Source organism: Prosopis cineraria, unplaced genomic scaffold (genome assembly GCF_029017545.1).
Source record: "Prosopis cineraria cultivar Desert tree isolate PC_DT_omini unplaced genomic scaffold, ASM2901754v1 PC271, whole genome shotgun sequence".
NCBI classification, from domain to species: domain Eukaryota; kingdom Viridiplantae; phylum Streptophyta; class Magnoliopsida; order Fabales; family Fabaceae; genus Prosopis; species Prosopis cineraria.
Window position 1 is genome coordinate 1 of NW_026555598.1, and position 57964 is coordinate 57964.

General features: G+C 31.5%; 5 protein-coding genes across 6 annotated transcripts; all 5 read left to right on the forward strand.

Moving 5' to 3' along the window:
* Positions 1-545: 545 nt before the first annotated feature.
* LOC129296158 (probable disease resistance protein At5g66890) lies at positions 546-1813 on the forward strand (the record flags this gene model as incomplete). Its single annotated transcript, XM_054934745.1, has 2 exons — positions 546-763; positions 831-1813. Coding segments are annotated over 2 exons (1093 nt in total), but the record flags the coding sequence as incomplete, so codon positions are not given.
* Positions 1570-10446, forward strand: LOC129296159 (probable disease resistance protein At5g66910). Of its 2 annotated transcripts, none has more exons than XM_054934746.1 (5): positions 1570-1708; positions 5988-6683; positions 7819-8539; positions 9076-9335; positions 9406-10446. In XM_054934746.1, exons 2-5 carry the CDS (start codon positions 6071-6073, stop codon positions 10275-10277), a joined length of 2466 nt encoding a protein of 821 aa, XP_054790721.1. In that variant the 5' UTR covers positions 1570-1708; positions 5988-6070; the 3' UTR covers positions 10278-10446. The 2 variants fall into 2 exon arrangements, with proteins under 2 accessions (XP_054790721.1, XP_054790722.1); XM_054934747.1 differs by having other exon boundaries at positions 7855-8539.
* Positions 10447-15717: 5271 nt separating this feature from the next.
* Positions 15718-17532, forward strand: LOC129296155 (probable disease resistance protein At4g33300). The gene is made up of 3 exons (XM_054934741.1): positions 15718-16179; positions 16274-16494; positions 16580-17532. The coding sequence occupies exon 3, from the start codon at positions 16693-16695 to the stop codon at positions 17239-17241; it is 549 nt and encodes a 182-aa protein (XP_054790716.1). The 5' UTR covers positions 15718-16179; positions 16274-16494; positions 16580-16692; the 3' UTR covers positions 17242-17532.
* Positions 17533-36196: 18664 nt separating this feature from the next.
* LOC129296157 (probable disease resistance protein At5g66900) lies at positions 36197-39274 on the forward strand. Its single transcript, XM_054934744.1, has 5 exons — positions 36197-36875; positions 37082-37434; positions 37537-37895; positions 37963-38210; positions 38296-39274. Exons 1-5 carry the CDS (start codon positions 36284-36286, stop codon positions 39141-39143), a joined length of 2400 nt encoding a protein of 799 aa, XP_054790719.1. The 5' UTR covers positions 36197-36283; the 3' UTR covers positions 39144-39274.
* A 14148-nt stretch (positions 39275-53422) lies between these two features.
* Positions 53423-55313, forward strand: LOC129296156 (probable disease resistance protein At5g66890). The gene is made up of 4 exons (XM_054934742.1): positions 53423-53884; positions 53984-54075; positions 54225-54487; positions 54556-55313. The coding sequence occupies exons 1-4, from the start codon at positions 53423-53425 to the stop codon at positions 55311-55313; spliced, it is 1575 nt and encodes a 524-aa protein (XP_054790717.1).
* The last annotated feature ends 2651 nt before the right edge of the window (positions 55314-57964 follow it).

Genomic DNA, 57964 nt, shown 5'->3' on the forward strand with positions numbered 1-57964 from the left:
TTTAAGGATTTTCTAAACACATTAATTATAATTAAAGACCTTAAAACTATGAAATTTCATTAAAAAAACAACGATCCCTATTGTTAGAATTAATTTTTTTTGATTGAATTTTTTTAATACTAATCTTCTGTATTTTTAATACTCATTTTTTATATTTTTAATGCTCATCTTCAATGTTTTTAGCCTTGAGGTTTTTTTTTTTTTTTTCAATAGTCACTTTAAATTTTTTCAATAGTACTCATCTTGACATCTTCTATGGTTGCAGATAATAAGTATTGAGAACATCTAAGTTAATAATTGAAAACAAAAAGAAATGTGCTAAAAATAGTTAAAATGAGTACTGAAAATTTAGTAATAAAAGTATGAAATTAAAGATGAGTATTAAAAAAAATTAAAGTATATATTTCATCCTTTTCATTTAAGTTCCTTAATTTTATAAAGTATATAGGATCAGTGAGAGTGATATCAACGTGGCGATTTATTTCCCACACACTGATGACTTTGAACAAATTAATTTATACATGTACTTTCGTAATCTTAACCAGGCGAATTGGAAGCGACGAAGACAATTACTACGAGAATCACTTCATAACTCAGCACAATATTCCTAGAGAGCTGGCTAACAAATATTCCAGCGAGCAGGGGGATGCATTCGAGAGGGAAAGACTAATTATTGAAATAAATGGGAACGATCCTCCTGAATGGTGGCAGCAAAATCAGCCGCAGCAAAGGGTAGATGCTCGTGTATTATCCATTTTTACAGGTTTGTTTCTCCTCTCTTAGTTTCTCTTTCTGTTTCTTTTCCACACTTGATTGGTGCCATCTTGCAGATCAAGAGGTCACTCCAGATTGGTACGTAATTCAAGCGGCCCAAGCCGAGGTTCTGATTTTAAACCTTAAGACTACCGAATATACGTTTCCAGGATTCATTAGGGAAACGAAAAAACTGAAAGTTCTCATCGTGATCAATCATGTGCACCGCTGGTTCACTAAATTCAAAAACTTCGAGTTGATTATTTTTCTGCAAACGCTCAGGAGAATCAGATTGCAGCAGGTTTCAGTTCCTTGCCTTTGGGAATCCAAGAACCTGCACAAGCTAACGCTTTACATGTGTGAAGTGTACACGGCTTTTGAAAACAGTTCCATCAAGTTCCCAAACCTGGTGGAGCTGAACATTGAGTATTGCAAAGATTTGCTGAAGTTGCCTGATGGGATTTGCCATATTGAAACCTTAAAGAAGCTCAGCATCAGTAATTGCTCCAAGTTTACGGAACTTCCGCAGGAAATTGGAAGGCTTAAGAAGTTGAAATTACTAAGGATTAGTTACTGCGCGGAGGAGTTTGAGAAAATACCAGAGTCGATCACAGAGCTCGAGAGCCTAAGCTTTCTTGACATATCATTCTGCCTGAACATTAAGAAGTTACCGGACAATATTGGCGAGTTAAGGAGTCTAACAAATTTTAATATGTCAGATTGCTCAATTAGTGATCTGCCTGCAGCCTCTGTCATGAGATTGAAGCATTTAAAGAAAGTGACATGCGATGAATATACATATCATATTTGGGAAGTTATCAAGGGTCTCATAGACTTCGAACTCAAGGTAGAGACGGCCAAAGGAATTACCTTAAATTGGCTGCGGAGTGACTTTGAAGGCGATGACGAGGATGGCATAACCATGAAAATGGACAGAGATGATTATTCATGACAGGTAAATGTACTTTTCATTTCGGAATAGAAGTGATAATAACAAAACTACAGTTTCCATTTGCTAACAGTTTATTTGGATTAATGAGAATTTAGATTGAATCTTTTATTTAAATATATAAAAATTTATAGATTTGGATTTGAAATCCATTTCTTCCCATATTTTTTTATAATTTTAAATTTTCTTTATACTTTATCATTTGAAATTTCTATCATTTTGAATATTTTGTTCTCTTATAATTAACTATTTATATAATTATTACTTTATGGATAAGTTTTTAAATATTTTAAAATATGATCCATTCATAAAATTAATTAGATATATTTTTCTTTTTATCCTCAGAATAAATTTATTATAAAAACAAATATATTTGATTTAATTAATCTTTAGCTGATTAAATCTTTCATTTTTATCATAAAAAATCATATTGTGTGTGCTCTCTCTTTGATTTATCATCTCTGAATATTTTCTTCATCATATTTTTGGATCTGATTTTTTTTTATCATCATATTCATCTCTTATACAGTGTTTTTCTTCATTAAAATTTTTTATCTAATTTTTCTGGATCACTATCTTCATCACAAAGCTTTTCCTCTCTCTCCCTCTTTATTTTTCCCAGATATTACAAAGAGGACATTAACATTAAAAAGAAAACTCCATTACTAATCTACGATACTATATTATTGATATACGGTTGTATATCAATAATAAACAAATTGGTAAGTTAAAATCACTGACATGACTTATGTATTAGTGATATATAATTTTATATCATTGATATACTATCATAAATTAACATAACCAGATAATTAGACATAAACTTATTTATAATTGATATACAGATACATAATCATTTTTTCAAAACAGATCAAACAAAATCTTAGGAAACCCTTGCTTGAACTCTGACTTTGTAACAGAGTCTAACTGAACTTCCTCACCCTAGATTTACAGCTTTAGTGTAGCTTTGTGTAGAAGTTGTAGTTCAGACTTCCTCACCTTGCATTCGTGATTTTTCAACCTAAATCTGTAGCTTCCAATCTGCCTTACCTTGTGTTCTTGTAGTCTCCTAGTTGAATCTCTAACTCTGTTTATCCATTGGTGTGAGTTGTTCCATTATCAACTATCAATTTCTTCGTTGTTATGACCAAGAGTGCAGTGTCGTCTCCACATCTTCGGGTGGGTGAAAGCGAAACCAGTGTGAAAAAGAGGAATCAGGGTATTGTGATGCTAAATGGTAGTTTTGTCTTTTGTATCAAAGATAAATTAGAAAATGACCATTATCTTAATTTAGGAAAAGGTGGGTTATTAGTTTTCTTTAATCATATAATGTTGGCTAAATTTTCTAAAGCCCTAAAATTAATCCTCACTAGAAAAGGCACCCATATATAATGACTGGCTATGTTTCGAATAGGATTGCCTTCAATAGGATGTTACCTGTGTAGAATAAAAAATAGATAATAATTTGTTTTATCTTACACAAATTATTTTAAAGTATGATATCATGTGCATATAAAAATATAAACAATTTATATATGTGATCCCCACATAAATTAATTTTTTTGGCCAACATATAAATTAAAATTTAAACAATATATTATGGTTTATAAGTTATTAGTTGTAAATATAAATAACCATTTATTTTATTTAAGAATTTTTCATCCTCGTCTGTATAAAAAAAATGTAAATAACATAATTTTTTTATACGGTTATATGTTTATATTCAAATATTATTTGGCACAATTTGAGGTAATTCTTCTTTGCATTCACACAATTTTTTATTATAGAAATTTTCTTTTTGTCAACAACTTATTTCATTTTATAACTTGTCATTTTGTGTATATTAAAAATATAAACAACATATTTTATAAGCAAAATTTATAAACCTTACCCTTTGTTATTGAAATTTTAAAATTTAAAACTAAATTAGCACGTACATAAATAAAAAAAATGTTAAAATACTATCATTTAATTATAGATTATAACTCACTCTACTTTAAATTTGTTATCAAATGCATATTAAAAAATAGATGATAAAACTTTAGCCCTTCAATTTTACATTAATATTTAGTCTTTTAAATTTACTGTTTGAATAAAAGGTAACATACCACTAAAATTTGCTAACATAAGTGAAGAATATTGAGTTTGACATCTACCTAAATTAATGATAAAATCAATCTGACTTGAAGGCCAATTTGTTTTCATTTAGCCATATGCAATATGTCAAGTCATCAACTAATTTTATATGTTAGATTATTTTAAATTAAAGGTTGATTTGTGTTTCAAAATCTAAAAGATTGAAGTGGCAATTTCTTCCCATAACTAAATTATCATTGTCATGCTTGTATGTATCGACACCACGATAGGCAGAAAAGGATGGTAACATTGACGAATTAAAAAAGAGAGATGGGATTTAAAATATTTCTTCTATTTTTTTTTAATAACCCAAGAAGAAGATTCTGTCAGTAGAAGAGATCTCTCCAGTGATATTAAAAGAGAGAGATAGATTTCACCAAAAAGTTACTGTATATATAAAGATTGAGATTGAAACCTTCAATTATTTATTTGAACAACAAAAGTTTCACTCGCATTAATTTTAGCTGATAATATTTTTTTATTTTTATTTATAAATTATTTTTAGTATTTTTATTAAAAAATAAATAAAATTTTAAAATTGATAATCATTAACTCTGTCTTTACTAATTTTTTTTTACTTTTCTTATATTAAATATGTTTTTTTTAAAAAAAATTCTATTTTCTTACATTAATATTATATATTGAATAAAGGTAAAATAAAAATTCATAAAAAAAATAATATGATGCCTTAATAAAAGAATCACAAAAACCCTTATCCAACTACTTTAATAAATAGGACAAGAGGGATAATTCATGAGTCGGTTTATTGAATTAATTACTTAATTTAATTTATATAGCTAAAACCTAGAAGTTCCCTTAATTTATAGCCACAACTTTTTGTTTTTCTTCTTGGCATATTCTCACCATCAATGACTTGTAATGCTCTATAAAAAAAGTTAATAGTCAAAAGAATCCATAAACATAAGAAAATATAAAGCAACCAATATTCTTATATTCAAAGTTATCTATAGTCCCCACCCAACACCACCATGGCCAGCCATTTCTTTGAAATTTACGGCTATGAAAAATAATTCCATTCGCATTTTTTTTAATCATGTAATCGAACCGGACAACCGGTGGTCCTCTCCCAGGATCAATTTTTTGTGCCTGTTAAGGAAGATGAGATGTGGATGATCTAAATTTAAAACTTTTAATTTATTTTTATTTCATATTTATTAAAATAAGAACTTATAAAAATTTTACAAAAAATTTAATAAATCTCTTTTATCAACAATTTGGTCAGAACAGTTAACATTTAATTTGAATTATCCAAATTTAATATTATATAAAGCCCATCCAAAATACATCTAACTAATTAATTTATAAAAGTATAAATTTTTTATTATTAAATTGGACTGTCTAGATTAAATCAGTAATATTTATAGTAATAATAAATATATTACCAAAAAATTATAATTTTTATTTTAATATATAAAATAATAATAATAATAATAATAATAATAATAATAATAATAATAAATATATTAAAATTTTATTTTACGAAGGGGTGGTCCCCTAGCTCCTCTGTGTCTTCTTCTACACTATTATCAGAATCGGACTGACTAGCCGATCCGACTAGTTGAATCAGGAATCGGTCATAGGTCCAATTACACCTAAAAATTGCTTTCCTTGTGAACCGCTCATGAACCGGTTGAGTCGGATGTGAAAAATTAGTTGAACCAGCCATTTTACTTTTTTATTTTTTATTTTTAACTCATATTTTTAAAATATAATTTATACACATTTATACCCAATAAGCATGGTGAAATGAAAAAATGCAAGAAATATGTATAAATTATGTGTGTGTGTATATATTTTAATGTTATAAATTATAAATTATGAAATAATTATATTATTTTGGATGAAAATGATGTCATAATATAAATTATAAATTATCTTGTTTGAAATTTACATATTCATTTTTCTTACTATATATGATTTCTTTTTACTTTAAATATATAATATTTAAAATATATCAATTTATTTATGATCAGTTTGATCTCGATTTAGACCGCAGTCCAACCATTGAACCGTGAACCGATACCTTGAACCGGTTCAATGACCGGTCCGGTTTTCATAACATTGTTCTTGTATCACCAATAATTAATATAAGTTTCTTTAATTTTCATTACATGGACTCCAAGAGTAGTCTTCCACCCTCAAAAACAAATTGCTGAGGAAGTTTAGGAAAGGTGGAAAGCCAGGCTGTGAGGTGCCTGATCGATCGAGAGGATGGGGGATCCCGTGTCGCTGGTTTTGGAGTTAGGAAGGGAGGCTGCGGATATAATTAACAGGGGTCTGAATCATGGAAGCACAGCCGAGAGTTTCAACAACACAGTGGATCTAGTAGGCCCAAAGCTTGAAAGAATTGAACAACTCCTCAGCACGACGACGTCGGAATCGTCAGCCCAGGACATAAAGGCTTTGCAGGTGATCAGGAGGAAAATCCAAAAGGCTCGGAACAAATACTCCATAATCGGATTCTGGAACTGCTGGATGGCGCCAAGTTACCAGCAAAAGCTTCAGAGTGCACACCATGAAATCCAAGGTTTAATAAATACTTGGAGTATGTTGGTGACGGCGGAGGCTGTGATCGAAGGCCGAGCCCACCGACCCGGGAATAGTACTGTACCCGGCAATGATAATATTCGTCAACCAAGGTTTAAGATTGATCACGAAACGATGTCGTCGGAGTTTACAGTGGGATGGAACAGTCCGTTGATGACAAATTTGAAGTCTAGCCTCATGAGAGATGGCGGAGACCGGATCCTTAACTTGACTGGTTTCACCGGCTCGGGGAAGACCACCTTGGCCCAGCAGCTCTGTCGTGATATTGATGTGCGAGGTAACACTGAAATCTAATCTTCCATAATCTTGCACATATATATTAGCAGGATAGATTCACCTGGCCTCGAAGTCCATCTACACTTATTCTTGTAATGTGACTCGAACCAGGAGGCTTGGTAAGGCACATAAATATAATATATTTACATGATCAGGAGAGGATAGATTCATCTTATAATTTCATCCACACCTATTCTTGTCATACGAATCAAACCAGGTGGCTAGTTTTTTCAAGCCTCTTCCGTTTACTCTAATTTGGTACACCGTTAGAAATATTAGGTTAAAAATTTTAAAATACCTAATTATTTATTTATAGTCATATTGAAAATTTTAAGATTATTAATTTTCTATTATAATTAAATATCAACTCTCCCCCAATTTACAAAACTTTAAATAATTAAGGTGATTAATATTTAAATAAATAATTTAAAAATATTGTATTAACATTAATGAAGTTTAAAGGTAATAAGCATAAATTATAAGATGTCGTGCCGGTTCGAAGGCCCCAGCAAAGAAAGAGAAAATCATAAATAAGTCCAAAATAAGATAATTAATTATAGACAAGCCCTCTAAATTTGCTTTATTCATGACAAGATTTAACTACATAACATTATATATTTAATATGATTTTATTTAATTAAATTAAAATAAAAAAAATTTGTTATAAAATTAATTATATATAAAAAATACGATATTTAATATAAAAAAAGTTAATAACGCAAGGTTTTTTTTTTTTTTGTAAAATACAGGGCCAAGGCCCGAAATTTATTTCATACGTATCAACCTGGGCTTAGAAACGCCCACCTGATTCCTGTACAACAATTCTTGCAACTCTATCGGGTTCCAACAGAAAGAACAACCCTGCTCTTTCCTCAAGCTCAGACCTACTAAATGGTCAGCACAACAATTACCCTCCTTGCATGCATGTGACACCCTCACATCCCAACTGGGATCTCTCAAACGTGTGAAACATCATGTAACACTCCATTATCAGTCTCATTACAATCAACTAACTTACCAAGCATACTAGCTGCAGAGGTGGCGTCTCAACAATTATCTCAACAATGAGTTTGTCCAAATATGAATATATGACGGTAATGACTGATTATCAACTTGGGGCTGATATGGATGAACAGGCTGCTTCAGCGACAATATCCTGTTTGTGCCCGTAGGTTCAAAGATTGAAAGCGATGGAGATCTGGCTAAGCAGGTGGAACACGAGTTGCGTGAAAATGGGAGGAAGACAGTGTTGCTGGTGCTGGATGATGTTGAGGCTGGCTCAGAACAACCTGTTACGCGGTGGAGCAATCAAATGTCATCAAATACTAAATCCAAGATTTTGGTCACTTCGAGAGCTGCCCTCCAAGGTTTGGGCATCCCAGTGCAGATGACGCCATTGCGTGACGAAGATGCCATCGATCTTTTACGGCATTTTGTTCGACCAAGTGGCACATCCACCTACACTTTCCCTGACCGTCCCATTCTCCTACAGGTCGTACAAGTCTGTGGAGGTTATCCGATGGCCATTAAAATAATTGGCGGGGATCTCCAAGGGAAGCCCATTGAGTTCTGGCAAAAGAAGCTGAAACAATGGTCACACCAAGGTCGCTCTGTCCTTCAAACTGATACAGAGCTGCTTACTCGTCTCCATGATTCCTTGAGTGTCTCCAAAGAATATCAAAGCAACAGAGAATTCTTCATGGACCTTGGCTTATTCCCCAGAAATAAAATGATCCCCGTTACTGCCTTGTTTGACATGTGGATGGAACTTTACGAACAAGTCAAGGATGACATAGATGCCATGATCCACATCCACTATTTGACAAACATGAATCTGGCTGATCAGGTGGTTCGAAGGTAAGTATACAACTACATTAAAACAAAAAAACAAAAAATTGGCTGATGTACAATTATTTAATGCCAAGAATTTGATTGATATATAGAAGTGGTTGAAAGGTAAATACACTGAGGAGTGAATCCATGGTGGCGATTTATTTCTCATATACAGATATAGTTAGGAATACGCAGTCAAATGGAGAGAACAAATAAGCAAGAAGTAGTAGAAGAATATCTATTTTAATTCAAACCATTAAATTTATAATTTCTTTCACTTTATTATATATTAGTTCTTAAGTCGACCATGTAGAACTTCTCAAGTCAACTCATATTCACTCACACCTGTATATTTTAACAATCTCTCCCTCAAATAACAGCTCATCATAAGCTCCCCATGCATTGAGGACGCCACCAAATATATAAACTTCGAATTTTGTTTTAAGTTAAGATATGGTGCACTGACACTAGTGCTCTGTATTAGCGATCCTCATAACACACACTGGTTGGAACAAATTAATTTATTAAAATGTGCTTTCGTAATCTTGTGACTGAACCAGGCGAATTGGAAGCGATGAAGACAATTACTACGAGAATCACTTCATAACCCAGCATAATATTCCAAGAGAGCTGGCTAAAAATTCAAGCGAGCAGGGGGAAGCATTCCAGAGGAAAAGACTATTTATTGAAATAAATCTGAATGATCCTCCCGAATGGTGGCAACAAAAACCGCCGCAGCGAGGGATCTCTGCCTGCTTGCCATTGCTGAAAGGACCAACGCAGCAAAGGGTAGATGCTCGTATATTATCCATTTTAACAGGTTTGTTTTTCTCTCTTAGTTTCTCTTTCTGCTTCTTTCTCTTCCGCTCTTGATTGATGCTCTATTGCAGATCAAGAAGTCACTCCCTATTGGTGCGTAATTCAAGCGGCCCGAGCTGAGGTTCTGATTTTAAACCTTAAGACTTCAGAATATACGTTGCCGGGATTCATTAGGGAAATGAGAAGCCTGAAAGTTCTCATCATGATCAATTGTGTGTACCGCTGGTTCACTAAATTCAAAAACTTTGAGCTGATTAGATTTCTACAGACGCTCAGGAGAATCAGATTGCAGCAGGTTTCAGTTCCTTGCCTTTGGGAATCCAAGAACCTGCACAAGTTAACGCTTTACATGTGTGAAGTATCCGCGGCTTTTGAGAACAGTTCCATGAAGTTCTCAAATTTGGTAGAGCTGAACATTGAGTATTGCAAAGATTTGGTGAAGCTGCCTGATGGATTTTGCGACATTGAAACCCTCGAGAAGCTCAGCATCAGTAATTGCTCCAAGTTTACTCAAATTCCGCAAGAAATTGGAAGGCTTAAGAACTTGAGATTACTACGGATTAGTTACTGCGTGGAGATGGAGGAAATACCAGAGTCAATCACGGAGCTCAAGAGCCTAAGCTTTCTTGACATATCATTCTGCCTGAACATCAAGAAGTTACCGGACAACATTGGTGAGTTGAGGAGTCTAACGAATTTCAATATGTCGGATTGCTCAATAAGTGATCTGCCTGCAGACTCGGTGATGAGATTGACGCATTTAAAGAGAGTGACATGCGATGAATATACATATCATCTTTGGGAAGTTATCAAGGGTTTCATAGACTTCGAGCTGAAGGTAGAGACGGACAAGAGCGTTACCTTAAATTGGCTCCGGGGTGACTTCGAAGGAGATGACGAGGATGGCATCACCATGAAAATGGATAGGGATGATTATTCATAGCTGGTGAATGCATTTTTCAGTTCTGAAAATAAAACCACAGTTTTCATTTGCTAATATATTTTGGGTGATAAAAATAAAAAAGTTTATTTGCTTTCTATGCACTAGCTACCAAAAATTGACATGCATGTAAAATGCTCTATATATTTAACATGTTTTTTTTCTTCCGTTATTTCATTTTTGTTTTCCCGGTTCGTCGTCCTAATGAATCTCCTTCTGTGAATTTGTACAAGAATGTTGGTTTACTACTACTAGACAACCAATACTCAGAATCCAGCCTCTGTTTCCATGGGATCAACGGGATGTAACTTTTCCGGATCTTTCCATATTCCTTATTTGACCTTTTCCTTTGGCACCAAAAAATATAATCATAACAAAATAAAGGGAAAGAAGAAGAAGCAGAAATCACAATCGGAAAAAAAAAAAAAACAGAGAAAGAGAAGAAATTCATTTATTTGGAAAATTATTAAATGGATAAATGCACTGGTTTAAAGATCCAGTTTGCGTTGCGGTAGTGCAGTAAGATGGAAAGTGAATAATTTAGCAAATATTCAATCAAAGATATCAATTGGTCAAGGAGTCAGGTGTGTTTGGATTTCAATTGAAAAATTTGATTATGAAAAAAATTGATTATTAGAACGTTATTATGTTTGGATAAATTTTCAAAAATTAATTATGAAAAAATTGATAATGTTTGAATAATTTTTTTTAAATTAATTTTAAGTAAATAATTCTACTATTTAAAGTGACAAGCTACTAATGTTCATAATTAATTTTTTAAAATGGAACAAGTTCTAGCTCATCTCTAATGGAGTTTAAAAATATTGAGGTGTTTGGATAAAATTTTTTAAAACCATAATTTTAAATTTAGAATTGATTTTAGAAAGATATCCAAATAGGCCGGCCAAGTACTAGAAAGGAAGGAGCTAAACTTTTCAAGAGCAATGGACTTTTCCATGTCTGGTTCACTAAAAATTCTTTCTAAAAAGTGAAGCCTTACACTTTCTTCACAATTATGAAAGAAAATTATTGCTTTCTGTCCCATTTTTTATTTTAAAAATTTTTTTTATAATATAATTTTTAGACTTGTTTTTTAAAATAAAATGAAATGAAAATATGTTTGGTCATGTTAATTCAAAAATAATTATAGAATTAAAAAATAAGATGATAATGATAGTTACAGGCAATTAATTGGGGTGGTTTGTGGTACAAACCAGTCAAGCTAACTAAATATTTCAATAATCAAATACAATGTGATTTGAAAAAAAAAACGAAATGAAAATAAATTTAAAATGTTTTTATTTTTTATTTTTTATTTTTAAAAATAAAAAATGATAATATTTTTGAAAACAAATTATTTTAGTTATTCAAACAAAATCTTTATTTTTTTATTTTTAAAAACATAAAACAGTCTTTAAAAACCAAACATGCTCTTAATGGACAAAATCCAAGCATGTTCCACTTTCCTAATATATAGTTATTATATATTTTCAAATTTGTCCTTAGAATATAAAATAAAATTTAATTAAAAGGATGTTTTTTTATCATGAAAAAGTAATATATTTATTTAAAAAGTAGTTAGACTTCTCAGGAATTATAAAATTCAAACAGATAATCAACTATAAACTTTCTGAACATTTGTCAAGTTGAAATAATTAATTAAATATAATGAAAAATGAATTGGTGACAATGAAAATTCTGAAAAATATCACCTCGATCACAAAAGTCAGATTAGATGGGGATATTATATATGGAACCCACAAAATGACTTGTGAACGCCAATTGAGAAAGACATTGCCTATGAGCAGTTAGACGTGCTACATGTAGAATTTAGAAATTAAATTTGACATTGTCATTGTGCTTACCCTCCACCAAGGCTGTTAAACTCACGATAAACTTACAATAAAAATATAAATTTAAAATTTAAATTAATAAAATTTTATTTTTATTAATAAATAGTCTTTAAAAATATATGATTAAATAATTAAAATATAAAATATGATCATAATTTAATTTAAATATATTTCAAATATAAATAATTGAAATTAAGTTTATCCATATATCAACATAAAAATTTTTAAAATAAGGCAACTTATTTTTTATATTTTTTATTTTTTATTAATATTATTTTTTAGCTTTATTTTTTCATTGAACCGAATCCTACCTTTTCTTTAAATTAAGTTCAACACAATATATACATATCTTGCTCAACGAGCTTCTGAGTAGATATGCACAGTTTTATAAGTTAAAAATATGAAAACAATAAATTCAGAGAATCAATTCGCGAGTTTAACCAAGTTTTATCTAGTTCGAGTTTATGAATAAATTAATACAATGTTATAAGCTAGAAATATAAAAATAATAAACTTATAGAGTCAACTTAAGAGTTTGATAACAATATCCTCCACAACTTAAAACCAAGGCTACTATTGAGGGTAATTAAAAGTGTAATTTGGTTTTGGTTTAATCAAAACACATGAACTAAACCAATGATCGGCTTGTACAAAAAAAAAAACAATTGATTGATTTTTTATTAGATTAGTTTGGTTTGATTTTGAGGTAGTTTGATTGGGTTTAATTTATACATGAATTAAGTTTTAATATTTTTTTAACAAATAAAATCATATATTAAGACTAAAGCATGATATTTTTATTTTTTTTCCTTCATTTTTCAATTTCAAATCATATTCTTGACTTTATTATATATGAATGGAAATGAACGTCATATCTAGAATAAAATATTCAAATTTTATTATCAATAAACATCATTAGTAACACAAGTTAAATTGCATAAGTAATACGAGTTGTGTTCAAATTTAATACTCGATTGTACCTCAAATAAGATTACTTTCAATAGAAGGATATCTATGAAAAATAAAAAAGAGCTTGTTTTGAATCAAAAAAGGGGAAAATTCTATATCTAAAATTATTTAAAAGATCATTCTTGAAGAAACACGAGTATATTTATTTGACTCTCTAATAGCAAAATTGAAAAAGGAAGGGCGAGAGATACTTTTAAAGAATTTTGGGTTTTCGTTCAACTTTAGCTAAAGTTAAAATTAAAAAAGATAAACAATAATAATCTAATATTAATGATATCTAGAAAATACATTTAAAATTATAAAAAAATTGGTTCAGGTTTCGTTAGGATTTCAAAGGAAAAAAAAAAATCAAAATTTAAACCAAATTCCATTTAGTTTTTAAATTTATGAAAACAAACCAGGTTCTAATAATAATAAATTTTATTTTATTTTTATTGGATTAGTTTGATATTGTCAGTTTTGTTCAATTTTGCTGCCCCTTAACTGCTACAATGGGATTAATTAAATATGGAGCAGAAAAAAGTAAGTTTAGTTTGCTTTCCAATGGGACGTGCTTCTCTCTTCTTTTGGACTCCGCGGAGAAGGCTTCGAGCATTGTGGTAAAACGTCCGGTCCAGAGTCTCTTCAACGAGCAACCCACAAAGAAGGAAGCACTGTAACATAAGATAGAAGCATGCATACGGTTGGTTTTGGTGCTCATCAACTTGATAAGATATGAACGGTTAAGATTTTAATTTGGATAGCTTAAATTTAAAGATTGTTTTATATTTTTTAAAATAAAAATTTTAATAAATGTACTCCATCACCAATTTAAATAATTGAGATTTAATTTTGGAGGTCCAATCTAATATTAAAACATTTTATAATTCTTTTTAGAAATTGATTATCCAAATGTATATTGGATAATTTAGATTTGATATTAAAATTTTCAAAATTTTTAATTTAATATATATAACATTAAAAATGAAAATAATATCCAAACTAACATCTTTTTTACAAAAATATTTTTCTTGAAAAAAAAAAAAAAAAGAGTTGCAAGACCACCTTAGCCAAACAGCTCTGTCATGATCCGCGAGTCCAAGGTAACCCTCTCTTCTATCAATAAACACCGTAGAATTATAATTACTGATGAAAGAGTTTTTGTTCCAAAGCATGCATTTTCATCCTATTTATCTTGATAACTATATACCCAGTCAGTATCATTCAAATGGAATAATGAATTGAAGTATGATGCCGAGGACTCATCTGGATGAACAGATTGGTTCAGGGATAATATCTTCGTCGCAGGTTCATGGATTGAAAGCAATGAGGTTGTGGCAGAGCAATTGTTTCAAGAGTTACGTGAAAAAAGGGATACTGAGGCTGTGTTTCTGGTGCTGGATAATTTTCAGCCTGGCTTCGTAGGAATTGTGGAGCAGTGTATGAATTGGATATCATCAAATCCTAAATCTAGAATTTTGGTGATTTCAAGAGTTGATATCCCAGATTTGGGCACCCGAGAGACCAAGACACCACTGGATGAAGATGATGCAATTGAGCTTTTACGTGTGTGTTTGGATTAAAAAATTTACAATTAAAATTAGTAAATTAAGGTTAGAAAAAGAGTCAGTTGATATAACATAATTTATGTTTAAATACCATTTTTTTTAAAAGTTAGATAAATTGAAATTCATTTGAATGGTTTAATTCAAAAGTCATTTGAGATGTTTAATGGTAAAAATAAACATATATTTTTTATCTTAAATAAACATGTTTATATTTTTTTGACTAACTAATAAGTAAAAAATATTAAACTTAAAATCACAACTAATAAATAAAATATCTTAAATATTCAATCATAAAAATTTTAAATAAATTAATATTCAATTGATATGATTTATATATTATGCGTGTCATAATTGTTAGGAGTTTTTTGACACTACTATCCAAGAGAGCGTGGAGCATTGTACGTGTCTTCTTCTTCATGCTCCATAAAGGCTTCACAAACGAGAAACTCATGATGGACCTCAACCTCATGCTCAAATGTCCCAGAAAACTCGCTAGAACAGCCATCGCCAATCTCCTCGCCCACCACCATGGCGGCTCCGCCACCTCCCATGACGTTTCTTGCACTTCTCCACTGCACGAGCGTGTGAGTTCAAAATTTAAAATGTGAGTTTTGAAGATGAGCTGATGGACGGCGTCGCCTGACTAGCGAAAGCAAGAAGCAGATCTATGAGGTGTATAGCAAGCGTTTTGAAGGAAAAAGCAGATCTATGAGTTTTGAAGCAGCTTCGGAGGTCACGGATAAAAAGCAGCTTGCACAAAGGAAAGATGTAGCTATGGTAGATAAAAAGAAAGAGAGAGAAAGTATCAAAATTTAAAATGTATTTAATATTTCCAACAGGCATTAACGCTAACGCTCAGGAGACAAAAGCCAGATGAGTGAGCTTTAACATTAATGCATGTTTATATGCTAACTAAGGTTGAAAAATTATGTTAATCCAAACAAGATTTTTTTAACATTTGTTATCCTAACCTTAGTTTGACCCATTCTAACTAAGGTTAGCATCTAATCCAAACATGCTCGCACCTCACTTTGCAAAACCAGTTGGCACCACCTTCTTTAATTTACCCGAAGATCCGTATTCTCCGACAGGTTCTTTCTCTCTAACCTTGGCTCATGATCAATCATCTCATTTCACAATTTTAGCAAAAAGGATCAACTTGCTTCGATCATCAGGTTGTGAGAAGTTGTGGAGGTTTCCCATTAGCGATCAAAGTAATTGGCGGTGAACTCAGGGGCAGGCACCCTGATATCTGGAGAAAGAAGTCAAAAGAATCCTCACAGAGCGCAGACTATTCTCCTTCAGGGGCGCTTACTTATCTCCATAACTCATTACATTAAGTGTTTTGAAGGATTTTGAAGCCGTTAGAGAATTCTTCATGGACCTTGGCTCATTCCCTAAAAATCAAGTTATCCCTGTTACTGCCTTAAGCGACATGTGGGCAGAGCTTTACCAGGATGATGATGATGGAATAGATGTGATGAGCCACATCCGCCAATTGGCATACATGAATTTGGTTGATAAGGTGGTTCAAAGGTAAATATACTTCTGCCAGCTCAGCAAATGAACTTTGTCTCTTATGTATGTATCCCGTTTCTTGAGTTCGTACATGATATTGTCACTTAACCAGGCGAATTGGAAGTGATGAAGACAATAGCCACAATAACCACATCCTAACCCAGCATAAACTTCTCAGAGTTGGCCAACAAATATTCAAGGGAGGGCGCAGTATTAGAGAGGAAAAGGCTAATTCTTGGGAGTGACTCAGAGCTAGTTCTGTTCCTTTTCTATCACTCCTCGCAGGATCAACACGGCAAAGGACAGCTGCTCGTGTATTATCTATATCGACTGGTCTGTTTAATTTTCTCTCTTTTGACTGCCCACTTATAATTTCTCATTATTCAGTTAATTTCATGTATTATTATCTGCATTGCAGATCAAAACGCCACTCCAAATTGGTGCGACAATATTCAACCAACTGAAGCTGTGGTTCTAGTTTTGAATATTTTCAAGACTTCAGATTACACGTTACCGAAATTCACAAAGGCAATGGGAAACCTGAAAGTTCTTATACTCACTGGTTATGCTTTCTGTTTCACCAAGTTAAGAAATCTCAAGTTACTTGCTTCTTTAAGGAGCCTCAAAAGAATCCAATTGCAGCATGTTTCTATTCCGTCCCTTTGCGACTTGAAGAATGTGACCAAGTTGTCATTTTACATTTGTCAAGTAAAGAAGGCTTTTGAGGATAGTTCCATCGAATTCTCATCAGCATTGCCAAAACTGGAAGACTTGAACATCGAGTATTGCAATGATTTGGTTGCGTTGCCTTCTGGGCTCTGCTTTGTTGTCAACCTGAAGAAACTTGGCATCATTAGTTGCCACAAATTTATTGGACTACCCCAAGTTGAGAATCTGGAATTACTGCAGATTAGTTACTGTGCTGACTTTGAAAATTTGCCAGAGTCAATCACGCAGCTGAGTCATCTAAGAATTCTAGGCATCTCACACTGCGTAATTAAGCTTGAGGAGAATACCAGACAAAATTGGGGAGCTGCAGAATCTGAGAAAGCTTTATATGACAGGTTGCTCAATACATGAATTGCCAGACTCGGCCATGAAATTGGAGCATTTAGAGAAGGTGATATGCGATGACTGTACATCTCATTATGGGAAGTGATCAGTTCGGGGCTACCTAACCTCAAGGCAAACATTGCCCAGACAAACATTACCTTGAATTGGCCTTCGGGCTGTCCTTTAATTAAAATCACAAACAAATTGCTCCATTGGTTTTGCTTGTTTCTTTTCATCTTTTGTCGTTTGAATCAATCATTTTTTGCTGTAAACTTGCACAATCCTGTTATGTCACTTAGACAGATGTTTGTGTTTGATGTCCACTAAAATATGTTTAAAACAAATTATCATGCAATTACATCATGTTTATGAGTTTCACTTTTTCTCTCAATTTATTTTTATTTTTTAATAATTTTATACAAATTTTATAATCATGAAATGATGGCATTTAATCTAAAAGATTCAATCATTTAAAGTCGTAAACTTGGATTACAGACACGTAAAAGTTCGTTATTGATTTTGCTTGTTTCTTTTCATTTTTAATTTTGTGTTGTTTGAATGAATCATTTTCTACCATAAATTTTGTACAACCGCGTATGTCACCTGAAAACTTTGAGACGGATGTTTGGAATTGATGTCCACTAGAATAATATTTTGCCTTATTTATAAATCACTCCCATTATTTTTTGTAAGAATCAAGAAATTCTAAATCTCATTATTTATGTTTAAAAAATTAATAAGTTTTTGACTTTGTTCCTATTAAATATACATACCTTGAAAATCAAATACTTTGGCATTTAATAACCTTTCCAATATTCAATAAGGGCAAAAAAGTAAATATGAATATAATAATTATTGAGATATTATATAAATAGGACCAAAACAAATGCTCTCTCAATCTTATAAATAGGATTAAAGGAGAAAGTAATAATTTTAGTATTGATACAGACATGAATTAATTATTGTGACGCTAAAATAAGCACTAATTGTTAATTAAAAAAATTAATTAATTAAGTATTCCAATTTATTTATCATCCTTGATCCTGTCAATTTTATCAGTCAAATGAATAATTAAACATTGACATAGAATAGCAAAATGTACCACCAAACAGCTGTGGTACATTTGTTGCGACCATTTGGTTGTGCGTGGGATGTTAGTCCATCACGTGGCTCTCGTCGATCAGCCTCAATCTCGCACATTTCTAGTAGGTGCGTCCTCGGATTGGTGAATTCTCAAAACCACGACCACTTTGGATGATACTCCATATAATATATTTAAGAGATGACATAAAATAATATTCATGGATTAATGATTTTGAGTAATTGTGGTACAACCTCACTTGTCTGAAAGCTTCACTAATTAAAAAGGAAATCACGTTCGAGACCTAATCTCGCTGTTTGATTAAAATATTTTCTTGAAGTCAAATAATTTGTTCCAAGTTTGTCCTATTAATTGACCTAAACAGTGCACGGCTTCAGTCATCATTTTCTGTTTCAATTGCCAGCTCGGATTTCAACACTACCATATAATTGGTTTATGATTTAATTCCATGTTCTTTTCTGTCATCATAACAGCGAACTTTCCCGGAAGACCAATATTTTCATTGCTGCTAACTTTTAGGGTCTCTGGGTCGGAGTAGGTGGAATTGGAATATTAATATGTATCAAAAGATTGAAAAAGACACCAGACTTTGAACCATTCTTGAGTCATTTAATTTTAATATACCCTCAAATAAAACTCATTCACTTTCTGATCACTATTAGCCACAATTCTTGTTTATGAAAATATTACCGTCTCTATTCTCTATTAATCGATGCAAAATATTATCCGAGCTTTGTAGGCCAAAAATAATGCTATATTGATTAGGACTAATAATCAGGGAAATAAAAATATTTATTCTCTTTGTAATGATCTTCACCACGAACTTATAAATGACAGCATAAAGACTGGTTGGTCTCAAATCTTTCAAGATCTCAAAGTGATCCTTTTTAGAAATCACCACGATTAGAGTGCTATTAATAAACACGATATCATAGGGACTCCTAAACAGATGTTTTACCATGCGAATAACAGACTGCCCAATGTGTTCCCATTGGCTTCGAAATAATAAGGCATTCAATCCGTTTGGCCCAAGGGCTTTAAGAGCGCCGATATCAAACAAAACTTCTTTGATCTCCAAATCCATCACTGCCTGACCAAACTTTCTCAGGGTGCCTACCTCACTACTAGGATAAGTTCGGGAGCAGATTAAATCGTCTCAGGTAACGATGTCCTCGTGAAATAAGGAAGAGAAGAAATTAGTTGCCATGGATTTAATAGAATCAAGATCATACACCCCATTCTCCATTATCATTCTTAGTGGCCTCCACACGGTTACGTTTACATCTCCCATTTGCAACCCTGTGGTAGGAAGAAGTATTTTTATCACCCTGGAGATTCCAATCTTTTTTGGCTTTTTGAGCCCAGAACAAACACTCTTGAAGCACAATCTTCTCAAGTTTGATCCAAAGCTCCTGTTATAACACTTCTAACGTATTATTCAAAGGGCAATTTGCACCTATCTACTTTGAATCATCATTTTATATTAACTATATCCAATTGAACCGTGAGAAATAAGATATAATATTCATGAGTTACGGATTATAATGCTTGTAAGAATGTTTATATTTTATCTTTATTCAACTGGATTTGACAAAAAAAGGAAAACTTGTCGCAGCTTGTTGACATACAGTCATAAAGTTAGCATGGGCTTGGAAAGAGTTTAATCATTACTTTTGAAATTATGCATGGTTAAAGTGTAAATTTACCTTTCAATTTTTTTTTTAACGACGTATTGGTTACCTTGGAGAGCAAGGTGATACAATATCACCCTTTAAATCTAAGAGATAGATCTGGAGTAATGTTGTCCATCTGTCAAACTTGCATTATTTTGATCATTATGATGAACAAGAAAATTATAAATAAGATTTCTAAAAATTATAAATAAATTCTCATGTGATAAAATTAATATTGATTAAGTTTCCAGAATTATAAATAAATGTTAAGAGATCGTCTGCATTTTCATACATATAAAAGGTCAAAATTTTATTTTAACCAAACATTTTAACTAATTTGATTGGTTATATTTATCGACTGATCATTGGATCACTATCATTAATCATTAAGTAATAGCAAGGTCAGGAATTAATTTAAAAAAATATTATTTTTATGTCAATAATAGTTTGTTTGTAAATTTTTGGAGGAGCAATTGTACATTTATGAGCAAGACTTGTAAATTATAGTCCTAATTTAATTTACAACTCAACTAGCATAAAAAATATATTTACAATTATAAATCCTAAATACACTAGTTGATTTGCAAATTTTTGAATGAGAATTTATAAATTTTGATAGAAAATTTGTAAATTAGCATACTATTTTAATTTATAATTCAAATTAATATGCCAAAAGTATCTCCAAGGTACTATAAGGTCGCAATCTATCTATCTATGTATAAAAGTAAAACCACAAGTCGTCTTTCAAGCTCAACATGTGTCCTTTTTTTTTTTTTAAATGCTGCAAATACAAACTACCACCCCAACTTCATTTAATTCTATTAACTTATTTTTGTAATTTTAATTTTCTATTTTAAAAACTAATTTATTTTAATTAATTTTTTTCTCATTCCTCTCTCATTATCTCTCTCACTCTCTTTGCATTTTAACTCCCCATAATCTTATTCTTATTATTAAACATTTAATTTTAAAAACTAATAGATCATGGCAGGATAAAAATAAGAATGATAAATAATATATTATTTATTATGATAAATTATATAATAATATTTTAAATTAAGTAAATCTACATATCTATATGCAAAACTAAAATCGTAGGTTGCCTTCTAGATTCGACATGTATGCATTCTTTAAAATTTTGTGATTATAAGTTATCCATGTCAACATTAACTTTTAAAAATAATTTTTTGTACATAATACCAAAAAAATTTTTATGAATGATAATAATATTATCTTTAAATTATAGAAACCACTTCCTTTTATCCCTAAATTTTTCTCCCCATAATTTTATCCATTATCATAACTTTTCAACTTCTCCACCATCTAAAATATACAATTTCAGCATGCATGTTAGATTTTCTATCAAATCTTCTTAAATATTAAAAAATAGTATATTTAAAATTAAATAAGTTATTTTAATTCCTATTTTCTCTCATTTCTCTCCCACTCTCCTATCTTCATAACTTCCCATAATTTTTTTCTTATTTTTAGTTTTAAAATTCTAATTACACACATACACAATCACATTGAGCAATTACAAAGCATACGAGATTTTCTTTCAATCCTTGTATCATTCAATTGCTCCATTCCCTCATCAAGGCAAGTAAAATCACAAAACTCTCATTCTCTCTAGCTCCTCCTTTCATCACCAATGCCCTCTCACCCCTTGTATTATCTTTTATGATGATTTTTCATTCCTAGTCAATAGCACGATGAGGTTGTTATGTTCTTGTAGACATCAAAAGAGCAATTTAATTTTTGATAGATCTCATATTCATGGTAGATACTAGCTAATTGCACATAATCATGCATTTTGTAATTTTTTTCAACTGAATTTTCCTCCGTCATTCTAAATCTCTCTTTCATAACCAATAGAATTGAAAAAACTAACTGTGCTCTATTTTTGTGAAGTTATGGTTTCATAGAATTTAAATTTTAATTTTTAAAATATTTATTGTAAATCATATAATGATTTGTTAATTATTTTACAACTCTACAGGTATATTAAAATTGAATGAAGACGAATATATACATTGACATGGTTCTTCACATCAACACAAAATAATTTTTCTTCCACTCTTCATATATCTTGGCTATTGGGCATCTCTTTATAAATTTTTTTTTTTGAAAAGCATACTCATAATATTTTACTCACAGTGATCCAAATTTCTTAATTTCAAATGATATTTTAATGATCTATATTTAATTTTCATTTTTATTTGAATTATAAATGTCAAATGAATTAATCAAATTTTAAATTTTAAAATTATATATAATTTGTATTTGAAAATAATGACTTAACCATCAAATTTATATTTTGATCTTGATGATATTTTATATTGTAATATCTCAGCTACAAGATTTGAAAATCTTGATGTTTGAGTTGAAAATTAAATTTTCAATATATATTAATATGTTTATTTAGTGATATTATAAATCATAAAAATTATAATACTTCAAAAAATTTTCTTCCCTCACACGATTTAATAGAAAAATGGAGCCATGTAATTTTTATGTTTACCTTATAATTTTAATTTTTCATGGATTATATGTGAGAAAAACATTACAAACTATCTAATCATTAGATAGACCTACAAATGATAAAGAAAAAAATACAAAATCAAAATATTAGCACAATAAAAATAATAAATTATATTGTGGTTTACAAAAAAGATATCTTAACAATTGTGGGGTGTTAGACTTGATTAACTATGGTAGCTTGCCTACTAGAGTAAAAACAAAACAAAGCAAAGAAGATTGGTAAATGAGTCAAAGAAAGGAGGTGAAAGATATGAAGAGGAAGGCTACTATGGTTTTGAACATTTGAGCATTCATGATAAATTTTTAGTTTTTGTTTTTATAATTCTACACTTATCTTATTGGTTAATATTATAATTTATTTTATATAAATCTTTTTTATTTGTATTGATTAATATTTTAAAATAAAATTATTTTGAGTTACAAAAATACAACGTGCGTTGCGTGGGTACCATACTAATTGATAATAATAATACCACACAATGAGGTTTTAAATTAGTTTAGATAAGTGATAGTAATACTTTTAGGTTTTTCAAGCTGCCAGCCATGGGATTAAAAAAACTTAATTAATATTAAAATACATTTGCTTATAAACTTGGGGTGTCCAACTATTAGCCAAAAACGAGGATAGCCAAAAGGTCATCCAACTATAAATGAGGATATCCAACGACTAACACTTTTCTTGACATTTGAGGATCCAATGTTGGATTTTAACCAACGATTTATTGTACACAGGGTCAACACTGTTCATATAAATTTCTAATTTTAATAATCTGTTCCAATTTTTGAGGTTGAATTATGAATGGGACTCATCATCTGGACTGAGCATGAATTCATTATGGGCTTTGGGCATTGTTGGGTCAACTGGGTTGCTAGTCTAACTGGGAATGCCGTGTAGAGTTGTTGACGTCGTTACTTTTCTATGATTAGCTTTTTATAATCTTGAAGTTATTTTTGATCTTACGAAGCGTACATGTACATCGTAACAAGCTGGATACGTTTGGCTTGTAGTAGTAGAATGTAGTATTAGTTTGTCTTTTTTTCTTTACTATGTTTGGCCACTTGAAGAAAGTCCGACGTCGGTTGTTTTTCCCCCTGACATCACATAAAATCAGTTTACAATTATAGTGTTTGTAGTGCAGTTATTAGACTTTAATCCCCTCTTTATACATAGTTTGATTTTTGTACTTCCTTTCCTTTTGTTTCTTTTTGCAAGAGACAAATAATAGTCAATATCAAGAAATACGGTTAAAATCAGTTCAACTTTTTAAATACCAGTCCTAATTTATAAGATATTTTAAACAAAATTATGAAAACTTAACCCCAATACTATACAAAAAAAAAAATTATTTACCCAAGTGCTATACATTCAAAAATAATTATATAAATACTACAAATATGAAACTCAACTTGTGTCAAACCTACATATAAATTTTTTTGCAAACGCGCCAGTATGAAACTTGGCTTCTAAGAGACCAAGTTTCACTTAATTTTTTTTTTTTAAAAAAAAGACACAAATGTGACAAGCGTAATAGGTAGGCATGCCACCCATTTCTCTTCAATCTTTTTCCCTTCTCCTCTCCTTTCACCCTCCATCATTGAGTTGTGTGTATGAGTGAAGAGTGAAATGTGAGTATACATTCATTTAAAAAAACTCTGTTTGCATTTTGCATGTAGAATAAACTATATAATTATAATTATAAAAATTACTCCCTCCGTTTAAAAATATAAGGTATTTTTGAGGAGTTGGATATTCAAAAATATGGGGCATTTTTAATCTTTTAAAGTGTAATCGTTGCCTTTTTTTTTAAGTGCCCCTATTGATAATGACTTTATATTTATTGTAGGGTGTTTAATAAGGATAAATATGAAAAGATAGGATTAGTTTAAAAATAGTTAATAACTTTATTAGGGGGTATGATTCGGTTAAAAATACCTTATATTTTTAAACGAAGAAAGTATAAAATAACTGTTTTATATTGTAATATAAGATTTTATAAATTTAAATAAATACGAATTCATATTTACTAGTTTTATATTATTTAAATAAGTTTTTATAAATAATATGCTTATCTTTTAAAGTTTCATGCTTTTATTTTAAAAATTTTCAATAATAGCATGATACTTTAAAAGATAAGCATATTATTTATAAAAACTTGTTTTAAATAATTATAAACAAGGAATAAAAAGACTTAATGCCAACAATTGTTTCTACTCAAAAAGTTTTAAAACTAAAATAATAATTATTAATTTATGGGCATAAATGAATAATCTAATCAAATTTTAAATATTAGTTAATTTAACTTTGTACAAATTTTGATTTTTAAGATTTCCTCTTACATTTTTTTCTCTATTAAAAATTTATATAAAAATATATTTTTAATCCTTTAACTCTACGTAAAATTTTATGTTGATCTCTTAAAATGATTTATATGATACAAATCTTTATAAACAATAATTCATTTTTTCCTAACCATAAAAAATTATCAAATTTGTAAATGATAGGAAAATAGTTAAATATTTTTACATGTACAAATTTGATAATTTTTATGATTAGGAACAAATGAATTATTGTTTACAAAGATTTATACCATATAAATCATTTTAGGGGACTAAAGTAAAATTTTATGTAAAATTAAAGAATTAAAAATATATTTTTATCTAAAATTTTAATAGAGAGAAAATGTAAGAGGAAATCTAAAAATCAAAATTTGTACATGCCAAGAAAATAGTTAAATAAACTAATATTTAAAATTTGATCAAATTATTCATTTATACTGGTAAATTAATTATTATTATTATTATTTTTAACTTTTTGAGTAGAAACTGTTGTTGGCATTAAGTCTTTTTATTCCTTGTTTATAATTTTTAAAAATAATTTTTTATAAATAATATGCTTATCTTTTAAAGTTTCATGCGATTGTTGGGAATTTTTAAAATAAAATAACACTTATTTAAATAATATAAAACTAGTAAATATGAATTCATATTTATTTAAAGTTATAAAATCTTATATTATAATATAAAACAGTTATTTTATAATTTTTATAATCATAATTATATAGTTTATTCTACATACAAAATACAAACTTTTTTTTAGTAGAAGGCCATGGGGTTAACCCATGCAAACAGACAATCTAAGTCTTATCAACGTATAGAATATTCATACAACTAGAGGGCAGATTATCAAAGATCCGAACATTTAAAGTATTGATGGATGCTAAATGAGCCATGCAATCAGTGTAATTGTTAGCTTTTCTGAAGACATGGTCAAAGGTGACCATCCAATCTCTCATAGTAAGTTCTCTAATATTATTGATAGTTGCAGCAAGAGGATAATTAGTGGAGAACTCTTTACATATTAGTGTGAGCGCCTCTATAGAATCAGAGTAGATATTAACTTTATTAAATTTCATTGTCCAACAAATGTTGAGGCCTTCTAAGATGCCCATAAGTTCAGCTGCTGTACTTGGTTGGTAACTGATGTAAAGCCTTTAATCCAGTTGCCTTGATAATTTTGGATGAGACCTCTGCAAGATACCGCACCTTGATAGTTAACAGAGCCATGTATATCAAGTCTAACCTAACCTGTTTTTGGAGAGCACCATTTCGCTTTAGATCTATCACTTTGTTAGGTTAAGAAGTTAATTCTAGATTGAAGGTATTGATCATTGTGGATGTCTTGAATGCTAGTGAATGCAATGTCTCTGTTAAGCGTGTTTTCCTCAGAGTATATGTATTTGCATCTTTCTTTCTAGATGTTCCAACACACATGGACGAATAGTCTTTGCCAAGAAACATTCCTCGCTTTAGCATTACTCGCATCTTTTTTTGCATTTTGAATTATCCAATCCTACAAGTGGAGAGAAAAGAAAGTGTTTAGTTCAATTGGAGAATGCTCATAGTCTTTTGAAAGAAGGTCATCTTCAGCATCATCCTCAATGAAATTCGTCTCTCTTATGTCTTCATAGTTCCTCAAGGCAGTAATTTGATTATTCATTTCCATACCATCATCATTATGAAATTATGTTTCTGAGATGTGGCTTAATGAATTTCCTAGGTCTGGGGGTTTATTCTGGTCAATATTTGGAGCAGGGGTATGACTTGAATTTAGTATGGAGTCCATAATTTTTTGTGAGGCATTGGATTTGTTCCAAACGTTAGGATTTGGCACGTAACAATTTGCATTATCCTTACCATAGATGGGCTGTGTTTTATTATTTTTGGTTAAGATCTGCTTATTTAAGCCTAAGTCCCTTTTGTTGCCTTTGACAATCGAGTGTATTCTTTTATTAGGTCTAGTAGCATTGTTGTTGGGCTTTGGTTCTTTATTGATCATATCTTCATTCATCTTGTGAGGCCCATCCTAGCTAAACACAGGCCCATTCATTTGGATCTTTTTTTTTCTCTTTTCAGGATAAAGGTTCTCCTCTTCGCGTAATACATTACCCAGGGATTCTTCAGCTTTAGTCAATCGAGATCTCTTAGAGCCTGATAGATCTTTTCTCTTCCATACCTGTCTGACAACCTTCGCTGTAGAGGGACTAGTAGGTGCAACGTTGTGAGAGTTGGCTTTCCCATTTCTGCCATCGTCATCCATGGTCTGATTAAGATTGGCTAGAATATCAAATTTGGATTTGGTAGAGATGTTCATACCTCGGTTTGGGTAAAGGGTGTGAGAATTCTGGCCGATTCTACTATCCGTTGCATACTTTGTAAATCGAGCTCGAGTTGGTTGCCGAACCTTTATCCATTCATTGCAATCATCTATTAGTAAGATTTATTTAGAATTTTTTTGATGATTCCTATCTGATCGTATTCATCTGAATATCCGAGGTCCCCTGCTCCCCCATCTGCTTCATTGATTGATTCAAGTCTAGTTTTCCTCCTATGCTTGTTTGCACGTTCTTAAGGTTAAAAAGGCAGTTGTTCTTATTATGCCCATAATAGCCACAACCAAAGCAAAAAAGGTTTATAATTTCATATTCGACGTTGTAAAAATTATCTTTGATGAGTAATCTTAGGACAAGTTTTTTCTGTAAATCAATTTCTACACTGATTCTAGCAAATTTGCCCCTTTCCATTTTTCCTGGTGAATCTTTAGTCTCAGCTTCTGCAAGGGCATTAGCATCAACTTTTAGAGTTTTGCTAATACAATCTCCAATTCTCTATAGAATTTCCTTATCATAACACTGGATTGGGATATTTGATAATCGAACCCATAGAGCCACTTTACCCAAGGAGTAGGTGTTTGGATTGAAATAAGGAATTCATTGTTGGACCAGAATGCAGTGATCAAAAATAGTCCATGGTCCACCATTAAGGATTCTCTCATAAGCCTCAATGTTGTTAGTGACAACAATGTAATAATTGTTTACTAAATCAATCAGTTCAAAGTCTTTTAAATTCCACATCTTTACTAGTCTAGGTTTAAGTGATCCTGGATGTAGTTGTATACTAAGTGTGTTGATAACCAAGGCATCCATCCAAGGTAGAGAGATATTCTTTCATGCAAGATCTAAGATTGGCACTATAGGAAATCTCTCCATTAGCTTTTTGGTAGTTTCAAATAGGTTCCATTCTTTATCTAACTCCTTAGCAAGAGCTTCATTTATGTAGTTTGTATCTCTAGCCTCATTGATCCTATAACATTCATTATAGCTAATGAGTGAGTCTTTGTAAGAGATAGGAGCTTTGAAGGCTTTAATTCCTTGAATCGTGTGAATCTTATTTGTATAAGCTTCCTGCTCTTGATTTTTTCCAACTTGTATTTCCATTGGTTGAACACTGGTAGATGCTGTTTCTTTACTTATTGCATGACTATCCATAATCTGATTTGGAATTAGAGTATTCTTAGCATGTTCTTGTCCTTTATCCACCATTTCTTCGTCTAGTTTTGTGGCATTCCTGTTTAGTAAATCAGCTTCTCCTTTTGAAACAGGAGGATCCACGATTTTGTCTGGACTTGCCGAAGTAGCAAAGACGAAGTTGGGATCCAAAGCAATGTGATTGTTCATGCAGAAGTAGAGAGCTAGTCGAGAGCATCTAGAATTGGAATATAATTTTTTTTTAAAATGAACATACATTCACATTTCACTCTTCACTCATACATGCAAGTCAAGGAAGGGGGTGGAAGGAGAGGGGAAGGGAAAAGATAAGGGGAATGGACGGTAAGCCTACCCATTATGCTTGTCACATCCTTTGTTTGTTTGTTTGTTTTTTTTTCAATTTAAGTGGAACTTGATCTCACAAAAGCCAAGTTATACAATAGCAAGTTTGAAAAAAATTTAAATATAAGTTTGATGCAAACCAAGTTCTATGTTTATAATATTTGGAGAAATGTTTTTGAATGTATAATATTTGGGTAACACTAGTACAAAATATAAAATTTATGGGATACTTTTTACATTGGTTGGAAGGCAAATGGTGTAAAAATAAAGGCGGTGGCATTTTTATAATTATATTGAATTATGTGACACTTTTTACACCGGGTGCCTCGATACCCGGTGTAAAAAGTATACTTTTTACAACGGGTTCCCCCTCTCGTTGTAAAAAGAGAACTTTTTACACCGAATTTTGGGACACCCGGTGTAAAAAGTATTCTTTTTACACCAGGTGGGGCACCCGGTGTAAAAAGTTATCTTTTTACACCGGGTGTCGAGGCACCCAGTGTAAAAAGTATTTTTTAAAATCCTTTCTTCCTTCCTCCATTCATCAGTTCCCTTTCCTCCTTCTCGCGCCCTCCCTCTCGTCTCCCCTTCGTCCGCCTACTCCCCCTCCCCCTCGTCTTCTCCCTCGTCGGACCCCCTTCCCCTCCCCCTCGTCCCACCTCCCCCTCCAGCTCCTCCCCTCGTCGCCCACTCCCCCTCCCCCTCGGTCCGTCCAGCCCCCTCCCCCTCCCCCTCGTCCCACCGCCCCCTCCCCCTCCTCCCCTAGCCACCTAACCCCCCCTCGTCCCGCCGCCCCCCTCCTCCCCTCGCCGTCCCCTCGCCCTCCCCCTCAATTCGCCCGGCCGCCCCCTCCTCCTCCCACTAGGTCCGCCCAACCCCCTCCCTCTCCCCCTTGTCCCACCGCCCCCTCCCCCTCCTACTCCCTGTTCCTCGGCCGCCCCCCTCCACTACTCCTTCTCCCTCCCTTTCAGTGTTGAGCTGTTGCTGCAGCTGCCGCCACCCAGGTATGTGTTGAATATAAATTTTTAAATTTTATAATGTTTAAATTTAGTTTTTAATGATATTGATTGTTACTAGAAGTGCTGTTAGTGGCTTCATAAGGCCTCAGGTTGTTGCATGTGATCATTTATTTAGTTTAAAATTGTTAATTTTTTCGTGTAAAATTTTCTAAAACTTTTGGGAAGTCCAATATTTAGGGGAGACTCTGTCAAAATTTTTTTTGAATTTATTCTTTCCTCTAATTTTCTTAAATTTAGTTTTTAATGATATTGATTTGTTGCTGGGAGTGCTGTTAGTGGCTTCATAAAGCTTCAGGTTGTTGTATGTGATCATTTATTTGGTTTAAAATTGTCAATTTTCTCTTGTAAATTTTTTTAAAAGTCTTAAGAGATCCAATTTTTACGGGAGATTCTGCCAAAATTTTTTCAAATCTTAATTTAATCAGGAACTTAGTTTCTTAAAATAGTTTGAAGATAATAACATTAGTTATATTCTTTAGGAGGTGATACATGGATCGTAGTTGGATGAATGCTAGACGAATGAGTGACGAGTATGATAATGGGGTGAAAGAATTTTTGGAATTTGCTAAGAAAAATGCTGTTGACAATAGTGAAAGGTTCTATTATCCTTGTGTTAATTGTTTGAATGAGAGGAGACTAGGTGTTGTCGAAATAAGAGAGCACTTAGTTTGTGATGGGATTTACAAAAATTATACAATATGGATTTGGCATGCTGAACGATTGGAAAATTATAGTAACACATCTCAATGTGTGGGAGTTGATAATCTTGATGATGAAGTAGAAATAAATGAAGATCGATTAGAGGACATGATCGTGATGTTGGGGAAGAGGCTTTTGAACGAGCACATGTGTATGATAACTTGTGCACTGATGCAGAGAAGCCTCTATACCCGAGGCGCACTGATTTTAGTTTGTTATCTGGGGTGTTAAAACTAGTTACCTTAAAGGCAAGAGCTAGGTGGAGTGACCAAAGTTTCACATGGTTGTTAGAGTTACTTCAAATAATATTTTCGAAGGGCAATGTACTACCAAATCGTTATTATGATGCCAAAAAGATCTTATGTCCAATGGGTATGAAGTATAAAAAAATACACGCATGTCCTAATGATTGTGTGTTGTACAGAAAAGAGCTTGAAGGGGAGGAGAATTGTCCGAAATGTGAGGCACCACGGTACAAAGAGAAGGGGGCTCCTACAAAAGTCTTATGGTATCTTCCAATTATACCAAGGTTCAAGCGTTTGTTTGCAAATACTAATGATGCAAAGAACTTGATGTGGCATGCAAATGAGAGGATATCTGATGGAAAACTTTGACATCCAGCCGATTCTCCTCAATAGAAGAAAATTGATCAATTGTTTCCCGAATTTGGCAATGAGCCAAGGAACTTGAGGCTTGGACTTTCTATCGATGGAATGAATCCTTATGGTAGTCTTAGTAGTATACATAGTTCATGGCCTGTTCTTTTGGTGATTTACAATCTATCACCTAGGTTGTGCATGAAACGGAAGTACATGATGCTATCCATGTTGATTTCGGGACCAAAACAACCGGGAAATAATATTGATATTTACCTAAGACCTCTGATTGAAGATTTGAAAGTGTTGTGGGAGGTAGGTGTAGAAGTGTTTGATGCAAATCAGAAGGAGAATTTTAAGTTACGTGCTATGATCTTTTGTACTATAAATGATTTTCCTGCATATGGAAATTTGTCTGGTTATAGCGTGAAAGGTCATAAAGCTTGTCCAATTTGTGAAGAAAGCACAAACTACCATCAACTTCAACATGGAAGGAAGACAGTTTACCTTGGCCATCGGAGGTTTCTTAGACGAGATCACCTATATCATAGATTGAAGAAAGCTTTTCATGGTCACCAAGAACACAATGATGCTCCGGATATTGTCTTTGGTATATGAACGTATATGAATGTGTGAAAAACATTAATATTGTCTTCGGTAAGACTAAAAAGAATACTGGTGCAAAAAGCATATGGAAAAAAAGGTCTATCTTTTTTGACCTCCCATATTGGCGCAATCTTGCAGTAAGGCATTGTATTGATGTTATGCATGTGGAGAAAAACGTGAGTGATAGTATTATTGGAACGCTTCTGAACATACCAGGTAAGACTAAGGATGGTGTGAATGCAAGATTGGATTTGAAAGAAATGGGAATACGGGAAGACTTACACCCAAGACCAAAAGGTAAACGAACTTATTGTCCCCCAACCTCTCATACATTGTGCAAATCTGAGAAAACAAGTTTTTGTGAGTGTTTACATGAAATTAAAGTTCCTTCGGGATATTTTTCAAATATTATGAAGCTTGTATATGTGAAAGAGTTGAAACTGGTAGGCTTAAAATCTCATGATTGCCATGTCTTGATGCAACAGCTATTACCTTTGGCTATTCGAGGCATATTGAAAGAAGATTTAAGACTTACAATAACCAGACTTTGTTTCTTTTTCAATGCTATATGCAGTAAAGTTATTGATCCCCGTAAACTGGAAGAGTTAGAACAAGAAGCTTGTACTATCTTGTGCCAACTTGAGATGCACTTTCTTCCTACATTTTTTGACATTATGGTTCACTTAATAGTGCATCTAATAAGGGAGGTAAAATTGTGTGGCCCTATTTATTTGTGATGGATGTACCCAGTTGAGAGATACATAAAAATACTGGATGTACCCAGTTAAGGGCCTCGTACCTCCAACAGAGAATATGTGAAGTCAAAAAGGACGTTTTTATGGCTCCATATGTGCACTCGTAAGGATCAATTTATAATTAATAGTTTTTTAATATGAATTTACTTTAACTTGTATCATATTTAGCAGGGACCATTGGCAGTTATTTGTTCTTTCAATGAAGAGCAACACTGTCGTCTTTTTATGCTCCTTCCATTACAAACTTAGAAAAGAAATGAAGAAGACGATAAACTTGTAAGAATACTTTTACTAAACTATTTAATTTAATTTTTTTTGAATATTTTTACTAACTTGATAATCTTGATCATAGGGCAATGAGAACATATCAAAATGTAGTCTTACAAAAGCATGGACATGAGCTCAAGGATCTCACATGGATTGAGCCAAAGGTGATGCTATACTTTATTAATATGTTCAATTATCAAGATTTCTTACTAATTTTTTATGATTTGTTCTTATATAGAGTCATAGACAACCGGTGAGGATGAACTTGTGCGGTCTATATGTCATGAGATACATGCTCAATATTATCACATTAGGCATGACCGAATTTACAAAAGAGGTAAATATATATATTTTTAAAAATTTTATTTTATTATGTTATTTGAGATTGATTAATATGCCTACTTTATGAATCAAATTTTAGATGTTCGACAATTTGGATGCATTTTCTGAAGCTGAAATTGAAGACATCTGCATACATTGGGCAACCTATTTTGTGAAGAACTTGTGAGGTTTTTTGTTACTTTTAGACATGTTTTAATTTTGATAGTTGACACAATTTAGATAATTATTAGTTTTCCTAATAGTTAAATAGTTTTGTATAGTTGATAAATACTTGATAAACAATTGTAAATGAATTGAGCTGTCTGATTTGGCAATTTTTATGCACAGGAATGGCAATTTTGACAATTTAGACAATTATTAGTTTTTTTTAATAGTTAAATAGCTTTGTATAGTTGATAGATACTTGATAAACAATTGTAAATTAATTGGGCTGTCTGATTTGACAATTTCTATGCACAGGAATGGGTAAAATTAATAAAATAAATATAGTATAAAAAAATAAAATACTTTTTACATTGGTTATTACCATAACCGTTGTAGAATATAATATTTTTTACACCGGTTTGGATAATAACCGGTGTAAAAAGACCATAACCGATGTAAAAAATATTATATTCTACAACGGTTGTATAATAACCGGTGTAAAAAGTACACTTTTTACACCGGTTGGGATCTGAATCGGTGTAAAAAGTTTAAGTAATTTTTTTTAATTTTCTTGTATATAATTTTTAACATCGGCTCTATAACCGATGTAAAAAATTTAATTTTTACACCGGGTTTATAACCGATGTAAAAAGAGAAACTTTCTACATCCCCTGAAACAACATCATCTCTTTAACCACTGTAAAAAGTCATTTTTAACCGCTGTAAAAAGTCATTTTTGTACTAGTGTAAATATAATTTTTTGTATATAGTATTGGGGTCAAATTGTCCAAAATTATACATACTAATAAAATTCATTAAATATACATTGCAACTTTATTTTTTTTCAAAACAAAATATAAATTTTCATGAGTACCCTTTATTTAATATTCTATTTGTAAAAGAATATTATAAGAGAGAATATATTAGAAAGGTAATATTATAAAAAAATATTATCTATTTATAAATCATGTCATTAAATTTTTATTACAAGTTTTTTCTTTTACCTTCCATTGAATGTTGGAAAAAGAAAATGTATTATTAAAATATGTATATTTAATAGGAGTAAAGTTAAAAACTTATTAAATTTTAAGATAGAGTTAATAAATTTTAAGGTTTTTCTCAATACCGGTGAAACGTGTTAGAAGTGACTTATAAATAGGGCCAGAGAAGTATTTTATATAATGTTTTTAAACAAAATTATATATTTAAATAAAATTTATTAAATACATTTTGCATTTGTTTTTCAAAATATAAATATAAATATCCAAAAATACACTCCATTTAAAAAGAGAGAAATATAATAAAGAGGAAAGGGTGATGTTGAAAAATTATATTAAATGAAAATCTATTTTTATCAAGTTATTTTGTACCCCTTTAGTCCTATTTATAAGTCACTTCTAATACGTTTCACCAGTATCAAGAAAAATCTTAAAACTCATTAACTCTATCTTAAAATTTAATAAATTCTCAACTTTGCCCCTATTAAATATATATACTTTAATAACATATTTTCTCTTTCCAACATTTAATAGAGGGTAAAAGAAAAACTTTATAATAAAAATTTAATGACGTGATTTATAAATAAGATAAAAAATTTTCTCTCTTTACCTTATAAATAAGATCAAAAAGAATATTTTGAAATACCAAATTATCTTGAAAATATATTGTTTTATACAAAGCGAGTGTGATGTAATGTAAGGCCATGTTAATAATACTTGAAGAAAAATTATTAAATGAAAGGTTATTTAAAAAAAACAACTAAATATATATATATATATATATATATATTATTCCCCCCATGGACAAACGATGCGAAACCAAATTGACGTTGCATTTAGCCGATGAGGGTTACGACATGCGCACACGGAAATTCCTGCTCCGTGGACATGACTCCATTCAAATGATGCACGACTTTTGAGGCCTATTGACTTGGAGCCACCTGCGAAACTTCTAAGAAGTTATGTTGATATCAGCAATCTGAATAATATAAATTCATATTTATAATTTAATTTAATATTAAAATTTTGTATAATTTTATCAATTGATTATTTAAATACATTTTGAACAATTTAAATTTAATATTAATTTTTTTAATTTTTTATAAATTTTTATTTTGATAAATATAATATTAAAAATATAAATAATATCCAAACTAATACTTTTAAAAAATACTTTTTTAAAAAAGGTGAGAATTAAAAACTTTAAATCTAAGCTATCCACGTGTCTTTAAATAGTTAGTTTATAAAAATAATAAATTTTTTTAATATTAAAATGAACTATTTAAATTAAAAATGAATTATAAATTTATTAAAATTTTTATAAATTTTTCAATAAATATAAAATATTAACTTAAAATGTAGATGGTCAAGATGGGACCATTATTTAAAATAATCCACGACTTTTGGGATCTTTTGACTTGTGGTCAGTTGCAAAACTTCTAGGAAGTTGCGTTCATAACTCCTAGGATGTTCAAGACACGTACTTGAGCAATATTAAAATTATAATTTTATAAATTAATTATTCAAAATATATTATAAAAAGTTAAAATTTACTATTAATTTTTAAATATTTTTATAAAATTTTATTTTAATAAATTTGATATTAAAAATAAAAATAATATCCAAACTGGCATCTTTAAAAAATATTTTTAAGAAAAAAGTTGTGAGTTTAAAATTCTAAATTTGAACTGTTCAAAATATATTTCAATAATTAATTTATAAAAAAATTTATATTAAATTAAATTATCTAAATTAAATACATTTTTTAAATTAAATTTATAATAAAATTATTTATTACAAATTTTATAATTTTTATTTTAATAAATATAAAGTAAAAACTTAAAAAATGTAGATGGTAGAGATGTCATCACTGAAACCGGACGCACATCTTTCACATTCATGTTTGTGTATTAAAAAGTTAAAAATAAAAAGAAACACAAGTTTTTTCTCGTTTCTTTTTATTAATTAAATATAGAAAACGTTCTTGCGTGGAATTTTCAAGATCCTTTGTCAGGGAGGCATATAACCCCATTGACTACATTCGCTATCGCAGGCTGGTCTCCTCCAGTTTATGGTCTTCATCTTCTATTGACTGGAACAGCTCCGGAGCAGCTAGTTGAGGTTGAGAGGATCGGGAGCAGAAAAGTAAAGATAGTGAAGATGGAAGTAGTTCTGGAGCTTGCAGGGAACGAGCTTTTGGATCTAATCAAAAGGGCTCTCAAGCATTCAGAAACAGCGCGAGGCCTCGAGTCCACCATGGAATTGTTGGGTCAATTGTTTGCAGAGATTCAACAACTGTCCAGGGAGGCGAATGTGGAATCTCAGGTACTCGAGAAACTCCAGGAGAGTATGAACAAAATACAAAACGCTCTTCTTAAATACTCCAAAGTCGGGTGGCGTATTTGGCTTGCGCCATTTTACCAGAAAAAAATGGAGAACGCAGTGAATGAAATGAAAGAAATCATGCAGTATTTGCCTTTGCTGACGTTAAGGAATGTTCTTAAATTGCTCACGGGAAATAGGACTCCTGATCAGACCAATCATATTGGCAGACCAGAAATTTTGACAAGGGGTGATCTTGAAATATCACAGCCTGAGTCTACACTGGAGTTGCATGCTCCATTGTTGGAAAAATTGAAGTCTTTCGTCATCATGGATGGTGGCGATCATCAGGTCCTTAACTTGACCGGCTTTGCCGGCTCCGGCAAGACCACCTTGGCCAAACAGCTCCGTCATGATCCGGAAGTCCGAGGTAACCCCCTCTTCAATCAATGTACACAGTAGAATTATAATTAACGTCGGAAAAGTTTTTGTTTCAGTTCTGTTTAAGATACATCCATACTACATAGAGTAATGAATGAATAATATATTTATCTTGATTCCTATATGCCTAGACAGTATCATTCAAATGGAATAATAAATTGAAGTATGATGCCAAGGACTAATCTGGATGAACAGAGAGGTTCGGCGATAATATCTTCGTCGTAGATTCATGGATTGAAAGCAATGAGGTTATGGCAGAGCAATTGCTTGAAGAGTTGCGTGAAAAAGGGAACAATGAGGCTGTGTTTCTGGTGCTGGATAATTTTGAGCCTGGCTTTATAGGACTTGTTAAGCAGTGCATGAATTGGACATCATCAAATCCTAAATCCAGAATTTTGGTGATTTCAAGAGTTGATATCCCAGATTTGGGCACCAGGGAGACCATGACACCACTGGGTGAAGATGATGCAATCGAGCTTTTACGTCACTCTGCAAAACCAATTGGCACCACCCCCTTCAATTTACCAGAAGATAGTATTCTCCGACAGGTCCTTTCTCTCTAGTTAACCTTGGTTCATAATTAATCATCTCATTTTCTTTATTAATTTCACAATTTTAGTGAAAAAGGATCAACTTGCTTTTACCATCAGGTTGTAAGAAGTTGTGGAGGTTTTCCATTAGCCATCATAATAACTGGCAGTGAACTCAGGGGCATGCCCGTCGAAATCTGGAAAAAGAAGTGGAGAGAATTGTCACGGAAAGGAGACTATCCTCCTTCAGAGGCGCTTACTTATCTCCATAACTCATTAATTGTTTTGAATGGTTTTAAAGATGCTAATGATAAATTCTTCATGGACCTTGGCTCATTCCCTGAAAATCAAGTTATCCCTGTTACTGCCTTAATCGACATGTGGGCAGAACTTTACGAAGAAGACGATGACGGAATAGATGCGATGAACCACATCCACCAATTGGCTTTCATGAATTTGGTTTGTAAGGTGGTTCAAAGGTAAATATCTCATTTATTAAGTTCGTACAGATTAATCTATATGCACATGATATTTTGACTTAACCAGGCGAATTGGAAGCGATGAAGACAATTGCTACAATAACCACATCCTAGCTCAGCATAAAATTCTCAGAGAGTTGGCCAACAAATATTCGAGCGAGGGGCATGTATTGGAGAGGAAAAGACTAATTCTTGGGAATGATCCTCCCCAAGGGTGGCCACAACGGACTCAGAGCTGGTTCTATTATTTTCTATCACACCTCATAGGATCAACAGGGCAAAGGATAGCTGCTCGTGTATTATCTATATCCACTGGTTTGTTTAATTTCCTCTCTTTTGACTTCCCACTTATAATTTTTTGTTATTTGGTTAATTTCATATATTATTATCTCTACTGCAGATCAAAACGTCACTCCAGATTGGTGCGACAATATTCAACCAACTGAAGCTGTGGTTCTGGTTTTGAATATTTTCAAGACTTCAGATTACACGTTACCGAAATTCATGAAGTCAATGGGAAACCTGAAAGTTCTTATACTCACCGGTTATGCTTACTGTTTCACAGAGTTAAGAAATCTCGAGCTGCTTGCTTCCTTAAGAAGCCTCAAGAGAATCAGATTGCAGCATGTTTCTGTTCCGTCCCTTTGTGACTTGAAGAACGTGACCAAGTTGTCATTTTACTGTTGTCAAGTGAAGAAGGCTTTTGAGGATAGTTCCATCGAATTCTCATCAGCTTTGCCAAAACTGGAAGACTTGAACATTGAGTATTGCATTGATTTGATTGCGTTGCCTTCTGGGCTCTGCTCTGTTGTCAGCTTGAAGAAACTCAGCATCATTAGCTGCCACAAATTTACTGGACTACCCCAAGAAATTGGGAGGCTTGAGAATCTGGAATTACTGCGGATTAGTTACTGTGCTGATTTTGAAAATTTGCCAGGGTCAATCACGCAGATGAGTCATCTAAGCATCCTGGATATCTCACATTGCGTAAGCCTGAGGGAAATACCAGACAAAATTGGGGAGCTGCAGAATCTAAGAAAGCTTTATATGACAGGCTGCTCAATACATGAAATGCCAGACTCGGCCATGAAATTGGAGCATTTAGAGGTGGTGATATGCGATGACTGTACATCTCATTTATGGGAAGTGATCAGTTCAGGGCTACCTAACCTCAACGTAAACACTGCCCAGACAGACATTACCTTGAATTGGCTTTTGGGCTCTGGCTTCCAAGGTTTTATCCTTTAATTAAAATCACAAACAAACTGCTCCATTGGTTTTGCTTGTTTCTTTTCATCTTTTGTCGTTTGAATCAATCATTTTTTGCTGTAAACTTGCACAATCCTGTTATGTCACATAGACAGATGTTTGTGTTTGATGTCCACTAAAATATACTTAAAATAAATTGTCATGCAGTTACATCATGTTTATGAGTTTCACTCTTTGTCTCAATTTATTTTTATTTTTTAATAATTTTATACAAATTTTATAATCATGAAATGATGGCATTTAATCTAAAAGATTCAATCATTTAAATTCGTAAACTTGGATTACAGACACGTAAAAGTTCATTATTGATTTTTCTTGTTTCTTTTCATTTTTAATTTTTTGTTGTCTGAACGAATTATTTTCTACCGTAAATTTGTACAACCGTGTATGTCACTTGAAAACTTTGAGACGGATGTTTGGATTTGATGTTCACTAGAATAATATTTTTTTTATTTATAAGTTATTTCTATCATATTTTGCAAGAATCAAAGAAATTCTAAATCTCATTATTTATGTTTAAAAAATCAACAAGTTTCTGACTTTATTTCTATTAAATATACATACCTTAAAAATCAAATACTTTGGCATTTAATAACCTTTTCAATATTTAATAAGAGCAAAAAGATAAGTATGGATATAATAATTATTGAGATACCATATAAATAGGACCAAAACAAATACTCTCTCAATCTTATAAATAAGACTAGAAGAGAAAGTAATAATTTTAGTATTGATACAGACATGAATTAATTATTGTGAAGCTAAAATAAGCACTAATTTTTAATTAAAAATTAATTAATTAAGTATTCCAATTTATTTACAATAAAAAGTCTCTTAATCATCCATGATTCTGTCAATTTTATCAGTAAAATGAATAATTAAACATTGACATAGGATAGCAAAACGTACCACCAAAGGGCTGTCCATGTGTTGGTGAGTGACCATTGGTTGTGCGTGGGATGTTAGTCCATCACGTGACTCTCATCCATCAGCCTCAATCTTGCACACTTCTAGTAGGTACGTCCTCGGATAGGTGAATTCTCAAAACCACAACGACTTTGGATGATACTCCATATAATATAATTAAGAGATGACATAAAATAATATTCATGGATTAATGATTTCGAGCAATTGTGGTACAACCTCACTTGTCTGAAAGCTTCACTAATTAAAAAGGTAATCACGTTCGAGACCTAATCTCAAAGTTTGATGAAAATATTTTCTTGAAGTTAAATAATTTGTTCCAAGTTTGTCCTATTAATTGACCTAAACAGTGCACGGCTTCAGTCATCATTTTCTGTCTCAATTGCCAGATCGAATTTCAACACTACCATATAATTGGTTTATGATTTAATTCCATGTCCTTTTCTCTTATCATAACAGCGGACTTTCCCCAAAAGACCAATATTTTCATTGTTGCTAACTTTTAGGGGTCCATTTAGTATGATGAAGTCAAAATGATTGAAATAAATATGGAAATGAAATTAAAATTTTTGTGTTTGGTTTACTAAAATCACATGGAATTAGACTTCCACATGAAAGCCATTTTCATCAAAATTGATGGAACTGAGTTCCATCTCAAAAATTCAATTTTCAAAATCGATCTTCTCAATTTCTTTTTTTGCCCTTCCTTTCATCCCCCGAACTGACAGCAACTTTTGCTGCGAATGGCAAGGATGACCTAGAGTCTATGAACAGCGAGGATGAACTAGGATCTTCGATGACCTCCAACAGTTATGCAATCTCTCTTGCTGATAGCAAGTCTTCTTTTTCACGGCATCAGCAACAATGAAGGCTTCCATTTGGTTTAGGTTTGGTTAGGATTTCAAAGGAAAAAAAACCAAAATTTAAACCAAATTCCATTTGGTTTTTAAATTTATGAAAACAAACCAGGTTCTAATAATAATCAATTTTATTTGATTTTTATTGGATTATTTTGATATTGTCAGTTTTGTTTAATTTTGCTGACCCTTAACTGCTACAATGGGATTAAATGTGGAGCCAAAAAGGTAAGTTTAGTTTGTTTACCAATAGGACGTGCTTCTCTCTTCTTTTGAACTCGGCGGAGAAGGCTTCTAGCATTGTGGGAAAACGTCCAGTCCAGAGTCTCTTCAACGAGCAACCCACAAAGAAGGAAGCATCATAACATAAGATGGAAGCATGCATACTGTTGGTTTTGATGCTCATCTTGATAAGATATGGATAGTTAAGATTTTAATTTGGATAGTTTAAATTTAAAGATTTTGTTTTATATTTTTTAAAATAAAAATTTTAATAAATTTACTTTATCATCAATTTAAATAATTGAGATTTAATTTTGGTAGTCCAATTTAATATTAAAATTTTTTATAATTATTTTTATATATTAATTATCCAGATGTATATTGGATAATTTAGATTTGATATTGAAAATTTTTATTTAATATATATAATGTTAAAAATAAAATAATATCCAAACTAACATCTTTTCTTAAAAAATATTTTTCTTGAAAAAAAAAAGTTGCAAGACCAACTTAGCCAAACAGCTCCGTCATGATCCGCCAGTCCGAGGTAACCCCCTCTTCTATCATTATACACCGTAGAATTATAATTACTGATGGAAGAGATTTTGTTCCAAAGCACGCATTTTCATCCTATTTATCTTGATAACTATAGACCTAGTCACTGTCATTCAAATGGAATAATGAATTGAAGTATGATGCCGAGGACTCAACTGGATGACCAGATTGGTTCAGGGAAAATATCTTCGTCGCAGATTCATCGATTGAAAGCAATGAGGTTGTGGCAGTGCAATTGCTTCAAGAGTTACGTGAAAAGGGGAATAATGAGGCTGTGTTTCTGGTGTTGGATAATTTTCAGCCTGGCTTTGTAGGACTTGTTGAGCAGTGTATGAATTGGATATCATCAAATCCTAAATCTAGAATTTTGGTGATTTCAAGAGATTTGGGCACCCGAGAGACCATGACACCAGTGGGTGAAAATGATGCAATCCAGCTTTTACGTCACTTCGCAAAACCAGTTGGCACCACCTCCTTCAATTTACCCGAAGATCCGTGTTCTCCGACAGGTCCTTTCTCTCTAACCTTGGCTCATAATTAATCATCTCATTTCACAATTCTAGCAAAAAGGATCAACTTGCTTCTATCATCAGGTTGTGAGAAGTTGTGGAGGTTTCCCATTAGCAATCAAAGTAATTGGCGGTGAACTCAGGGGCAAGCACCCTGATATCTGGAGATAGAAGTCAAAAGAATTGTCAGGAGTGGAGACTATTCTCCTTCAGGGGCGCTTACTTATCTCCATAACTCATTCAGTGTTTTGAAGGATTTTGAAACCGTTAGAGAATTCTTCATGGACCATGGCTCATTCCTTGAGAATCAAATTATCCCTGTTACTACCTTAAGCGACATGTGGGCAGAGCTTTACCAGGATGACGATGATGGAATAGATGTGATGAACCACGCCTGCCAATTGGCAGACATGAATTTGGTTGATAAGGTGGTTCAAAGGTAAATATACTTATGCCAGCTCAGCAAATAAACTTTGTCTCTTATGTATGTATCCCATTTCTTGAGTTCGTACATGATATTGTCACTTAACTAGGCGAATTGGAAGTGATGAAGACGATAGCCACAGTAACCACATCCTAACCTAGCATAAAATTCTCAGAGTTGGCCAACAAATATTCAAGCGAGAGCACAGTATTGGGGAGGAAAAGACTAATTCTTGGGAATGATCCTCCCTAAGGGTGGCCAAAATAGACTCACAGCTGGTTCTGTTCCTTTCTATCACCCCTCGTAGGATCAACACGGTAAAAATTAAAATGTTTCTACACCGGGTGGTTTGCTACCGGTGTAGAAAGTTATAATTTTTTTGAAAAAAATTAAAAAAAATTAAAAAATATTATCTACACCGGGTATATATATAATCGGTGTAAAAAATATCTTAAATTTTTTTAAAAAAATCAGTTTCTACACTAAGTGAGGGTATACGTAATGTAGAAATTATCTAACAATTTAAAAAAAAAATAGTTTCTAGATTAGGTGGGGGTTTGCTTGATGTAGAAGGTGTCTTAATTTTTTTTTATAAAAAAGCACTTTCTTAAAATAAATTTTAAAAAATTATTTAATTTCTGCATTGGTTCTATAGATTTCTAGTGCAAAAACTACTTTCTACACCCATTGTCATAGAAACCAATGTAGAAAGTCTAATATTATCTTTAAAAATAAAATAAATAAATTGATGAACTATCTATACAAGTTATTTAATAATAAGTGTGGAATTTTTTTCAATTTCTTAAAAAAATAAAAATTTAAAAAATAGTGATTTTTTACACCTTATATTCAAACAACCAGTATAGGAAGTTCAAAATAATTTCTTTAAAAATAATATTTTTAAAAAATTAAGAATTAAATGATCATTTTACCAATACTAAAATATAATATGAACTAATACTCTCTCTGTTAAAAATGTATAACATTTTTAATATTTCAAAATATAATAAATATAATTTTTTTAAAAGTATTCATAATAAATAAATCACTTTATATTTATTTTAAAGTAAAACACCTAATTAAGTAAGGATATATATTAAAATATTATGTTAATTTGAATATAAGTAACTTTATAAAGGGTGAAATTTAATTAAAAATACTTTACATTTTTAACAGAATGAGTATATTATTGATATGAATAGTCATATATTATTTTTAAGAATATAACATATATTAATTTTTCAATTAAAGATGTATTTTAATTCAACTAAAAAAAAAGAAAGACATAAGACTTAAAAGGTAGAAGATTATAGGTTCAAATTTTATGAGTAATAAACATGTGACATAGCATGAAGGGGTGGTGATGTGTTGTGAGGTGGTGCGCACAATATGGCATGAAATAAAAATATATGACTTTTTTCACCCATTATGTAAAGTAATTGATGTAGAAAGTGTCTATCAAAATTTTTTTTTTTTTGTGGAAACACATTTCACACTAGACTTATAACACTTTTTACACCAACGTACCGATTATAGAATCAATGTAAAAAATCATGTTAAATTTATTTAAAAAGATTATTTTGTAATAGTGGAAAGTTAAAAGCTTGTAGAATTTTTAGTTGAATTAATGAGATTTATTTTTTTTATTTTAGTGAAAATACTAGAAATCACTTATAAATAGAACGAGTATGTGCCTGTTTGGATAAGGAAAAAACGCGCGTTTTGAATCCAAAATCGATTTTTTTTTTGTTAATTTATCCAAACAGTCAAAATTGATCAAAAATCGATTAAGGGCCAAAACGCGCGTTTTTTCAGAAGCTCCCTCGGCCCATTTTCTGCCAAAAGTTTGTCAAAAACGTTGGGAAAAATTACAAAAATAGGCCCAAGAAAAAATTACAAAGAAAGCACATAATTTAATAAAATAAAATTAAACTCTCTTCTTTTTCTTTTTTTTCCTTAATAAAATTTAAACTTTATATATTTAAAAAATTAATATTTGATATTTAAAAATTAAATTATATAGTAATTTATATAGTTAAAAATTAATTTTGATTAAATTATCCAAATATCTTCAATTCTATTAAAATTAATTTTAAAAAAACAGTATCCAAACAGATTACGTTATAACATAATCAATTATGATTAAAATCTACCACTTAATCAATTATTTTCATAATCTATTATACCCAACTGAAATCCAAACGGACCCTATATACTTCATTCGTTTAAAAATATTAGATATTTCTAACTCAATTTTACTATCAATAAAATAATTACTTATTTTCAAACCAACTCTATCTTTTTATATTTACTCCTATTTAATAGATTGTTTTATCTTAAAATAAATATAAAGTGATTTATTCAAAAGGAACACTTTTAGACCAAAAAATAGGGATACTTTTAAAAAAAATAATGATTATGCCTTAAAAGATTAAAAATATCTCACATTTGTTAACATTTAATTTCTCAAAAAATACCTTATATTTTTTAATGGAGAGAGTACTATTTACACTCTGCCCATCCATACCACTTGCCTATTAACTTCAATATTTTAAGCTCTTGGTATTCCCCCTAACTAAAATATTACTCCATCCGGTTCTATTTATAAGTCATTTCTATCAATCTCATCAATACCAATATAACAAAAGTATAAGGAATAAAAGTAAGTAAAATTTTAAATATAACCCTCAAGTAAAAAGAAAAAAAATAAATAATATAATATAATATAATTTTTTCTATCTTTTTCTTTCTTACTTTTTAATGGTAGTTTGAGAATTTCAAATTGAAACAAAACAATTCCATTAACTAGTAACTTATAATTAAAAGATGACTAATATATAGAATTGAAGGAGAATTGTCATGCATGGACACCACAGTAGGTAGAAAGGATGGTAACATTGACGGATTAAAAAAGAGAGAGAAGATTTAGAATATTTCTTCTATTTTCTTAATAGCATAAGAGATACATCCAAACAATAATGGAGATTATCTCTCATGAAATATTAAAAGAGAAAGGTAAACTTTTCCTAGCAAACAACATACACAAAAGTTGAGATTTGAACCCCAAATCACTTGTTTAAATGACAAAGGTGCCATTTGCACCAATTTTAGTTGGTAATATTTCTCATATTTTTATCTATTATAAGCTATATCCAGTCTTTTTTATTAAAAATAAATAAAAATATTAAAACTCATCATTAACTCTATCTACGTTTTTTTTTTTACTTTATCTATACTAAATATGATTATTAAAAATTTCTACTTTCCTAGAATAAAGGTAAAAATAAAAATTTATAAGAAAATTAATATGATACCTTAATAAAAGAATCACAAAACCCCTTTTCCAAATGACTTACCGTATTGAATTAATTATTTAATTTAATTTTATATAGCTAAAACTTAAAAGTTGCTTTCCTTATTTATAACTGCAACTTTTTGTATATCTTCTTGGCATATTCTTGCAATCAAAAATTTGTAACATAACATAAAAAAAAAAAAGAGTTAAAAGTTAAAAGAATCCATAATTATAAGAAGATATAAAGCAACCAATATTCTTATATTCAAAGGTATCTATAGTCCCCACCCTCGACCATCACGGCCAGTCATTTCTTTGAAATTTAGGGCTGTGAAAAATAATTCCATTCACATCTTTCTTAATGTGTAATCGAACCGGTGGTCTTATCCGAGGAACTATCTTTGGTGCTCGTTAAGAAGAAGAGATGTGGATCGTCTAAATTTAAAAAATAAAATAAAAACTTGTAAAATTTTAATAAATCTTTTTTATCAAAAATTTGGTCTGGACTAACTAGTTAATTTATAAAAGTATAAATTTTTTATTATCAAATGGTACTGTCTAGATTAAATCAGTACTGTTTATAGTAATAATAAATACATTTATTTAAAAATTATAATTTTATAAATTTTATTTTGATGATGACGATAATGATGATGATAATAATAATAAATACATTAAAAACTTTAAACCTGTGCCGTTAAATTAAATTTGGATAGTTAATTTGGACGCCTAGATCTCAGGATAATGCCGACCATGTTACTCATCATCATGACGACCACGCAAGACGGACCCTTTCCTCTCGGTCTTCCTCAATCATCGATGCAACAACAATAACAATAATAAACTTTTATCCCGTTAAGTAAAGTCAACTATATGAATTAAAAGATGTTAATATGTTTTATCATTTATCAAGCTTTTAAAAATATTATTAATTAAAAGATCATGTTCAATAACTTTTAAGAGTATTTTCTTAGGCCGGCCTTCCTTTGCCCCTCTTAACAAGGCTCAAAGTTATATAATTTACTCTTCTCACTGATACCTCCGCAGTCTTCTTTGTACATGCCCAAACTATCTCAAACGATTTTTTACCATTTTTTTTTTCTCAGTAGATGCTACCATCACTTTTTTACGTACGTGCTCATTTTTAATTTTATCTTTATGTGTATATCTGCACATCCATCATAACATTCTCATCTCTGCTACTCCAACTTTATGCTCTTGCTGTCCCGTTAGTGCTCAGCATTCACTACTATATAACATAGCCGGTCTGATAGCAATACGATAAAACTTTCCTTTAAATTTATTAGGCACCTTATGATTGCAAATAACTCCTTTAACTTTTCTCCAATTAAACCACCCAACTTGAATCCTATGTAAAATATTCCCACTGATTTCACCATCATTTTGAATAATGGCTCCTAAATATCTAAACTTTTTCACTTGATGTATAATTTGATCTCCCAATTTTACTTTTAAATTACTATCAACTAGTCTCTTATCAAATTTACAATATAAATGTTCCATCTTACTCCTACTCAGATGAAAATCTTTCAACTTCAATGTCCTCCTTCATAACTTAAGTTTACAATTAACCACTTCTCTTGTTTCTACTATAAGAACTATATCATCCGTGAAGAGCATACAATTGAGAATTTCTCCTTGAATATGCTCCGTCAAAATATTTAGGATCAAGTTAAACAGATAAGAACTCAAAGATGATCCTTGATGTAGTCCAATCTTTATAAGAAAGTCCTTTGTTTGACCACTAGACGTTCTTATATTAGTTTTTAACCCCTCATATATATCTTGTATGACTTTAATATAAGCAATCCGTACTCCCTTCTTTTTTAAGGCTTTTCAAAGTACTTCTCTTGGTATACAGTTATAAGTTTTTTTCAAATCAATAAAAATCATGTGTAAATCTTTATCTTTACAACGATACTTTTTCATTAATCCTCTTGGTAGATAAATCTCTTAATTTTCTTTCTCTACTCTTAGCAATTTTATAAATGTTTCGTTCTTCTTCTTTTGTCTTAAGATTCTTATAAAATTCTTCAAAAGCTTTAGAACGAGCTTCACTCATAGCTTTCTTAGTTTCCTTCTTAGCCATATGGTTCTTCTCCCAATTTTCCTCATTGTTACACAAATGTATGGCTTTAAAATAGTTTTTTTTATATTTGATTTTGTCCTGTACACTATTATTCCACCACCAAAACTCCTTATCTCTCGGACCAAAACCTTTTGATTCTCCCAAAACTACTTTTGCAACCTCCTTATCTTTTTAAGCCATATCATCCCACATGATGTTAACACTTTTCTGAGATTCCCAAATTTCTTTATCCAAAAGATTCCGCTTGAAAATATCTTACTTCTCACCTTTTAATTGCCACCACCTAATCCTTGGTGCTACTACTTGTCGACATTTTTGAATTTTACTCATAATACACACATCGAGGACAAGGATCCTATGTTGTGTCGTTATAGCATCCCCGGGAATCACTTTGCAATTTTTACAGAGTCTTCTATTTGTGTTTCTAACCAAAAGAAAATCAATTTGTGACCTTGAAGCTCTACTTTTGTAAGTGATGAGATGTTCATATCTCTTCTTGAACAATTGTTGGTAATTTTAAAATCACATCCAACGAGAAATCAAGAAGAGTTTGTCCTTCATTAGTTAGCTCTTCAAAACCAAAACCACCATACACCCTCACATATTGACCAACCTCCCTCCCGACATGCCCATTAAAGTCTCCTCCAATAAAAATCTTTTTACTCTGCGGTATGTGTTGAATCAACCCCTCCAGATCCTCCCAAAATAATTCCTTAAGACTAGCTTCTATCTCAACTTTAGGTGCATAAGCACTAATAATATTAACAGTCTCACGTCTAACTATCATTTTTAAGGAAATAATTCTGTCTCTAATTCTGCTAACTTCTACAAGGTTATTCTTCCACTCCTTATCAATAATGATGCCTACTCCATTACGTGCGCTTACTTTTTCTGTATACCAAAGTTTGAAGCCTTGAATATCCTTAGTCTCTTTTCCTCGCCATTTTGTTTCTTGCAGGCATTGGATATTAATTTTTCTTTGAATCATAACCCCTACAACCTCTATAAATTTACAATCTAATATTCCAATATTTCAAGTACTAAATCTAATCTTGCTCTCATAAACTAATCTCTTTAGCTGTGCACGTCCAAAATGACGTGGTAGTCCTTGCTCATTTAACACTACATCTGGGGACCGATGTAGTGGCTCTAACTCACTTATCACTATACTCGGGCCATGCAATGTGTTACTTACGGCAACGACCTAGTATTAATATTATAATGTCTATTGTTCATATTCATGATAGATTCAATAAAGTTTTATGTTGGCTGTTGATGGCCTAACACAACTCTCCTCCTTTATTCGGGCTTAGGATTGGCTATAAATAAAAGCGGAGTTTCCTCAATCACCAATAATTAATATATATATATATATATATATATATATATTTTAATTACATTGACTTGACTCCAAGAGTCTTCCCCTCCCTTGCAATCAAGCTAAGCACGAGAAGATACATTGCCCAAGCAAGATTAGGATTAATGGCGGAGAGGTTGTGAGGGGCCTGGGTTTCTAAATCAGAAAATTAAGTTGAGCTGCATAGCACTTATCCATCGACGATGGCGGATATTATTTCGCCGGCTTTTATATTTATTTTAGGAAAGGAGGCTAAGAGTATAATTGAAAAGGGTCTGAAGCATGGAAGAACAGCTCAAAGCTTCAACAGCACGGTTGATCTAGTGAGCCTAAAGCTTGTGAGAATTGAACAACTCCTCGAGACGACGTCGGACTAGTCAGCCCAGGACATAGAGGCTTTGCGAAGGATCAGGACAAAAATGCAAGAGGTTCGGGATAGATACTCCAAAATCAGATTCTGGAACCGCTGCATGGCGCCAAGTTACCAGGAAGAGCTTGAGAATGCACAAAACGAAATTGCACGTTTATTAACGATTTGGGGTGCGGCAGTGACGGCGGTGACTGTGCTCGAAGACCAAGCCGACCGACTTAGGGATACTATTCCCAGCAATGATAATATTCGACGAGCAATGTTTAACAGTGGGATGGAACAGTCCGTTGATGACAAATTTGAAGTCCAGCCTCATGAGAGATGGCGGAGACCGGATCCTTAACTTGACTGGTTTCACCGGTTCGGGGAAGACCACCTTGGTCCGGCAGCTCTGTCATGATATCGATGTCCGAGGTAACCCTGTCTCTATAATCCTGCATCCACATACAAACCCATATATATACATATCCAGAGGATAGATTCACCTTGAAATTCTTCTACACATGTCCGTTCATCTTCTGAGCTCATGATAGGCTACCTAAATTTAATGTTGAGATTTAAAATTTAAAAATTTTATTTTTATTTTATATTTATCAAAATAAAAATTATAAAAAATTTAATAAATTTGCTCGTCACTCATCTAGACAATTTAAATTTAATTTATTTTTTTTATAATTTTTAGAAATTATCCTTCTTGTATCTTTTTTATTTTGTTTTATATTTTTCACTTATTTCTGTTGTTTCTAGTCATGCCCATAGAACTTAATTTCTTTGATCTTTTTTCTATTGTTTTCTCATAATTATCTTTTGTTGATAAAATTTGCTTTTGTAACAAAATCAGTAGATTTTTTCTGAACGGTTTAAATTTAAAATTTTTAACTTACAATGTTTTTGAAAAATATTTTTAGTGCAGTTTATCTTCATTTTTAATATTGTAAGTACCAAAACAAAAATTTATAAAAAATATTAATATTAAATTTGAATCTTCTAAATCAAATCTGGATTGTTCGCATGGGTGACATAAAGAATTATTAAAAGAATTATAATTTTTTATTTTGATCAATATAAAATAAAATATAAAGTAAAAGTTTTAAATTGAAACAGTCCAGATGTTAATAGGGATGATCAGCACCATGAACATGAAAGATGAGCTCAGATGTCATGAGTCAAACCAGGCGACTTTGGTTTTTTTTTTTTTGTAAAATAAGTGACTTCCTTTGTGTTATATTAAAATTACTAATACTTTTTATTTATATTCAAAATATACATTTTAGTTTGATTTTTAATGCCAATTTTTTATGTGTAATGATGTTAAAAAAATTAAAAATTATTAGTTTTTTTATAATTTATTTGCCTATTCTCTCCCTTTTATTTTAAAGGACTTTAAATAATTTAAAATATTTTGTTAACATTAATAATTTTTTTAAAATAAATCTAAATTACATTGATGAATTTATGTTTTATTATATTAAATTTACATTTCATTAAAATTTTTAACATGTGCTTGAAATATTATTTTATCCAATTTATGTCTTTAAATTTATTTAAAAATTTAAAATAAGAATAAAGGGATAACAAAACTTTTAATCTCTCAATATTTTCAGTTATTAATTTGGTCTCTGGTCTCTCAAGTTTGAATTTTATCTATTTAGCGCTTGTCTGGATTTTAGTTTATATCTGACAAAAGTATATTTAGAAGATTCAACTATTTATTAAATTTGGCAAAAGGACATCCCAAATGTGGTTGGGAATTGGGATGTGCTTTTGAGGATTATTCAAATAAGCCTTTAGTCATTTAAATTTTCTTAAATTATCATGTTAGTTTTCTAAATTTTATAACGTAATTGATGTTCAAATTAATCTAATAGGAAAAAAGTATGTTAATTCTTTTGTTTTTTCAAATTTTTTAGTTTGCTTTTTACTTATGTAATTACACTTTTTCATTAATTTATTTGGTTTCCATCAACATGTTATTTTTCATATCAGTAAATTTTAACAGTGTTACTTTTTCTTTAAATAATAAGAACAAAATCAATAATTGAGGTAAATTATGAGATTAAATAAACAACTATTACACTTGAAGAACTAAATTGATAATTAAAACAAATTTGGAGACTAAAAATTTCATTATTTCAAGAATAAAAATGTAAACAAAGTATACTTTTATAGTTCTATTTATAGGGTTGAGAGAAAATAATTGCTTTAGTCTTATTTATAAAACACTTTAATAAGTATTGTGTCTTTCTTTACTCTCTTGTCCTTATTAAATATTGAGAATGTTATTAAATGTTAGAGTATTTAATTTTTTTAAGTATATATATTTAATAGGGATAAAGTTAAAAATTTATTGAACTTTTAAATAAAGTTAAAGAGATTTAAAGTTTTCATTGATTTTTAGAAAAAATGTGAAAAATAATTTATAAATAAAACTGCATGAAGTATGCGTTAATTTTTTTACGTAATTTAAATGATGTTCAAATAACATCTATGTTTAATAGAGAGAGGCATTTTGATCCCACATCTATAGCTTAACAATCATCAAACAAACATTGACTAGGGGAGGAATTCGGATAGGTTTTACAAATAAAAGAGGAGTTTGTGTAATTAAAATAAAACAAAGCAAGGGTTGGTGTTTGGACGAAAATTTGAGTAACCAAGGCCCAACCTAATCCACTGAAAAAAGCAGCGCAGCAATGAACCAACTCCATAGAGTTGAGTGAACGTTGCATTTAGGCAGGAAGTGATGCACGAGAGGACATACCCTCGACCACAAAATGGGGTGGATAGGTACCTGTTCTTTATTGTGCCAAAGTTAAATACATTGCCATTTTTTTATAAATCGGCAATAAGTGCAAGACTAAAAGACTCTTAACACTATCAAACTTACACAAAACTTGTTTAGTGTAAAACACCAATCCTGACCTTGGTCAACCAATCTTGCCCAAGACAAACTATCTCTTTTGTGCAAGTTTGGCTTCTTAGGCTAGTTTTGCATATGTATTTTCCCCTCTGTCTTCGCGAAGCACCCCAATGTACTCACTTCACCTGTAATTCCATCGAGCTTTATGCTAAGCACGATGCATTCTTTATTGTTCTCACATACACTTGACTTTTTAAGGAAATTGTTGTAAAAGATATTAGGAATTTGCTTGCTTGTCTAATTCGATTCATATTTTTGAAGGCTCACTTTTTTGACACGTTTGGTGCACATCCTAAAGGTCACAATGCTTTGACCTCTTTCCTGAAAATCAATGCAAAAGTTAGTATACTTTATTATTTTTTATTAATCTCATATGAAATTATATATATTTCCATTAAAAATAAAAATATTTTTCAATTAAACATCATAAAACATATTCATTGCGATTTTAGTTTAATTTTTAGTTTTGTAGGAAGTTGGTTAAAATTAAATTGTTAACAACAACGCAAATTGAGCTCAATACCCTGAAAACAAAATTTCGAAACATTCCCAAATTCTATAACCTATAATTACTCAAAAAGCAAGTCCTCGTCCTAGCATACTATATATGACGTTATATAAGGACTGACATTCAAAAGTCTGTTGGGGCTGATCTGGAAGAACAGGTTGGTTCAGCATATCCATTTTGTGCCCGAATGTTAAAAGATTGAAAGCGATGGAGACTTGGCTAAGCAAATGGAACGCGAGTTCGGTTAAAATGGGAGCGAGACGGTGTTGCTGGTGCTGGATGATATGGAGCCCGGCTCAGAACAACTTGTTACCAGGTGGAGTAATGAGATGTCATCAAATACTAAATCCAAGATTTTGGTTTTCAAAAGCTACTCTCCAAGGTTTGGGCATCCCAGTGCAGATGACGCCATTGCGTGAAGAAGATGCCATCGCTCTTTTACGTCATTTTGTTCAACCAAGTGGCACGACCTCCTACACTTTCCTCCCTGACAATGACACTCTCCTACGGGTCGTACAAGTCTGTGGATGTTATCCGATGGCCATCAAAATAATTGGCCGGGATCTCCAGGGCCAGCCCATTGAGTTCTGGCAGAAGAAGTTGAAACAATGGTCGAAGAAAGGTCATACTGATACAGAGTTGCTTGCTCATCTCCGTCGTTCCTTGAGAGTTTCCAAAGAATTTCAAAACATCAGGGAATTCTTCATGGACCTCGGCTTATTCCCCAGAAATAAAATGATCCCCGTTACTGCCTTGTTTGACATGTAGATAGAACTTTACCAAGAAGTCGAGGATGACATAGATGCCATGATCCACATCCACTATTTGACCAACATGAATTTGGCTGAAGTGGTTCGAAGGTAATTAGTATATTAAGCTACCACTACATTGAAAAGCAAAAAAAATTGGTAATCTATTTATTAGGCGATTTATTTCACGCACCCACACACCGATGACTTGGAACAAATTAATTTATATGCGTACTCTCGTGGTCTTGTGAATCAACCAGGCGAATTGGAAGTGATGAAGACAATTACTACAAGAATCACTTCTTAACCCAGCATAGTATTCTGAAAGAGCTGGCTAATAAATATTCAATCGAGCAGGGGGAAGCATTCGAGAGGAAAAGACTAATTGTTGAAATAAGTGGGAATGAACCTCCAGAACGGTGGCAACAGAAACAGCCGCGGCGAATGATCTATGCCTACTTGCCATTGTTGAAAGGACCAACGCAGCAAAGGGTAGATGCTCGTATATTATCCATTTCAACAGGTTTGTGCTTCTCCCATAGTTTCTTTTTCTGCTTCTTTCTCTTCCACTTGATTGGTGATGTATTGCAGATCAAGAGGTCACTCCAGATTCGTGGGTAATTCAAGCGGCCCAAGCTGAGGTTCTGATTTTAAACCTTAAGACTACCGAATTTACATTGCCGAGATTCATTAGGGAAATGAGAAACCTGAAAGTTCTCATCCTGATCAATTATGTGGATCGCTGGTTCACTAAATTCAAAAACTTCGAGCTGATTAGTTTTCTACAGACTCTCAGGAGAATCAGATTGCAGCAGGTTTCAGTTCCATGCCTCTGGGAATCCAAGAACCTGCACAAGTTAACGCTTTACATGTGTGAAGTGTCCGCAGCTTTTGAGAACAGTTCCATGAAGTTCCCAAATTTGGTAGAGCTGAACATTGAGCATTGCAAAGATTTGGTGAAGCTGCCTGATGGGCTTTGCGACATTGAAACCCTAGAGAAGCTCAGCATCAGTAATTGCTCTAAGTTTATGGAACTTCCGCAAGAAATTGGAAAGCTGAAGAACTTGATATTACTACGGATTAGTTACTGCGTGGAGATCAAGGAACTACCAGAGTCAATCACAGAGCTCGAGAGCCTAAGCTTTCTTGACATATCATTCTGCCTGAACATCAAGAAGTTACCGGACAACATCGGTGAGTTGAGGAGTCTAACGAATTTGAACATGTCGGATTGCTCTATAAGTAGTCTGCCTGACTCGGTGACGAGATTGACACATTTAAAGAGGGTGACATGCGATGGATATACATGTCATCTTTGGGAAGTTATCCAGCGGTCCCGAAGGCTTTAAACTCATGGTTGAGACGGACAAGAGCGTTACCTTAAATTGTATTCGGGTTGACTTTGAAGCAGATGACGAGGGTGGCATAACCATGAAAATGGATAGAGATGATTATTCATAACTGGTGAATGCATTTTTCAGCCCCGAAGAAGAAAATAAAAAAGTTTTGCATTCTATGCACTAGCTGCCAAACAGTTGTGATTTGGCATGCCTTTATGTTTATGTAACTGTTTTTTGTTTTTTTTTTTTTTTTTTCATTTTCCTTTTCTTGTTCGTTGTCTGAATGAATCTCCTGCTGTGAATTTGTACAAGAATGTTGGCTGACTATTACTAGACAACTAATACTCAGAAGCCAGCCTCCGTTTCTAATATGGGATCAGCGGGATGCAACTTTTCAGGATCTTTCCAAATTCATTAATTGACCTTTCCTTTGCACCAAAAAATATAGCCACAACCAAAAAAAAAACACAGAGAAAGAAGAAATTAATTTGTTTGAAAAATCAGATCACTAGAAAAAAAAATGGTAATTGCTACGATTTTTTTCCTTCATTAGCTACAGTTTAAACCGTAGAAATGATAATATCCTCCAGTTCTTGAAAACTGTAACAATATTTATCCTAAGTAATTTTTTAATGAACTGTGGAATACCTACAGTTCTGACAGGACCATGGAAAGAGTCACAATTGTGTCATAGTTGTGGCTGTATCCAAATTTTGGCTTTTCTCGCAGTTTTTAAAAAACAGCGGGAAATGATGACGTAAGATTAAAAAAATACTTTGATATTATTATATATATAAAAAAATTGTCTAAATGTAATTAAAAAAATCCATGATTCAATTAATATTTTAATTAGTCTAGAAAATTAAAATCTAATCCCACATCACTGATTAAGTGCTGGTTTTATGATTCTGTAGCTTGTGGTTTAATTAACTCACTCCAAACATATTAATTTAATCTGATGAGAAATTAATATAAGAAGCATTGATTAATATTAAAAATGAGTAAATTTATCAAAATATGATCCATAATTTACCTAGTCATATATATATATATATTGCGCAAACTGAAGATCCTATATTACATTAAAGAAGATGAAAGAACAAGGATTTCAAACACATTACCAGAGCTTGCATCTTCGTAGAGTAACAAGTTGGTAAAGAAAGAGGAAAAATTACATATCTAATCTGGTACAAAAACTGTGTGCACCATATAAAGGAGGAAAAATTCTTAAAGAAAGAGGCAATCTTTTTTAACTCTGTACAGTACACCTTCAACTCAAAAAAAAAAAAAGATGAAAGAACAGAAAAGATAAGAATATCAAAAAGATAAAAGCATAGAAGAAATATATTAGAGAATGAGAAAAAAGAAAGGCGGATGAAAAAGTTTTACTAGTGAAGGACCATAAAAGATAAAATAAAGAAAAAATATACCCAACAACAAAGAAAATAAAACGCAGATGAAGAAGTTTTAAAAGATAAAGAGGTAGAACTTTACTTTAGAAGATGAAAATAGAGGCTGAGTGTGCTTCCGCGAGCAGCAAGAATCAGGTGCACAATTAGTGTGAATGGAAAAATGAGAGAGAAGATCTAAAGCAAATAAAAAACAAAAGAGCAAGTACAAATTAAAGAGAAATATCTGGATGCTCCCAAGGATTGTCAAAACTGTGAGAAAATATTTATCAAAATATTTTCCCATGATTTCTAACAAATTCGGGAGACTTTCCACATTTTTGTCAAAAAGCGTGGGAAAAGCCACGATTTATAAAAATTGTGAAAAAAAATTGTGGAAAATGCATGGTTTTTTTTGGCAATGAATTGGTTATTAAATGGATAAATGAACTGGTTTGAATTAAGATCCGATTGCGTTGCGGTATTGCAGTAAAATAGAAAGGGAATAATTTGGAAAATATTCCATCAAAGGTATCAATTGGTCAAGGAATCGAGAGGTAAATAGCTAGGAAGGGAAAGCTAAACTTTGCATGAAGCAGTGGACTTTTCCATGTCTGGTTCACTAAAATTATTTCTAGAAAGTGAAGCCTTATACTTTCTTCACAACTATGAAAGAAATTTATTGCCTCTTTGGTTTTAATTCCCATTTTTTATTTTTTAAAACACAATCATTAATCCCTATAAGTTTTATTAATATGTTTTAATGCTTGTACTTTTTTTTTCAGTATTTTCAATCCTTATAATTTCATAAAGATTGGTGACCTTTATTTCTTAAGTCCCTATAGTTTCAATTTTTTCATTGTTGTTAGTCCCCATAAGAACTAAAAACATTAAAAAAATTACAGACACTAAAAGTCAAACTCAATGAAACTAAAAAAATTAAATATTATATTTTTTTAAAAAAACTAATTTTTTACACATTTTTTAAAATTATGTTCAGAACAAAACAAAATGAAAATCTGTTTAGTTATATTAATTCAAAAACAGTTATAAAATTAAAAAAATAGGCCGATGTTAATGGTTTGCAGGAAGTAATTGGGATGGTTTGTGATAAAAACTATATTCTAATAATAAATATATTTTGTTTTGAAAGCAAGAAAAATAAAAATAACTTTAATTTTTTTATTTTTTATTTTTAAAATAAAAAATGAAAATAGAGTTTTTGAAATAAATAAATTTAAAACTCTTATTCAAATGAGTTATTATTTTTTT

Excerpts from the sequence above, each read along its gene's own strand:
- LOC129296155 (XM_054934741.1), top strand. The coding sequence starts at position 16,693 with ATGGGAAACCTGAAAGTTCTTATACTCACTGGTTATGCTTTCTGTTTC.
- LOC129296157 (XM_054934744.1), top strand. The coding sequence starts at position 36,284 with ATGGAAGTAGTTCTGGAGCTTGCAGGGAACGAGCTTTTGGATCTAATC. Across the intron at positions 36,876-37,081 it reads TCATGATCCGGAAGTCCGAG|AGAGGTTCGGCGATAATATC; the intron begins GTAACCCCCTCT and ends CTGGATGAACAG. Across the intron at positions 37,896-37,962 it reads GTTTGTAAGGTGGTTCAAAG|GCGAATTGGAAGCGATGAAG; the intron begins GTAAATATCTCA and ends TGACTTAACCAG.
- LOC129296159 (XM_054934746.1), top strand. The coding sequence starts at position 6,071 with ATGGGGGATCCCGTGTCGCTGGTTTTGGAGTTAGGAAGGGAGGCTGCG. Across the intron at positions 8,540-9,075 it reads GCTGATCAGGTGGTTCGAAG|GCGAATTGGAAGCGATGAAG; the intron begins GTAAGTATACAA and ends TGACTGAACCAG. Across the intron at positions 9,336-9,405 it reads TATATTATCCATTTTAACAG|ATCAAGAAGTCACTCCCTAT; the intron begins GTTTGTTTTTCT and ends GCTCTATTGCAG.
- LOC129296156 (XM_054934742.1), top strand. The coding sequence starts at position 53,423 with ATGGAGACTTGGCTAAGCAAATGGAACGCGAGTTCGGTTAAAATGGGA. Across the intron at positions 53,885-53,983 it reads ATCTCCGTCGTTCCTTGAGA|ATAGAACTTTACCAAGAAGT; the intron begins GTTTCCAAAGAA and ends TTTGACATGTAG. Across the intron at positions 54,488-54,555 it reads TATATTATCCATTTCAACAG|ATCAAGAGGTCACTCCAGAT; the intron begins GTTTGTGCTTCT and ends GATGTATTGCAG.